A 64,700-nucleotide genomic window follows, 5' to 3' on the forward strand; every position below is an offset into this window, starting at 1 on the left:
GGGATTCAGAAATTAATGAAGCTGGGATGCTGTCCAGGGCAGGGCAGGCACTTGTGGAGCCAGGAAAAATGACATTTGCACGTGGTAGTGAGACTCAGGCTGGTGCCTTGGGCACCCCCAATGATCCTTGTGGGTCCCTTCCAGCTCAGGAGATTCTGTGATTCCATTATTCTGTGATTCTGTAATTCTGTGATTCTGTGATTCCATGGTTCTGTGATTCCATGTCACTTCACATCCACCAGCCCAGGGGCTGTTCTGCTTCTGGGAGGTTCCAGAGTGAGGGGCAGTCAGCAGCCACCAGCCCTGCTGGTCCAGAATGAGCCACTGTAGAGAGGGGACACCTGGGTAGGATGTCCCAGCACGTGGCCTGGCCTGTGGCAGCTCTGGCTCAGGCAGTGTCTCTGTGGCAGGGGTGTCCCAGGGTGTCTGTGCAGCTCTGGCTCAGGCAGTGTCTCTGTGGCAGGGGTGTCCCAGGGTGTCTGTGCAGCTCTGGCTCAGGCAGTGTCTCTGTGGCAGGGGTGTCCAGGGTGTCTGTGCAGCCCCAGCTGTGCTGGGCTCACAGGCAGAGGTGTGGGCGTGGGGTTGGCAGGGACAGGGAGTGGCAGTGGGACAGGAGCTCTGGCTGATGCTATCTGTGACCCACATCACTTTTATGGTCTGTCTGCTGTTTACAGCACAGAGGACAGGTGGGGTCAGGCTGTAGAGGTGACTCACAGCTGCTCCCTGCTTGGGACAGAAAATGGGATAATAACTGGTGTGGAAAACGCTGTGAGGCTTTGTCTCTCCACTCCTCTTGGTGGCTGCTGGGGCTTACGGATACAGCACTGGAATTCTTGCTTGTTAACAGTTGCTCTTAAATATTTCGTCATGAAGCAGGGGAAGCTGAAATTAAAAACACGATGAGTCGAAGCCCAGGCATTGCTCAGCCGAGGGCTTGGTGACCTGCCAGACTCCTGGGGAATGCTTTTAATTTGGATAAGTGGAAGTTGCATAAATGGTACAAACGGCACGCTGCTCTTGCTGCTCATGCAGAGCCGTGGGTGCAGTTGGCAGTGCCACAGGATGTGTTGTTGCTGGCTGAGCACCCAGCCAGGCACAGCTGCTCCCGTGCACATCTCCCAGCCTGGCTGGCCACTGTCACCAGTCAGCCTGGACACTGCTGCCTTCACCCTCTGCCCTGCCAGAGGTTTTTTTTGGAGAGGCTGTTTTCCAAAAACAGCTTGAAAATATGTAACTGTCATACCAGAGCTGAGTGGTCACACACAGCTCTCCCATCCCTGCCAGTCAGGCCGGTCCCCATGAGCTCATGGGGTTTGTGGTTTCCCAAAGCAGCTGCTCAGCTCGGAAGGAACAGCTCTGAGCAGCTGCAGGGACAGGGATTGCTTCTGTGTGGGAGCTGTTGCTGGGGGAGGTATGGCCTCCAAAGTCTCAGGCAGTTTTATTCTCAGCTCTCCTGCCGATAAGCCCTGGAAATGCTTCCAGCCTGGTGAAATGGGGAAAACTCCGGTGCGTGTGGTTTGGGAGGTTTTGTGCTTTTGGCTGGCATGGGGCAGGTGAGTGGACAGTGTCTCTGTTCCCAATGTGGGCACCTCCTTGCGAGCTGGCCTAGAGGCTGAGGGCTGAGCACTGAGAGCCTTTTACAAGTTACCTAAAAATTCCTGGTCTGCCTGAACTGGGGAAAACTGAGCAGAGTCAAACCCTTTTTGCCTTGTCCCAGGTGTCCCAGCCAGGCAGCGTCTGCCCAGGCTGACTGAGGGATCTGGCAGGCAGCGGGTGCTCAGCCAAGACAGCGTGTGTTCATCCCCCTGTGCCCACCCCACTGCTCCTGGGGAAAGGTGGGCAGGGCTGGAGCTGGGGGCAGCGTGAGCCGGGCACAGCAGGGACCCCATGGCCACGGAGGTGGGCACAGCCCAGCCAGCCTTGTGTTCCCACCACTGGGCAGGTGACCAAGGGGGGACAGACAGAGGGAGGGGGCTGAGCGCTGGCAGGTTTGGCTCTGTCAGTGAGTCCACATATCCCAAAGCACTCTTGCTCAGCCGTAGCACAAGGTTACAGCTGGAGGCAGGATATCCATGACACAGGAGACACATCTCCCATGTAAAAACGCTCCCAAATCTCGATACACACACCAGGCACCACACCTGAAGGTGTCCCTGACACAGCTTGTCTTGCAGGATACCAGAATGTTCCCTGCCTGACAACACCCTCCCTCCCACATGCTGCCCATCGAGCACAGGGGCATGTGGTGCCGTTTCTGGGTCTGGAGCTGGGGTCAGGCCCCACATCTGAGGTGCTGCTGGGTGCAGGCAGCTCTCTGGCAGCTGTCTGGTTCAGGCAAGGCTGGCACCCACACTGGCATCCTTGCTGCCGCACAGAGGGAGCCCAGTGTTGCTGGGGCTACCAAACAATTCTGTCCTGGTGGGATCCTCCGTGTGCTGCTGCAGCTTGGGGTGTTGGCAACTTCCAGTAATTGACTGGGCCTGGACTTGACAGGGGGGTCCCGGGGAGGGCTCCAAAGTTTCAAGGGCACACACGAGGGGTAGCACGGGGAGTGTCCCGTGTATCTGGGGCAGGGGGGTCCCGATGCGGGTGCTGCGGGGGCTCTGGGCTGTGGGTCCTGGCCATGGGGCTGTCCCGGGGAGGCGCTCCCTGCAGAGATGGGGAGCCCTCGGCAGAAGGTCCCGGTCCGAGACAGGGGTGTGGGGGCAGAGGGGCAGGTGGGGCTGTCCTGGAGCAGGGACCTCCACACCTGGTGAGGGACAGGGCACAGCAGCGAGGGGGGTCCCGGAGCAGGAGGGTGGTGGGCAGGGCAGGGCTGCGGCACCGGGAGCGGGGAGCCTGGGCTGGAGGATATGGACGGGGGGGGGATGCCCGGCCCGTGCAGCCCGGGCCGAGGGCTCGGGGCGCTCCCGGAGCGCTCCCGGAGCGGAGCCGCGGGGCTCTGCGGGGCCGGTGCGGAGCCGCCCGTCGGGGCTCGGTGCGGCGGGAGAGCCCCGCCCCGCCCGTCCCGCCCCGCAGCGCGGCTCCTCTCTCCGCTGCAGCCCGGGATGGCGCCGCGGCGGGGCTGAGCGCCCGGGCCGGGCCGGGCCGGGCCGGGGCCGCCATGGACGCTCCGAGCGGGGGCTGCCCGCCCGCCGCCGCCCCGTCGCGGGCGAAGCTGCCGCTCGGCATCGTCTTCTCGACGGCGCTGTTCTGCGGGGAGGGGGCGGCGGCCGCCGTGCTCTGCCTCTCCTACGGCCACTCCGACGACCGCTTCTGGCTGGCGCTCACCGTCTTCTTCGTGCTCTGCCCCTCCGTCCTGGTGCAGCTCACCCTCATCTTCGTGCACCGCGACCTCAGCCGCGACCGCCCGCTCGTCCTGCTCATGCACCTGCTGCAGCTCGGGCCCATCATCAGGTGAGCGCGGCGGGGACCCCGGGCACCCCCGGGCGCTCCCAGCACCCCCTGGCAACCCCGGGCACCCCCGGGCACCCCCGGAACCCCCGGCACCCCGGCACCCCCGGCAGCAATGCGCGGGGCCCGGCAGGGGCGCGGGCACCGGCTGAGAGCAGGGAGCGGTGCCGGGCAGGACGGGCACCCCGGTCCGTGTGTCATCAGCCACCTGCCCGGAGCTGCTCCTGCCGCCTCCCCGGCCCTGCTGCCGGCCCGCGGGGGCCCCTCGCTCGCCGGTGCTGCCGCGGGTGCTCCTGCTGCTGGAGCCCTCTCCGGGCGGGACGCGGCTCTGCCAGCCTGTCGTGTCCCAGCTGCTGGGAAAGCTCTGCCCGAGGTCCGGGAGGCAGCCAGCGATTCACTCAGCCTCTTGGTTTTGTCATCATTTGGCTGCGCTTGTGCGGGGAGTGAAGGTGGGAATCCCCGGTGCGTGCTCCGGGATGAATACTGACAGGGTATGGGGCTGAGTCAGGAGAAGTTTACATTAGATAACAGGAAAAGTTTTACACCCAGGGAGAGGGTGGTGCAGCTTGAAACAGGCTCCCCAGGGAAGTGGTCACAGCACCTGGCCTGGCTGAGTTCAACAAACCTTTGGACAACACTCTTGGTCACACAGTGAGATTCTGGGGCTGTCCTGCATAGGGCCAGGAGTGGGACTCAGTGGGGTTATGGGACATGGAGAAGAGCTAGGTGCAGGAGTGGGGCTGGCATGGGAACTGTGGGGCACTGGGCTGTGCTGAGAAGAGGGCAGTGAGGGGGTGGATGGATGTTGCACAAGCTGAATGATCCCTCATTCCTTGGGAATGCTGTGGTGCCTTGGGAATGCTGTGGTGCCTCCTGGGCTGTCATCACCCGGGCAGCCTGCTCCATGAGAAGGCTCTGCAGGAGGCATGGCACAGCCACCACCTCCATGGGCTCCTTCCCAGGGGCAGCCCAGCAGCCACGCTTGGGGCTCGCTGTACCACAGGGCTCCAAAACCACTGTGGCAGCTCTGAACTTCCTCTGGAAACAAGCAGTGCACCAGATGTAGCACCAGCTTAACTTCAGAGCCACCTGGGGGCCTTGCCTGGGTGCTGCCAGCCTGTGCTGGCCCACAGCAATGCTGTGACTCTTAGCACACCAACGAGGCTGTCTGAGCTGGGTGGGTGCTGCCCAGCTGGTGTAGGAGCCAGCCAGGGCTGCCCGGGGAAGGCTGCTCGGGCTGGAGGTAGAGCCCAGCCTGCTGAGAAGGTCTGGCAGGGCACTGGGAGCCAGCTGGGACTACCCTTCAAGCTGAGCCTTTGGGATGAAACTGTTTTCCCGTTAGAGTTTGCAATGAGCTATGAGTGCTGGCTTGATCTTATCGAGAGAATTTATCCTAACTCTCCTTTTGGGTTTGATACACAGCAATTTGTGCTGTCCTGATAAGCACACATGGACAATGGTGTCCTGTTGGTCCCAGAGCCAGCTGGGCCCCAGGCAGGAGCCAAGCTGATCCCCTGGCCATGCACACCCCCCATGGCTCTGTGGAGGGGCTGGGGGGTCCCCTGTCCCTGCAGGCATGGCAGAGTCCCAGCCCTGCCCACGGTGAGGCCTGCAGAGAAGGGGCTGAGGAAACACTGCCTTATCTGCCCCTGCCACACACGGCTGCACCCTGCGCCCTCCTTCCTGCTGTCCCCACCAGGCAGGAAGTGTGGAAGCCTTCTTCTGCTCAAGATGAGAGATCAAAGAAAACTCTGATATTCAGCTCTGATACTGCAGAGTTTCTGCTGCCTCTGCTTAGAGGAAGAGGTTTCTGCCAGTGGGAAAACAGAACCCAAGGGTGATTAACACCTTCCTGTGGCTGCAGCTCCCAGCAGAGTCGCTGCTTTGTTCTCTGGATGCTGCACCTCTTCCAGCAGCTCACTGGAGCAGTTGTTGCCCCCCTGCCACCCATGATCACCCTGAATGCTGGAGCAGAGGAGCAGCCACGGGGCATCCCCGTGGTCCTGGTGAGCCCACAGCACTTTGGGCAGTTGCCCAAGACAGTCGGGCTGCACGCAGCAGGACTGGGGTCTGGGCTGCACCAGCAAGGTGGGGCTGGAGGTGCCGGAGCGGGAGAGCAGGACGGCTGGGGGTGACAGCTGCCGTGTCCCCACAGGTGTGTGGAGGCCCTGGTGGTGTACTGCTGGTCGGGGCGGGAGGAGGAGCCCTACGTGACCATCACCCGCAAGCGGCGGCTGCGGAAAGGCTACGAGGTGGAGATGGAGCAGGAGGTGGGGCACTCGGAGCGCCGCCTGGCCACGCACCGCAACGCCTTCAAGCGCATGGCCGTCATCCAGGCCTTCCTGGGCTCCACCCCGCAGCTCACCCTGCAGCTCTACATCAGCGTTCTGGAGAAGTACGTCCCTGCTGCCCGAGGTAAGGGGCACGTCCCTGGGCTCCCCAGGAGCCCCACCAGGGCACCGGGGCAGCTCCTCAGCTGCTTGTGCTGATGGGACATGCAGGCAATCCAAAAAGTCCCTCTTGGGGACACAGCTTCCACTGGGCTCCCCTAAGTGTGGAGCACAGCCCACAGATCTTGGGCACTCATCATCAGCTCTCTGCTTTCATGCTTGCAGTGATGCAAAGTGGGAAAGAGCAGGCCTGGCTGAGGTGCCAGGCTCTGCTCCCAGCCCTGTGCTCATGAGTATCTGCCCTCCAGAGCCAAGCCATCCACCCAGTGCCATGTCTCATAAGAGGGTCAGGTCCCTGTCCTAGCCTGCTCCAGTCTCCATTCATTTTTTTCCATCTAGCTACAGGCTCTGGCTTCCCTCAAGTCCCCCCACTGTATCTGTTTCTGCACATTTTCCAGCAGCCAGAGCTCCCAGCCCAGCACTCCCACTCCGAGGCTCCCTTGCCTGCTCCCAGGATGTTTATGTGCTTGGGGGTGGATATGCCAGAGCAAACTTTTAACTCCCATTTTGGCACCGAGCTGGGCACGCAGGTGTGCTCTTGCACCACTCCAATTACAGTGCTGGGTGAAGGAGCTGCCCTCACCCAGCAGTGCTGGGAGCCCAGACCTTGTCATCTGTGCTCACAGCAGGTGCATGAAAAGGGAAGCTCAGGAGATGGCCCATAGAAACCCCCTAATTTGCCACAGCCCTCTGCAAAGGCGTTTTGGGAAGTTGCAGATGCACAGGAAGAATGAGTGCCAGTGCTGCTCTAGCAGTAGATGCAGGAGGTAAATACCAAATGATGTGTTCTGGGTGATTCCCTCGCAGCTGGAGTGCCAGCTCAGCCCTGCAGCTGGCAGCCACCATGGATGGGACCAGCTGCACTCTTCTATTTTTCTCCATGGTATTCCTGGCTAGGCTGAATGTGAGCAGCTGCTGGCATTCCCTACAAATGACCTTGAATCCGCAGCCCTTGGATGGGGCTGGCTCTTGGGATGCCTCTGGGGATCCCACCACCCTGTGCAGCTCTTGGCTGGGATGAAGGCAGAGGGGCCCTCGCAGCACTGACTGTGCCCTGCTGTCCCTTGAGCAGCAATTCCTGCCCAGGGCAGGGGGGCTGGGGCATCATCCGAGCACAGAAATGGCTCTGGTTTGGCCAAGGCTTGTGTTTTATTGGTGCAGGGAGAACCTTTGGGTTCTGAACCTCCTGCTGCCAGCAGCCACCTCATCATGGGGGCTGTCACCACCATCCATGAACTGTTCTGGCAGTGCTCACACTGAGCCTTCTGCTGTGAGCCCAGGGGTTTGGCACCCTGTACTTCTCACCCGGGACTGGCACCCCCCTCACCTGGAGCTGTCACCCCCGACTCTGCACCCCAGGCAGTGGAGAGGCTGGACACAGCCTGGTCCCCTCCCCTGCCTGACTGCTCTGTCCCTCTGCAGCTGTGCTCATGGCCATCTGCCTGGTGTCAGTCACCTACGGGGCCCTGGTCTGCAACATCCTGGCCATCCAGGTCAAGTATGACGACTACAAGGTGCAGCTGCGGCCGCTGGCCTTCCTGTGCATCGTGCTGTGGCGCAGCCTGGAGATCTCCACCCGCATCGCCGTCCTCGTGCTCTTCAGCACCGTCTTCAAGCACTGGATCATCCCCATCGCCCTGGCCAACCTCCTGGTGGTTTTCTTCTTGCCCTGGGTGCAGTTCTGGCGCAGCGGCAGCCGCCTGCCCGACAACATCGAGAAGAACTTCAGCCGCCTGGGCACGGTGGTGGTGCTGTGTGCCTTCACCCTCCTCTACTCCAGCATCAACATGTTCTGCTGGTCGGCCGTGCAGCTCAAGCTGGCTGACCGGGACCTCATCGACAAGTCGCAGAACTGGGGCCGCCTGGCCGTGTACTACGTGGCCCGGCTGGCGGAGAACACGGCCCTCGTCATCCTCTGGTACTTCTTCAAGACCGACGTCTATGAGAACGTCTGCACCGCGCTGCTGGTGCTGCAGCTGCTCCTCGGCTACAGCCTGGGCATCTACTTCATGCTCCTCTTCTTCCAGTACCTGCACCCCTGCCGCCAGCTCTTCCGGCACAACGTCGCCGACTTCCTGCACTGCGTGTGCTGCCGCCGGCACCCGGCAGGGACCCCGCTGTGCCTCGAGGCACCCTTGGAGCCCGGCGTGAGGCACAGCATTGTCTGAGCACCTGGCTCCTCCAGCCAGCCACAGACATGGGCGTGGGCAGCACAGGGCTGTGCCAGCAGCTGGAGGATGCTCGTGGCACAGGCTGAGGGCTGCCTGGTGCTGCGGTGGCAGCAGGTGCCAGTGCATCCCCTCGGGGGCAGGGGGACAGGAGTGTGCTTGCCCACTCAGGACCACTCGAAAGAACATGAAGGAGGGTTGAATTGGATTGGACATAAGGAACTTTTTGGCAATAAGAGTGGTGAGGGACTGGCACATGTTGCCCAGAGAGACGGTGGATGTTCCATCCCTGAAAACCTTCAAGGCCAGGTTGGATGGGCTCTGAGCAACCTGGCCTAGTTGAAGATGTCCCTGCCCATCTCTGGAGTGTAACTAGATGGTCTTTAGGGGTCCCTTCCAACCCTAACTATTCTACAGTTCTACGGCTTATGGGGTGCCCCAACAGTAGCCCCTGCCAGCTGGCTGCCACATGGGGCAGAGCCCCTGGGGTACCCCCCTGCTGCTATGGTGCATACGGTGACCTCGGGCCACGGGTGCCACTGGGACTGTTGTAAGCAGTAAAGAAACTTTGCTGTGACTGCGAGTCTGGGTGCTGGCAGTGACTCACACGGAGGGTGGGGACTGTCCCAGGGGCTGGCACAGGTGCACACACCTGCTGTCCACGTAAAACTCCTTTAGAGGTACCGAAATGGGGCTGTGCCAGCGGGAAGTGGGGATGGGGGAGCCCCTCTGTGGAGGTTCAGGAGCATGGCGGGATGGGGCTGGCCTCGTCCTGAGCTTCCGTCAGCATGGCCATGGCTGCAGGCCAGCAGAGAGCAGCATGCCAGCAAGGAGCAAGCCTGTCTGACCTGTTCCTCCAGGCTCAGGGGCCCAGAACAGGCTGCTGTTCCCAGCTGGAGCACTCGACACCCCAGGGCTCAGGGTCCTGCAGTAGAGGGCAGGCAGCAGGGGAAGGATGGCTGGCACAGCAGTGGCAGTGGGTGACGGGACCCAGGCATCCTGGCCCCAAACCAGGAGTGTGACACCCTCCACCCCAGCACCCATTTTTGGGGTCAGCTCAGTTTGGGTGCTGGACTAAGGATGCTCATCAGCCCTGGGGGCCCATGGAGGTGCAGCACCACTGGTGCTTGGTCTTAAAACACCCACCCTGTAATGGATGCCCAGGCTAGATCCTGGCACCAGGGCAGCTCCGTGACCCCCAGGTTCCTTTGGTGGTTTCCCTGGAAGATGGGCAGTGGAGGCTGGTGAGGGAGACCAGGGAAAACAGAGCTGTTGAGCCAGGCACAGGATGGATCCTCCACAACTTCTTCCCAGGAAATTCCTGCCTTACAAAAAAAGCCTGTTTCTGTCCTCAGAGGCTGTGAAACCCCAGGAGGAGCAGGCAGACACCCTGTGTGACCCAGCCATGGGGCACGGGGGATCTCTCAGCGGGGGCCATCACAAGGGGCCAGCACAGGGGCTCGTTCTGGTGTTGGCCGATTGGGTCAGCCCTGCCTTCCTGGAAGGAGGCCTTTGAAAGCACCGGCATTTCCTTAAAGTCCTCTCAGGGGAAAGTCCCCGGGTGCCGTTCCCAGGCCGGGGCTGTCACCGCCTGCTGTCCATAAAACCGGGCAGGCAGCGGCGGGCGCGGGCACAGCGCACCATGGGCAACTGGCTGGTCATCCACTGGTTCTCAGCTGCTGTCCTCGTGAGTCTGTGGGGCTGGGGGCTCTGCAGGGTGGTGGGGTGTGCTGGGGGACTCCGGGGCTGCGGGCCCTGGGGGCTCATGGGGCAGATGGGGGCTGATGAGCTGCCCTGGGGCTGGGCTGTGGGCAGAGACACGCATCCCCTCTGCTTGCCAAGCTCGTACCCGGGCAGCCAGGGGAGGGATGGGCTCTGGAAACCTGAAGTCTTGGGGAAAACACAGCTCACAGGAAAGGGGGTCCTGGAAAACTTAAAAATGCTGCTGCTTTGCCTGGCCACTTTGGCTGGGAGCCTGCCACGTGCCTCTTCTCCCTTTGTGAGAGGAGGAGGATCCTGTGAGAACTCGTGGCAGGGTGAGGAGCTGGCACCATAGGGACCATCTGCCAGTGCCGTGCTGCAGCATCTCTGGTGTAACAAAGCTTGCCTGGCCAGCACCCATCAGCTGCTCAGAACTGTGTGAGGAGCTGTGAATGCATGGGAACATAGGGTTTACTGACAGTTGGGCTATTTAAATTTTTTAAGTTACTTAAAAAAGGAAAAGAAAACAGTCAAAAACCAAATACATGGCAGGATGGGGTTATTTTTGGGACCTCTGCAAATATTCAGTGGCTGTGAGAGGCGGCAGTGTGGGGTGCTGTGGGGTTACACAGGGGACAGCAGCACTGCGGGGCAGGTGAGCCAGCTCCCTGTGAAACTTCCTTCTCCCAGAATCTTTCCCACAGTCCTGACCACCCTCCGGATCTGCCTTCGCTCCCGTTACACGGGTGTTGCTGCTCCTGCCTTTCCTCCTTCCTCATGCACGGGTGATGCACAGGGCAGTGTGTGACAAGACAGCAATTCTGCAAGACTTCCACACCTCTGCCCACCTTTGACTCTGTGTCCCAGCCCTGCGTGTGACAGGGCAGCTCACAAGGAAACGGGACGGATACTGTCTGCTGTCCGTCCTGACACCCTCTGGCTACACTCGGCCCTGAGTGCTGCAGTGTGGGAGGCTCCCAGGACAGGGTCCCTCACGAGGCTGTGACTTTCCCCCGCAGGCAGCCTGGCTGGGCATCAACATCTTCCTCTTCACCTACTACTTTCTGTTCTTTGACCGGGATGAGCGGTATTTCTACACCAGGGCCATCCTTGGGGTAAGGTGCTCCCCCACAGCACCCTGCCTGCCCAGGCAGAGGAGCCCCTGGGGGCCCTGCTGCAGTGGGGTGGGGGCTGCAACATCCCACACCCCTTTCATGTTCTGTTCCCTTCCAGCCCACCATCATTCCGTCCCACTCTGTGGCCTGGCATTGCACCATGCTAGTCCCCATCTTGATCCCTGTCTGGTCTCAGCCCAACAGCAACCCAGCCCAGCCTAGCACCTCCCCCTCCCAGTCCCCATGCCAGCCCATCATCTCTCCCTCCCAGTTCCCAGCCTAGCTTGGCACTGACTGGCCCCATCCTGACCCGGTCCTGGCACAGCACAACAGGACAAGGTGGTGCTCACTCCTCTCTCCTTTCCAGTCTGCCTTGGCATGGGCTCGAGCATCAGCCAAGTGCCTCAACTTCAACAGCATGCTGATCCTGCTGCCTGTCTGCCGCAACCTGCTCTCCTTCCTCCGTGGGACCTGCTCGGTGAGTGTCCCGCGGTGGCACAGCCAGCGTGGCCATCCCCATCCTGTCCCATCCTGACACCATCCTGCTGCCTCTCCCTGCAGTGCTGCAGGCGGACCTTGCGGAAGCAGCTGGACCACAACCTCACCTTCCACAAGCTGGTGGGCTATGCACTGGCCCTGCTCACAGGTACCCCCTGGACTGGCACGGGGCAACAGTGGGGACTGGGAGCTGCCCGGTGGTGACTGCCTGTGCCCTGTCCAGCTGTGCACACCATCGCCCACCTCTTCAACCTGGAGCGCTACAACCAGAGCCAACAAGCCACCGACGGCAGCCTCCCCGCTGTCCTCTCCAAGATGCACCTGCAGGGCAGCAAGTGGCTGAACCCCATCCACTCCAACCAGACGGTGAGTGTGGCCTTGGCATCCAGCAACCCAGCACCCCCTGTCCCCTGCTCCCCTAACCCTCCCTGCTGCCCCTGCAGACCGTTGAGTACGTGGCTTTCACGACCATCCCGGGGCTCACAGGGGTGATCATCACGCTGGCACTCATCCTCATGGTCACGTCCTCCACCGAGTTCATCCGCAGGAACTACTTTGAGCTCTTCTGGTACACACACCACCTCTTCCTCATCTACTTCGCTGGCCTCGTCATCCACGGCATCGCGTAAGGCTCCTCAGCAGTGCCCAGGGCAGGACAGCGAGGGGCAGTGCACACACACCCCTGGTGGGGCAGCTGTGACGGTCCAGTGGGGCTGTGACCTGCCATTCCCAGGGCAGGCTAGCCCAGCTGGCCTCACGCAGTGGCTCAGCCCTGGCTGGGGGCAGAGCTGGCCCCTGGGCTCATCCCTCACCTCCCTGCAGTGGGCTGGTGCGTGGGCAGACAGAGCAGAGCATGGCGGAGGTGCACCCCTATCACTGCGCCGAGTACCTCACACAGCGGGAGCAGAACTGCACCCACCGCTGCTGCAAAGAGCCCGAGTTCGGGAGCATCCCTGCCGAGGTAGGGCAGTGGTGGGAAGGCTCTTCCCTTGCCCTTGGGATGTTCTGGCTCTGGCCCTGCCCAATCCTTTGCTCTCCTCCATCCTCACAGTCCTGGAAGTGGGTTCTTGCCCCCATCATCCTCTATGTCTTTGAGCGGATCCTGCGGGTCTGGCGTGCACAGCAGAAGGTGGTTGTCAAAAAGGTGGGTGGTGCAGGAGCCTGCTCCTTTGCCAGCTCCTACCCTTGGAGTCACCCGTGCCACAGCCCCTCGCCATGGTGGCCACAGGGAAGCGGGCAGGGGCCACAGGCACAGCCCCTTCCTAGGGACAGGGGCAGGCTGGGTGCTGAGCCCTGCCCGTGCCCCCAGGTGGTCATGCACCCTGCCCGCGTGCTGGAGCTGCAGATGCAGAAGAAGGGCTTCTGCATGGAGGTGGGGCAGTACATCTTTGTCAACTGCCCCGCCATCTCTGCACTGGAGTGGCACCCCTTCACCCTCACCTCTGCACCTGAGGAGGATTTCTTCTCCATCCACATCCGGGCAGCTGGTGACTGGACAGAGCGCCTCATCGACATCTTCCAACTGGAAACGCCCAGGTAGGCTGGGGAGTGCCCAACAGGTCATGCCAGGGATCTGGGGAGGCTGTACCTCTCACCCAGGCCCTGCTTTGGCCAGGGTCCAGGTGGATGGTCCCTTTGGCACAGCCAGCGAAGATGTGTTCCAGTACGAGGTGGCCATGCTGGTTGGAGCGGGCATCGGCGTCACCCCCTTCGCCTCCATCCTCAAGTCCATCTGGTACAAGTTCCAGCAGGCTGACCAGACCCTCAAGACCAAGAAGGTACAGACTGTCCCTTGGCACCAGCTGTGGGTTTCTTCCTCTGGCTCTGCTCCACCTTGAGCAATCCCTCTCCCCCTGCATGCCAGATCTACTTCTACTGGCTCTGCCGGGACACAGGAGCCTTTGCCTGGTTCAACGACCTGCTTGCCTCCCTGGAGCAGAAGATGGCTGAGTCGGGCAAGGCAGACTTCCTCACCTACCGTCTCTTCCTCACTGGCTGGGACACCAGCATTGTGAGTCAACCACAGGCTGGCATGGCTGCAAGAGAGGGACACAGGGTTGGCAGCAAGGGCAGGGCAAGCATGACAATGGTTTTTAGGCACCAAGTCCAGGCACAGTGTTTGGTGGGATCAACAGTGGATGCTCCCCTGTGGTGAGGGACTGGAGGGGGGTTCATGGGTGGTGCCTGGGGTTCTCACCATCCCTGCCTGCCCAGGCCAACAATGTGGCACTCCACTTTGACACCGCTACGGACACGGTGACGGGCCTCAGGCACAAAACCATCTTCGGGCGGCCCATGTGGAACATGGAGTTTGCAGCAGTGGCTGCAGCCCACCCCAGGTGAGAGCTGGGCAGGGAATTTGGGATGCTGGAGTCAGAGGCATGCCCTCTACCCTGGCACTCAGCACTGGGCTGGCTTTGGGAGAGGGGTGCTATCCCAGGCAGGGAATCCACAAAGCTTTTCAATCACTTTTCCCTGAGCTGCCCGCCTGGCACTGACATGCCCGTGCTGTTTGCAGGTCAGTGGTTGGTGTGTTCCTCTGTGGGCCAGAGGCCCTGGCAAGGAGCCTGCAGAAGTCTTGTCACCAACACTCCAGCCTGGACCCCAGGAAGGTCAAATTCTACTTCAACAAGGAAAACTTCTAAGTGGCAGCAAGGCTGGTGCCCCAGAGGGCAGGGACCCTGACTGTACTGCCTCAAGCCTTTCCAAAGCAGGCCAGGGAGAAGCATGCACCGAAGCCAAGCAAGACACAGCAAGGTACTCTGTCTCCATGAGAAATTCCAGGTTCAAAGACTGCTGCATGCCTGTCCTGGTGTACAAGGGGTCCTCATGGAGCAAGTGGGCCTGTAGCTCCACCCAGCCCCCTCACTGGGAAACCAGAGCCACGTTCTGTGATGCTGCTTGAGCAGCAGGAAGCAGTGGGAGCTCAGCAGGTTGGGCAGAACCACTGGATGGGGATGGGACATGGGCATCCATGCAGGTGTCAGGGGCCAAACGTGGCCCTCAGGATTTAAAGACTCTTTTGTATAAGAATAAATTAAACTTGCTTTTCTTTGTAATGAAAGCCTCTGTGGTCACTCAGCTGTGCAGGTACAAAGGAGCCCATGCTCTGCTCCTTGCAGAGCTGCAATAAAAGAGCTGATTGATAGCAAACCCTCTGGGGTGCAGGATCAGACACCCCTCTGCATGGGCTCCCTGCTACCCTGGCACCCTAGAGCCAGCCTGCACCCAGCACACAGCTCAGCTCTCACTGCAGCTCCCAGCAGGTTCTGCTCCAGTGTAAGCAGAGAGGGAAACCCCGCTGCCTGAGCAGGCTGGCATGGAAAGTGATACTGCAATCGGATCCAGAGCCCTTCCTGCCCTGCCAGCAGGGATAGAAAGCCAAGCTCTGTCCTGCCCTTCCCCTAGACCCCTGTAAACAGCACACTACAAGAAATTCCATTATTGATTCTTGCCCTGGTGTGGGGAGGAGGGAGGATGGCAAGTGCACATGACTGGAGCCAGGCCACACTGCTCCCAGAACCCAACACTCCCAACTCTGGCCTCCATGAGAGACCAAACAAGGCAGCCAAGGACATGGATTTACTCAAACCCTCCTCCCACTTTATTTCAAACACCATAAAATATACACAGAAAAAAAAAAAGGATGAACTGGAGGAAAAACCCTCTTGAGGGTGACATAACCTCTCCTAAAATGCACCATCAGCCCTGGTAGCAATGGGAAGCAGCTGCCATGGAGCATCACCTCTATCCAGGCACATGGCATCTCCATCTTGTGCCTGCCAGAAAGAAGGAGAGGAGGGTGAGCCTGGCACAGAGGGAAGCAGGGCAGAGTCCCATCCTAAGCAGCTCTGTTTGAGTGGAGGCAGGTTGGGGACATCACCTGTCAGGGTGCCCCTGTGGATTTCTGGATTTGCTCCTTCAGAATGAGGATGCTCTGCCGCTGTTCTGGGGGCAGCATGGCGATCTGGTCTGCTGTCAGCTGCAGGACCTGCATGATCAGTGCTGCCTGTGGGGAAAGAGGGGTCAGAGACGTGCCCTGCCAGAGCAGCCACAGCATACCAGAGCCAGGGAGGGGCTGACCCCGCCACAGAAAGGCACACAGGAAGTGCTGCTCCTACTGTCTCACCCTTTCCCTTATGTTCTCTCACCTTCTCGTGATCCTGGGGGGTGACCTGGCTCTGTCCAGGGCTAAAGCCTCCAGGCTGACCAGCTCCCTGGACTCCTGCCCCAGGTATGCCTCCTCCCTGCATGCCTGCTCCAGCCATGTTAGGAACCTGGGGAAGTAAGAGAGGGGTTAGGGACTGGGGGGTTTCTGGACTGAGCAATACAAATTCAGGAAGGTAAAATAGATGATCAGATGAATGCCCTCACGGACTGTTTGAAGATGCCTGAGCACAAAGAGAGACTGCACTTTATGTGCTCTCCCCTCCCAACTCCTGTGCTCCTTTCTGTGTCTCAGGAAGAGGTGGAGAGAGGCCTGAGCCTTGTCCTGTTTACAGCTGATGGGCAGTGCCTGGGGAAATGGGACAGATGCCCTGACCCCTCAGAGCCAATGACCAAAGCCTGGTGCTTCCCAAAGCTGCTGCTCTGTGGGACACCCCCCGCCCAGCCCCAGCCTACAGGACGCCGTCGGTGCCCGAGCAGCTCAGCAGAGCCGTGTGTACCTGGCGGGGCCCCTGCGGGCCACTGGCTCCCATGTTAAGTGGCCCAGGACCCTGTATCCCACCAGGCATTGGGCCACGCGGGTTGGGACCAGGCCCTCGAGGCTCCAGGCCCCGGGGCTCCAGGACCCTGGCCTCCATGGCCCTGGCTTCCAGCACTCGTGGCTCCAGGACCCGCGGCTCCAGGCCTCGCGCCTCCAGCGCCCGCGCCTCCATCACGCGCGGCTCCAGCCCGCGCGGCTCCAGCCCTCGTGGCTCCAGCCCCCGGGGATCTCTTCCGACTGCGGAGGAAACACAAGGTCAGCTCCTGAAGGAAACAGTGCTGCAAGGAGTGTGGCAGCGAGCCTGCTGCCTCCTTTGTCTGGGGGCCATCAAGCACCTAAGAAGTGCAGGGCTGGGGGCAGAGGGGACATGCCTGGAGAAAGTCCCTTGCACCCTGGGACTGTCCCTCCTCGCCTGGAGTCAGTCATTTCACTGCCCAAACCCCCTTCCTATGCCTTGGGTCGGGGCAGCCGGCTCCACTCTGACTTCTTGCCTGCACAATCCAAGCCACCCATATTTCATGCCCCCTCTCTCACCTCGAGCATCCATCAAGGGCCCCCGCGGCTCTCCCATCAGTGGTCGGGGTTCTCCCATGGGTCCCCCCCTCATCTCATGGGGGGGGCCACGGCTGTCATGACCAGGCATATGGTGCATAGGGGCTCCCTGGTGGGGCGGCCCAAGGTAACCTCTGACGCAGAGAGACGAGGAGAGCAAAGCAGGAGGAGGAGAAAAAGCGAGAGAGTGTGAATCAGACACTGGCTTGGCACGGTCTGGGCAGAGCGCTGGGATTGCCCCCGAAGCCGGCCGCAGGGGAGGAGGGTGAGGCTGGCACAGGGATGGGTGCTGGTGGCCCCATGCCACGGGGCAGCTGCCATCACCCCGGGGAGATCCCTTCCCCGGGGAAACGGGCCGGCCCCCATGGTTGGCAGCACACAGGCCTCCGACCAGGCAGCAGTGACTCTCGGAAGGCTGATGCCATCCCTGTCCTCAGCGAGAGGTTACCCTTGGGCAGGGGACAGTGCCAAGGGCTCCTCTCCTTCCCTCTCCCCTCACCTGGGCTCCACTTCTCCAGTGACTGAGAGCAGGGTCCCTCCGCGAGGGTCATTCGGGGCATCTCCCAAAAGGCCTCGGGGCGGCGGGCCACTAGCAGGTAGAGGTCCACGCTGCATAGGGGCCCTCGGGTCTGGCATGGGCACTGCCAGGGAGACACACAAGAACTCGTGAGGATCTGCATGACCAGTCCGTGCCAAGACTGTCCCCGGCGCTCTCAGGCCGGGCGTGGGGCAGCCATGCTGCTCCCCTGAGCTGTGCTGTCTGCTGGGGACACAACCCCACACATGAGGCTGGAGCACACCAAAGCTCCTTCCCTGGCTGTCAATTTTATTTCTCTCCTTTTCTTCTCGGGTTTTATTTAAGGTTCCTTATGGCACCAGGGGCTAAACCAAGCATGGGTGCCCCCATGACAATCCCTACAAGTGTGGGCATCAACACCCTGCTAATGTGGGGCCAGGAGCAAAGCAAGACCTGGAAGGCTCCTGGAAGCACAGTGTCAAAGAGGGCTGGATCTTAGGCAAAAGCCCTTTCCAAACAGGCTCTCCTTTTCCACTGGAGGCTCCATGCATGGTTCTAGCCTGTTCTGTCCTGTAGCCCTAGAAGAAATCCTGCCTCTTTCATCTCCTCTTACTGCTGTCAGGCTATAAGAAGTGACATGCCAGTCCCTGGCCCTGAGAACAGCAGGGTGAGAGCTGCTCTCTGCACACTCAACAACGAGCTCCATGGGAAGAGGGAGCTGGTGCCGGGGTACCTTGAACGCGTTCGATAGACGCAGGCCTGGCAGGTCCCACGGGCGAGAGCTGCAGGTTCCCTGGGCAAGCAGCAGGAAAAGAGGGAAAGAGCAGACACGTAAATGGTGTATGCACACACGCACCGGCTTTGGGGACAGTGCTGCTGCAGGATCACGCACCCTGAAGTCCCCAGAAAAACCTACAGAGAAAATGTTCCAAGTCTGGCTTTATCAACCTGTTCTGTTCACACCCCCTTTGTCAGCACAGGCAGGACAGCCAGCATGGCACAGTCCTTCCCTCACTCAGGGAGAGAGGCAGGCAGAGAAGACTTCCTGCCAAGAGACGCAGCATTCCGTGGGGCCACGCCGGCCCCACAACGCACACCCAGCTTCTGCTCTGCAAAACCTTTTGGGTGCCAAGAACTATCAGACAGCTTTCAGGAAGACAGTGCCCACCCCAAAGAAAATGAGAGTCAGCTGACCCTAAGGCCAAAGGATCTCAGACTAGGTTTGCCATGTTGCTGGAACAAGGCCTAGGATAGAACTCAAGGCAACAGAGGTGACAGGTGTCTGCATGTGCTGTTCCTGGGAGAACAGAACACCGGGGCCGTACTAACCTACACATGGCAACGTGTGAACCGTAAGGAATCGGGGCCCAGGGCTGGGCCGGACAGACCGTGCCTGCGGAGGGAAAGCCGAGCCGTCACCCTCCGGGAAGTCCCTGCCAAGCCTCAAGCCAAACCGGAGACCCAGCTCCCTCTGCTGGGCACAGCGCGGAGGACGCGGCGGCCGCACCAGCTGCTTCCCCGCACCCCGGCAGCGAAGGAGCAGGACAAGGACCAGAGAAGAGCAAGCTCTGCCTGCCCGCACAAGCACAGGGACAGACATGGGCTCGCAGAGGTGGAAAACACAGACACATCCCGCTCGGTGGGGACAGGCAGCTCTCCTGGCTGCCAGGGCACGACTGCACAACAGCGTGCAGAACGAGCTGGGAGCCAATCTGGGCATGGGCTGAGCCCTGGGAGCCAAGGAGCTGCTACCACAGCCTTGTGCCTCAGTGAACAAACCCAGGAACAGCCCCGGGGCTGGGCACAGCCAGGCTGCAAACAGCTGGGACACAGCACTGCTCACTGGAGCAAGGCTCACACCACACACAGCACTACACACGTCTGTTTTACCTTGTCCACGCTCCAAGGGGACTGGCCCTGCACCTGGCATCCCAACCTGTGGCTGCATCCCACCTGAGAGGGGACAGGCAGAGATCAGACCCCTCCTCAGCCGTCCCTGATGACTAACCTGTTCCTTTGGTCCCAAATACCTTCTTGCTCTGAGCTCCTGGGGGAGCATCTGGAGGTTTATTCCCTTGGTGTTGGTTCCCCCTAGGGATAATCCAACTTTGCAGCCCACCTCTGGCAGCAGCACAACCACAATGTACAGCACAGGATTACATGTGCTCTCACAGGACCGAGCCCTCTGGTAAGGGGGAAGGCAGAGAGGGGTGTCTGCAGGACCCATGTGCCCATGGGTGGGGCAGCTTGGCCCAAACTCACCTCCTGGAGCCATGGGGCCAGGGCCTGGGCCCTGCACAGGGGCTGCCATCTGTCCCGGGGCTGGCACTCCCCCCTGCATGGGTGGCTGCATCAGAGGAGGAGCGCCATTGACGTGCATCCCGCCCTGCCAGAGAGACACTGGATCTCAGGGACACCCTGACACCCGGGCATGTGCCCCAGCTGGAGAGCTGGCACTGCCCACTCTCCTGCACAGCTCATGTGTTGTGCAGGCTCTTACTATGGCCTGTGGCTGGGACGACGGGGTGTTCTGTGGGTTCAGCTGCGCGTTGGGCCCTGGCCCAGGCCCCGGTCCTGGCCCAGGCCCTGGGCCTGGCACTGCCTGCTGGTTGCCTGGGATCAGAGGAGGAACACTGGTCTGGCGATGCAGGATTTTCTAGGGGAGGAAGAAGGAGAAAGTTTTTTTCCACTGCCACTCCACAAAGGCTACCACCAATATCCTCCCACCTCCCATCCCAACCCTGGACGAGCAGCAAGGGACAAACCAGCGCTATCTCTGGGTCGACGATCCTCATGACCACCTGGGCCTGCAGCAGTGCATAAGCCAGCTGGGGGTTCTGGAGCAGCATGTTCCTGGCTTCCTGGGGGCTGTTCTGGACACACAGCTGAGGAGACAGGCACTGATCAGAGCTCTGACAAGGTGTGACATGGGTGGGAGGGTGCAGGCAGTGGTGGGAGGAGCTGTGCCCAAACAGGGAGCACGGCCCTTCTGCTCTCACCTTCATCTGCTTCATCAGCTCAAACATCTGCTCGGGTGGCAGGCTGGCCACTGCCCGGCTGATGGACTCAGGGGCATCCTCTGGGTTTACAGGGTCCCCATAGGGTGACTCTATGATGGGTGCACCTGTGCCCAAGCCTGCAACATGAACAACGCATGGAACAGGCTCATCAGGAGGGGAGCACCAGCCCACCAGGGGAAAAGGGGGCAGCAGAATCAGGAGGAATTTCCTCCTTAGGAGGAATTTCTTCCCAGAAGGGGTGATTAGGCATCAGAACAGGCTGCTCAGGGAGGTTGTGGAGTCACTGTTCCTGGAAGCATTTAAGACTGGAAGTGGCATTTAGTACCCCAATGTATTGGGGCAATACAATTTGATGCAGTGTGTTTGGTCAAAGGCTGGACCATGATCTTTATACACCTTTTCCAAACTAAGTAATACTGTGATTCTGTGATCATCTGGGAGTGAAAACGCAGAGCTGAGGCCATACATCCCTCTGGGGCACTACTCACAAGCCCGCTCAGAGCAGGTCAGCTCCACTAGCCTGGCAGAAGAGACACACCGTGCCCTGCAGCTGCCAGGGCTGGGCCCAGGGCAAGGGAGACCCCAGAATTCAGGCTGACTCACTCTTGAGCTCCTCCTTGTTCTTCTCGCTGGCGGCGTTGTCCACGCGCAGGGCCCTGCCGCTGAACTCGCGCCCGTTGAGGTTGCGCATGGCGCTGAGCGCCGTCTCCTGGTCCTGGTACTCGCAGAAGCCATAGCCCTTGGGCTTGCCCGTCTCCCTGTCGTACACCAGCCTGCCAGGGAGCAGAGCAGAGCAATGCTGCTGCTGGGGGCGGCGTGGGCGTCCCGCTGTGCCCACGGCTCCTGCAGCTTGGGGGGATATGGGGACAGAGCCTGGGGACACAGGGAGAGCTCAGGGGGGACACGGGGACAGAGCCCCAGCAGTGCTGGGGACACAGGGAGAGCTCAGGGGGGATACGGGGACAGAGCCCCAGCAGTGCTGGGAGCACAGGGAGAGCTCAGGGGGGACACGGGGACAGAGCCCCAGCAGTGCTGGGAGCACAGGGAGAGCTCAGGGGGGACACGGGGACAGAGCCCCAGCAGTGCTGGGGAGCACAGGGAGAGCTCAGGGGGGACACGGGGACAGAGGCCCAGCAGTGCTGGGAGAACAGGGAGAGCTCAAAGGGGAAACAGAGACAGAGCCCCAGCAGTGCTGGGAACACAGTGAGAGCTCCCCAGGGCACATAGCAGCCGGGCCAATGCCAAGCCAAAGGACCAGCTGGCTCCTGGCACGGCTGCTCCCAAGGGTGTGGTGGGCATGATGCCCACCAGTGCCAGCTGTGTGCCTCCCATGACCCCACAAGGCACAGGACAGGACTGGCTGCTCCCAGAACTCCCAAAACCTGAACTGAGCCTGGAAAACACCTGTGGGAGGCACAGGGATGGCAGTGAGGAGCAAAGAGCCCAAGCAGCACCTGAGCCCTCATCAGCCACAGCAGGGCAGCTCCTGCAGCCCAGAGCTGCGTGCCCACATCCACCTGCTGGACACCGTGTTCCATCTCCAGGTGACAGGCACAGCCACCGGGTCCCTCTGCCCTGAGCACAGCTGGCACAGCCTGACAACCCCCGCAGATGCTGCTCTGTGTGAGGAACCAGTCTTGGGGGGCTGAGGAGGTTTAGATGGGCTATCAGGCAAAGCTCCTTCGCCACAGCGGTTGCCAAGCACCACAACAGGCAGCCCGAGGTTGTGGCCGAGCCACCGTGCCTGGAAGTGGCCAAAAGGTGTGTGCATGTGGTACTTGGGGACACGGTGGGCTTGGCAGTGCTGGGGGAACAGTTCAGCTGGAGGGTTTTAGAGGCCTTTCCCAACGTTAAGGATTTGCGATTCCACGGCTCCAAGGCCGGCTCCGCGGAGCCCGCGGGGCTCGGTCTGCGCCGAGCAGGGGGACCCGGGGGAGGCCTGCGGCCGCTCTCACCTAAAGCTGACCACGGGCCCAACCTCCGAGAAAATGTCCTTCAGCTGTTCCTCCGTGGCCTCATACGGGATGTTCCCCACTGCGGAGACAGACGGTGCGGCCGGTCAGCGCGGCGGGTACTGGCCCCGGCGGCGAGGGGGGGAAACCCGCCGTGGGGGGAAACCCGCCGGCCGCCCGCCTGCCCCTGCCCGTCCGTGCCCCCTTCCCTTTGCAGGTCGCGGTCCCGCCCCGCGGCCTCACCGAACACGGAGCGCAGGGACCGATCCACGGCGGGGTCCCGCACCGACAGCCCCGCCATCGCGCCGCCCGCGCCGCGTCCGGTCCGCGCGCCAACCGTTCCCCCGCTTCCGCTTCCGCCCGCAACGAGCTTGGCAGCTGCCCTTTCAAAAAGCGCTCCGGCGGGAAACGCGGCACCGGCGGCAGCGTGGTGGGAGTACCGGGATTCCCCGGGATCCCCGGACGGGGCTGCCGCGGCCTCGGGGATCCCTCGGCACCGGGAGCAGCCTCCGGGCGGCCCCGCGGCCTCAGGGATGCCGCTTCGGGCACCGACCCCGAGGCACAGCCCCCGGCGAGCCTAACACCGCCCGGGGCTCGGCAGGATGGAAGGCACGGACGTCCCCATGGCTGTCCCCACGGGTGTCCCCGCGCTGGCCACAGAGCCGAGGTTCGCCCAGCGCCTCAGGTGAGGAGCAGCGGGAACGGGAGCCCTGTGCTGCTCCGGCAGGACGGTGCCGGGCCAGCCGGGCAGCAGGAGGCTCCGCGGGGCTGGGAAGGCTGAGCGCGCCTGGCCCTGCAGGCAGTGTCTGCAAGAGGAGCGGCTCCTGGACGGGCGCTACGGGCTGCAGCGGGTGCCGGGCGGCCGCGTGGCCGTGCCGGTGCTGCCGGAGAAGCTGTCCCAGCTCTGCCTGCCCGCGGAGATGCCCTGTGAGCTGCTCGGGATCCAGGTGAGCACAGCCGCCGAGCCCCGAGCCCCGCGTTCGGCGGGCGCCCGGCCCGCGGCACGGCCCTGCCGCAGGACCCTGTCCCCTCCAGGGCCGCCCGCCGGCGCTCGCCGGCCCAGAGGCTGCGGGAGGAGCTGCGGCGGCTGCTGGGGGCCGGCTGGTCGGGGGAGCTGGAGCGGGACGTGCCGCACGCCTGGCAGAGGCACGGGGACCTGGTGCTGCTGAGCGAGGACAGCTTCAGGGCTGAGCCCTGGGAGAGGCTGGGTAAGGCCAGCGGGGCATCCTGGCCCGGGAGAGGCTGGGTAAGGCCAGCATGGCCTGGCCCGGGAGAGGCTGGGTAAGGTGAGCATGGCCTGCCCCGGGAGAGGCTGGGTAAGGCCAGCGGGGCACCCTGGCCCGGGAGAGGCTGGGTGAGGCCAGTGGGGCACCCTGCCCCGGGAGAGGCTGGGTAAGGCCAGCGGGGCACCCTCGGGAGAGGCTGGGTAAGGCGAGCATGGCCAGCCCCGGGAGAGGCTGGGTTAGGCCAGCGGGCACCTGCCCGGGAGGCTGGGAGGCCACGGGGCACCCGGCCCGGAGAGGCTGGGTAAGGCCAGCGGGGCACCCTGGCCCGGGAGAGGCTGGGTGAGGCCAGCGGGGCACCCTGCCCGGGAGAGGCTGGGTAAGGTGAGCATGGCCTGCCCCGGCCCGGCCCACGCCGCCCGCATCTCCAGGCTGCTGTGTTGCAGGCTCGGCGCTCTGGGAGACGATCGCCTCTGCTTTAGGGGCCCGGCGGGTGGCCAGGCGAGGACGGGTGATGCCGGACGGGATGCGGAGCCCCAGGGTCACCCTGCTGCTGGGCGAGCACGGCTGGGTGGAGCACGTGGATAACGGCATCAGGTGGGCAGGAGCTGCGGGATGTGGCTGGCGGGGAAGGGACTGCCCTCACCGTCTGGGCGGGGTCTTCTAGGTACACCTTCGATGTGACCAAGTGCATGTTCTCCCCGGGAAACATCACCGAGAAGCTGCGTGTGGCCTCACTGCCCTGCTCCGGGGAGGTCCTGGTGGATCTCTATGCAGGTAATGGGGATGGAGGAGGTGCTGATGGCATCCAGGTAGACATGAAATGTCATTTCCAGCTTGGAATGAAAAATAGTCAGGCTTAGAGCTCCTGTATTGTCTGTGAGCCCTTCAGCTACGCTGGTACTGCTGTACTGCCCTTGTCCCTGCAGCCTCTGGACACTTAGGGTGTCCTGTTCTCAGGCTCTGTGCCTAATGCTCCTTTGGGGAATCACTTGGATCCAGGGGAAAGATTTGCCACTGTTTGTGCTTAAGGAAGTTAGTGCTTCCAATTTGTGCCACACTGAAAGGCCATGCCACCCACAAAACTGCTCAAGATTAATCAAACTAAACGGTAACCTGGACACTTCTGCAGAGCCAGGCAGGTCTCAACCTGATGGCCAAAGACTGAAGGTAAAATAAACTCCTCTAAACATTTTTCAAGGCAGATTTTGCTTTTGAAGAAGATGGAGGGATAAATTTCCATTTTTCCAGCGTTTGGGCTTTCTCCAACCCAGAGCAAAGCAGACTTGGAGAGGCAGGGTGGCAATGTGCATCCTGCCCTGCCCTCGGGGAGGAGTGTGGATCTCTGGAGGTCCCTGCCCTCAGCCACTGCCACCTCCTGCCTGCAGGCATCGGCTATTTCACGCTGCCGTTCCTGGTGCACGCTGGAGCCGCCTTTGTCCATGCCTGTGAGTGGAACAGCCACGCCGTGGAGGCCCTGCACAGGAGCCTGGTGCTGAACGGGGTGCGGGATCGCTGCCACATCCACAGCGGGGACAGCCGGCAGGTGAGCACAGCCGGCAGGTGAGCGCCGGGCCGGGCGGGGCCGCGGAACCACTCCTGCCAGTGTCCCCTCACCTCCGCTCTGCTCCCAGCTGCAGCTGCAGGACGTGGCAGACAGGGTCAACCTGGGGCTGATCCCCAGCTCGGAGGAAGGCTGGCCAGTGGCCTGCCGCGTCCTGAAGAAGGACACGGGTGGGGTTCTCCACATCCACCACAATGTGGAGACTCGTCCCGCGCCGGCACCGCCGCAGAGCGCGGTGCTGCTGGCTGAGCGGGGCTCTCCGGAGGCAGCCAGTCCTGCGGGAGAGGCACAGCACCGGGCACAGCACGGTGGGGAAGAGACTCTGGAGGCCAGGCTCAGGCCCGAGTGGCAGAGGTGGGCTGAAGGCACGGCCACACGCATCCAGGGGCTGCTGGCAGAGCTGCACGGGCGGCCGTGGCGCAGCAGCGTCCTGCACATCCAGCCGGTGAAGTCCTACGCGCCACACGTGCATCACCTCGTGCTGGACCTCGAGTGCCGGCCTGTGCTGCCCGTTTAGTGGAGCTCCAGCTTCCTTGGAAGGGTGGCCAGCAGTGTCCAGCTGCCAGCCTGGATGTGCCTTGTGTCCCCTAGTTCCCAGGTGGCAGCACTGCCTCCCCGTGCCTGGGGCACCCGGGGCTGCGCTCCCCACGGCAGATCCCTTCAGGATCCAGACAAGGATGGAGCAAGCTCACTCTGGGGCTCAGAGTGCCAGTGTTCTACCCTGGCTCTGCCAGTCGCTGCCCAGGTCTTGGACACGTGGTAGCACCTTGAGCCCCATTTCACACAGGAAAGAGAGCCACAGTGCTGAGAAGCCTTAGGTTCCTGCTGGGTTCATTTCAGCAGGTCAGGGACAAGCTTTGTGCTTGTATTTACCAGCATGCTTTTTTAATGTCCTGGAAGCAAGTCTGTTCATCTTGTTTCCTTCCTATTTTTATTTTTCAGAAATAAAGATGTTTCTCACCACCTCTTGTTGGTGTCCAGTTAAAAGGTGAACATTGGTGCAAGCGTGGGGGTCTGGCCTGGGGACTTAGGGTCCTAGGGTGGTGTGTGGAGGGGCTCAGGGAGCAAAGCCTCTGTGGCATTGCCTGCCTGCAAGCCCAAAGCCCTCTACATATGTACTGTGTACTCCGGGTGGAGCGAACCCCTGCCCCATGAGGAAACTCCCGCTGGCCCTTTGATGTCTCCGCGGTTTTTTCCATTGTGCCAGTGTCGCATCGCTTCCCATCCCTGGGGTGCGGCCGAAAGTGTGGGCAGAGCCGCGTCCTCCCGTTTGCCTCGGGGCTGCACCCAGGTGGCCTCCCCCGCTGTCCTGCGTGGCGAGAAACCGCTTCCCCTCGGGTGGAGCCCCACGCCTCGGCCAGCCCGGTGCCTGAGTGCGGGGGGCAGGGACGAGACGCCCTCCGGGGACCGTATCTCTGCCGCCAAGGACAAGGGCAGCGGCTGGAGCCTTGCGGCGGGAGGACACAGCGGCCGCGCCCCTGGGCTCCTCCTTGGGGCTGCCGGGGGTCCCCCGCAGTTCGGGTGTCGGTGCTCTCTGTGCTCTCCAGGAGAGGCCGCCCACCCAGCCAGGACCATGGGGCACCGGGGAAAGCGGCTCTCGGGGCTGGAGCCGCAGCTCTGCCGGGGGTGATCGGGCGGGGAAGGGGCTGGAGGGAGCGGGCACCGCCTCCCGCACGGGCCGCCCCGCAGGTGCCGCAGGTGCGGCCGGCGCGGCTCCTTTAAGGCACCGGCGCCGCCTTCCCCTCCCGGCTCCCCCCTCCCGCTGCCGGGAGGCGCCGGCCGGAGCCGCTGCAGGTACCGGGAGGATCGTGGGGTCGGGCGGCGCTCCCCTGGCGGGGTGCCGGGGGACCCTTCGGCTGTCGGGGAGTCGGGGGAGCCAGGGGTCCCTCTGTGGTCCGGGGGTCGAGCCGCGGTGTCCCGGGGCGGAGGCAGTTCCCTGTCCCGGTGGCCGCGCTGGGAACGCGGTGTTCCCAGCCCCGGACGCCTTTTCCCCGAGAGAGGAGCCTGGGCTCCATCCCGCCGCCCCCTCCTCCCCGAGGGACGCCGGAGCGCGGCTGCGGGGACGGGAAGATCCCTCCCGCCGGTTCCGCCGAGCCGGGCGGGAGCGGGGAGCTGCTGCAGCCCCCGAGCAAGCGCTCCGGCTCCGTCGGGGCTGGAGCGGCCGCGGCCGCCCGGGTCCCGGTGCCGCCGCCTGCAGCCGGACCCTGTCCCTGCCGCGGGTCCTGGTGCGCGTCCGCTCCCGGCGGCTCCTCGGGCAGCTCCGAGCCCCGGTGCGTTCGTGGGAGGGGCAGCCCGGGGCGGCTCCTTCCTGCCGGGGCTGCCGCGGGTGCTGGGCGTCAGCCCGGTCCCACGGATCCAGCTGAGGTCACCGGGGCGGCGGGGCTGGCAGGCGGCCCGAGCCCAGCCCGGGGCAGGGCGGTGAGACGGCGGGCGGGCCGGTGTCCCGTGTGCCGCCGTTCCGTCCAGCCCCAGGAGCGGGCACGGGGCACCGTGCGGGGCCGGACCCGCGCTCAGCAGCTGGCGTGTCCCTAGCTGGCAGCCGGTGAGGGCCGGCCATCCCGGGTGGAGCGATGTCGGAGGCTGTGGACCTGTCTTTCCTGTCGGACGTGGAGAGAGATCTGATCCTGCAGGTCCTGCAGCGCGACGAGGAGCTCCGCAAGGCAGAGGAGAGGAGGATCAGGTGCGAGCGCGGCAGGAGCTGCTTTCCCGCTTTGCTCCGGAAGCGGGCGGATGAGTGAGAGTGTGGGTGACGGGTCGCCGGGGTCCCGGGTGCCTCTGACCGCTCCTGGTGTCGGGTCTGAGCAGGCGCCTGAAGAATGAGCTGCTGGAGATCCGGCGCAAGGGAGCCAAGCGGGGCAGCCAGCGCTACAGCGAGCGGACCTGCGCCCGCTGCCAGCAGAGCCTGGGCCGTGTCAGCCCCAAAGCCAACACTTGCCGGGGCTGCAACCACTTGGTGTGTCGGGACTGCCGTTCCTACAGCCCCAGCGGCTCCTGGCGCTGCAAAGTCTGCACCAAGGAGGCGTGAGTAGCATGGACAAGTGGCAGGGACATTCTGTATGTCCCTCCTGTTCCCTTCCTCCTCTCAGTTGCCTCAACTTGATGCCCCATAGCCAGCCTTTCCTAGCCTGGCTGCTCCTCCCCAGTGCAGGGCAGCTTGCTCTGCTGTCACTCCTGCAGAGGGTTCCCATATTGGGGTGATGGAGAAATGGGTCATACCCGACTCTTGTCTCCTTCATGTCCCGCTTCTTCACCCCCTGAACTGACTGCAGCATCCCCCTGTGCCCCTTGCACAGCCTCTGTTTCAAGCATTGCAGATTTCCTCCCTTTTGGCCTCCCCTGTCCTACAAAACTCAGCTTGCTCCCGACTTTGCTGAGGATGTAGCTGAGCCTGTCAGCTGCCGGGTGAATGGTCCCTGCCCAGTCACCTGCTGATTTTGCCCATTGTGCCTGTGTTGTTGGGTTGTGGCAACACCCAGGGTGGGTTGGGGCACAGCAGACAGCCCCCACCGCCCCTGACTGCCCCCACCACCCCACCCTGCAGTGAGCTGAAGAAGACAACGGGTGACTGGTTCTATGACCAGAGGGTGAACCGCTTTGCCAACCACCTGGGCAGCGACATGGTGCGGCTGTCCCTGCGGCACAGGCCGACAGGTAGGGCTGCCACAGCAAAGCCTTCTCCTGCAGCCCAGCCATCTGGGATGCTCCAGCTTCCCCAGTGCACCTCTGCCCAGTGTGGAGCTGGCTGGGAGCAACTTCTGCTCCAGGCAATGAGTGAGCTCGGAGCAGTGTTCCTCCTGATGCCTCTCTGCTTCCAGCCAACAAAAGAGAGACTGTGGGACAAACCCTGCTCCAGAAAGCCCAGCTCAGTGAGCCTAAAAGCTCCTCTGCAGTCCGGCAGCCGAGCCCCCCTGCACCCCGGGAGGGGTCCAGGTAAGAGTCCCTGCTGTCCCCCGTGCTCCAGGCAGCAGCTCTCATCTGCTGCAGGTTTGAGAGGAATCTGCTGCCTCATGTGGATCATCGGTGGCACAGAAGCTCTCTCAGACCGACCTCCTCACCAAACAGGACATACCTGTGGTTTTGCTTGTCTGCAGTTTGTTTCCAGATGCCTCAGACTCTCGGGATGGCAAAAGTGACACGGAGTCCATGGAAAACATGAGCCTGGACAGCTACAGACCTAGTCCTGCTGATGTGGGGGGCAGGTGAGAGGATCCTGGGGTGGGTTGTCCTTGGCAAGACTGGCTGGCTGAGGATGCGACCTTCATCTGAAGCGTGTTTTTCTCAATCTAGTGAGGGGAAGCTGGCTCCTCAGGCTGGGCTGAAGCCTTTCCCTGGGCAGGAAGGTCTTCTGCCCCCAGGCTGCTACGGGAAGTTCAAGTGGCACTTCCTGGCCAGCACTTGCTCTGCCAGCAGTGCTCGTGGCCTGGGACAGACCTTTCTGTGTCCGCCACAGGAGGAACTCCCTGGAGAGAGCCATCCCTGGAAAACAGGTTGTTGGGCCAGCAGGACCTGCTTCCTCCAGCCTGACCCTCCCTCTCCGCTCCAAGAACGCGTTCTCTGACAGACGGGTGCGTGACGCTGCTCCGGCAGGCTCAGCCCTGTCCTGGGGCGTGGGGCTGGGCACACACAGGGCTCCCAGCCCTGCCCTGCTCTGAAGGGACTCTTCCTGCCCAGGATGCCACCGTGGGGACCCGCAGCAGCACCGTGGTGGACGAGCATGAAACAATATTCAAGAAGAACCCCCGTCGGGTGGTGAGGCCTGCGGGTGAGAGATGTGTGGGTGCTGACATGGCCAGGGTGGGCAGCTCCTCCTCCCTGGGCTGGGAAGGGCTTTCAGTTCAGCTGGGAGAGGCTGGGGCAGCCCCTTGTGTGAGGGAGCAGCAGGGCTCTGCTAGCCCTGCTCTGTGCCACTGTTCACCCTCTCTCGTGCAGACTACACCAAGTCCGTGATCGACCTGCGCCCCGAGGACCTTGTGGGGGAAGGTGGCTCTTTGGGGGACAGGAGCAAGTCAGTGCCTGGCCTCAACACGGAGCTGGTGAGACCCTGAGTGCCACGAGATGGCTGCCAGCTGGAGGAGTTGGGTGTCTGGCTGGCTGTGCCCCACTGCTCCCCTCACTGGCGGCTTGTCCCTGTCCTTGCAGGAGGAGGAGGAGGAGGACATCGATAACCTGGTGGAGATCCACCGGCAGCGGGTGGCCCGGGGCAGCATGCGCAGTGGCACCTCCTCGGTGAGCCCTGGGCCGTGCCCTGCTCTGCTCAGGGAGAAGGGATGGAGAGAGGCAGTGCCAAGGCTTGGGTGGGTGGGAGGGAGGCAGGGCAGGCAGCTCCTGGAGGGAAGGGGTAAGGGCCTTGTGTGTGGGGGCTTCTTCCCCTAGAAGGGAATCAAAATGCAGAGACTCAGCTCTCTCCCAGGCCGCTGTGTGTGGGCATCCTCAGCCACAGGGAGGTGAGGGGGGCTGTGCAGAAGAGGCACAGGGAGTAACCTTGCTGAGGATGAGGAGGGACTGTCAGGTGATGCTGTGCCAGCTCGGCCCTGCCTTGTCTTGCAGAGCACACTGGGGAGCATGGTCAGCATTTACAGCGAGGCCGGCGACTTCGGCAGCGTGGCTGTCACCGGGGGCATCTCCTTCTCCCTGAGCTACGAGCAGAAGACACAGACCTTGTTCATCCACGTGAAGGAGTGTCGCCAGCTGGCCTATGGGGACGAGGGCAGGAAGCGCTCCAACCCGTGAGAGCCAGGGGGGCGATGGCTGTGCCACCACTGGTGGTGCCCAGCTGGGTTGTGGGTGCCCACCAGAGATGGGAGCAGTAAGTGGGAGGGTCCTGGTGAGGCAGAAGGTCTGGGGCTGCCCTGGGGAGCTCGGAGGATTAATTGTGGGGGGGCCTTGTTGAAGTGCTGGCTGTTCTCCCCTCAGCTATGTGAAGACCTACCTCCTGCCCGACAAATCCCGGCAAGGGAAGCGCAAGACAACCATCAAACGCAACACCATCAACCCCCTGTACAACGAGCTGCTGAAGGTGAGAGGGGCTGGGCTGGGCTGCAGGTGCTCAGGGGATGCTGCTGGAACAAGCAAGGGGAGGGGTGAGCTCCTAACCCTGGAGCGGGTCTCTGCGCAGGACCCGTGTCCAGAGACTGCACCCTGAAAGCTGCAAAGTCCCCGCACTCCCAGCTGTGCCCTGGCTGTGCTGCCAGGCCCCAGTGCCACGGTGGGGTGGAGGCACAGCTGCAGATGTGACTGTCACAGGACATGTCCCTGTTTCCTGTGGCATTCCCCAGAGCAGAGGCATCCTGCTTACCCTGGATATTTCCTTCCAAGGGCTTCCTGGCCCCTGGAGGCATGTTACAGAGGCAGGAGGGAGGGCAGCATGCCATAGGGGCAGAGATAAATTCTGGGCCCCAGGGCAGAACAATGTGGCACTGCCCTTCACCATCTGTGCTGGCTGACTCTGTCCCTGAATCTGGCAGTGCACCTCTGAGGCCGGGCACTCTTGCACAGGAGGAAGTGAGAGCTGTGGTTTGGTTTTCAGGCTCCCACAGCCAGGTTTGCTGAGGTCTTGTGCTCTGACCAGCTGAGGCTCGGTGGTCTGGCAGAGCTCTGCTGGTGGTGGCACGGCCGGATGCTGTGAGTCCTGGCTCCAAGGGCCACCTGCTGGGAGAGCACGGGCTCCTGCACCTCTGCCCTGGGACTCTGAGTTTTGGCAGGCATGGATGGAAAGAGGAACAGGCTCCTGTGCACATCCATTGCTGCTCAGTCTCCTCCCGTGCTCCTGAGCTGTAGCTGATGGAGTTTGCCAGGCCTGCCCTGTCCTGTGCTGCCTGCTCACCAGTGGTTTTCTCTCTGTCCCCAGTATGAGATTAGCAAGTCCCTCCTGCTGGCGAGGACGCTGCAGTTCTCAGTGTGGCACCACGACCGCTTCGGCCGCAACACCTTCCTGGGGGAGGCAGAGGTCCCTCTGGGGGCCTGGAACTTCGAGAGTCACCTGGAGGAGTTCCTGCCCCTGCATGGCAAGGTGTGCCCCTGCTGCCCACAGCCTCCCTTGCCTGGTCCTGCTGGGGGTATAGCCCTCGGTGGGCAGCGGGGTGTGGAGACCTCAGCTGAGCATTGCCAAAAGGCTTGTGCCCAATCAAATATCTGGAGGCATGAAAACCCCAGGTGCAGACAGTGCTGTTGTAGGAAAAAAGGGCAGATCTTCTGCTTTGAGCCTAGCTTCCCTCCTCCTTGTCAGGTGATTGGGCCAAGATAAGATCCCAGAGGAGCTGGGCTACACTGGTCATGCTGGGGAGAGTTGGCAGGCACATGTGCCAGCTCAGCCACATCTAGGAGAGCCCAAGTCTTTTGTCCCAGCCTGGGGAGGTGCTGCACACCAGGCTGTCACTGTGTGTGCCATGGCTTCTCTGCAGTGGTTGGTAATTCTCACCTCTTGGCAGATTGGGGCTGATGCTGCTGGTCTGCTCCAGTACAAAGGGGAGCTGGTTGTCTCCATGAAGTACATCCCATCTGCCAAGCATCCTGGGGCTGGGAATGGCAGGAAAGGTGAGTGCTGAAGCTCTGGGATCAGTGTGGAGCCCTGCATGGCCATGCAGGCTGGCTCTGGATGGGGTTCTTGGGTGGTGTCACTGCAGCCTTCTCCTCTGCAAAGCTGCTGTGGGTCAGGGCAGGCCTGGCTGTCCTCAGGCTGCCCCAGCCATTTCAGTACTTCCCTGGGGCTGGACCACTGGGCCCTGCATGAAGCAATTTTGTCTGCCTTTGCCCTCAGCAGGCAGGGCCGATACAGGAGAAGGCAAGAGGAGATGCCAGTCCAGGCTCTGTGCCTACCTCTGGGATGAAGGGTGTTCAGCAGGAACTTTCCTAAAGTTTGCAGTGCTAGAAATTAAATTTGATTAATTTCTACTGTGTTGGATTTTTCCTAGGCAAAACAGGGGAAGGTGGTGAGCTCCAGGTCTGGATCAAAGAAGCCAAGAACCTCACAGCAGCCAAGTCTGGAGGGACCTCAGACAGCTTTGTCAAGGGGTGAGTGAGGGTCCTGGGGTGAGGAAGGCACTGTCCTCCCTGGCTGCATTCCCAAAGCTGCTGGGGGCCCTGGAGGAAGCCCCTTGCAGGGTGTCACGGTCCTTCTTGCTGAGCCGTGCCAGGAAAGGCAGGGATGGGGGCTCCAGGCCAGGTCCTGGGGTGCTGAGGCGCCCCAGCCCCCAGAGCAGGAGCAGTTGCCTGTGTGCTGCTAACCCAAGGGGCTGCTCCCCCCAGCTACCTCCTGCCACACAAAAACAAAGCCTCCAAGAGGAAGACGCCTGTGGTGAAGAAGACCCTGAACCCTCACTACAACCACACCTTTGTCTACAATGGCATCAAGGCCGAGGAGCTGCAGCACCTCTGCCTGGAGCTGACGGTCTGGGACCGGGAGCCGCTGTCCAGCAACGACTTCCTGGGGGGAGTGCGCCTGGGGGTGGGCACTGGTGAGAGCCTGCACCCCTCACACCTGGGCAGCAGCAGCAGCAGCAGCCTCGCTGGGGCAGCTGTGCTGTGGGCACCTCCCTGCTCCACCAGTCACTTCTGCCATCCCTTTCCCCAGGCATGAGCAACGGGCAGGCTGTGGACTGGATGGACTCCACGGGCGAGGAGCTGAACCTGTGGCAGAAGATGTGCCAGTACCCGGGCTCCTGGGCAGAGGGGACCCTCCAGCTCCGCTCCACCATGGCCAAGCTGGGGCCCTAGGCTGTGGCAGCAGGGCTGGCACCGCTGTTGGGAGCCACGCTCGCTGCACAGCCTGGCAAGGCAGCCAAACATGCATTGGGGTTCTTTTTCTTTATTAAACATGACCTTCTCTAAACAGGCTTGGGCAGAAAGTCTTCTTGGCCTAGCTTTGTTTAAAGGGTTTTCCTCTTGTCATAAGCCTTGGACCAGATTTCAGGCTGAACTGAATTGTGTGTGAACCCTCCCTTCTTCTCCCTCGGGCAAAATGCTTTTAAATGTCATTGTGTTTTTATTTCTTCCCATTCTTTTTCCTACCACCCCGTTCCAGAGTCTGCTCTCTCCTTGTCCTCTCCACCCTGTTCCCCATGCACAGCCCAGCCCCAGCTGCAGCACTGGAGGGATGGAGCTGTGTGGGGTCAGAAACATTTGTTTCCCAGGCCTCTCAGTGACACACACATGTGCCAGCACTGACTTTTTATACAAATCTATTTATTTCAACTTAATCTTCTACTGCCAAAGCAGCTCCCAGAAAGGGTCCCTGTTGGTGGTGGGAGAGGGAGTGAGTGCCAGGGGAGATGGCAAGCCCTTTAGAGTGGGCTGCATGCTGGCTGTGGGCTCTGCTGAGCATGGGGCCATTTGCTTTTAATCAGGGCTTTCAGAGTGGGAGGCATTGGGTCGAGGTTGTGCACAGGGTGAGCTGTGGGGAGGCTGAAGCTGCTGTGCTAGAGGCTGTTGCACTGCTGGCCGGCCTGCCCTCCCTGCCCTGCTACTCTCCTCCGGCTCCCTGTCCCACCCCTGCCCTGGGATTTGAGCAGGGGCCCTCCAGTGTCTCCCACCAGGGTCCTGGTTGGGCTGAACCATGCCCCAGCTGGAAACAGCTCCTGGCTCTGGGCAGGGGGACACTGCTGGCACACAGCCCCTGCTCACCTCTGTGTGCCAGAACAGCCAGGGAGGGGCTCCCCTTCCCCGGAGCTCCCTGGCACCCTGCTCCTCCGCTACGGCGGGCGACTAGGAAAGCAGAAAGGGCGGTGTCCATCCCCGGAGGGCAGCGCGGGGGTCACTCGCAGGGGTCCCCGCTCTGTGCCCGCCGTGCCGCCTCACGCTCGCTCAGCAGGTAGGTGTCGATGAAGACGAAGAGCTCGTCGGGGCTGACCGGGGCGATGTAGCGCTCGCGGTCCGTGCCCGCCTTGTCCAGCAGCACCGCGTTGAAGTGCGAGCGTGTGAGGTGCAGGAAGCGCCTGCGGGTGCAAGGGGGTCGCTGCTCAGGGGGCTGAGCCTGCCCGCCTCTTGCAACCACGCTCAGGTCCTCCTGCAGCGGGGGCTCCCACCTCTTCCTCGAGGCTGTGAGCTCTGGGAAGCTCTGGTGACGCTGCATTCAGACTCGCAGGGGATCCCCCCACTGCACGAGCCCCTCTGGCACAGCAGAAAGGGGCTGTTCATGAACCCAGCTGCAACCTCATGCTTTGCCATTGCTAGAGGCATTCCCCTTCCCCGTCCCCTTGAATAGCCACCTGGCTCTGCAGGACAGCCCTACCTGAGCTCCTCGATGATGCCAAGGGACAGCCGGTGCTCCCGGATGCGTCCCACCTCGTGCGGGGGCTGCCCCACCAGCTCCACGGTGGTGACGTGCCGCAGGTCCAGCCCGCAGGCAGCTTGCTGTGGAGGGGGGCAGTGAGGGGGTGCTGGGTGTGCAGGTGGGGCGGGGGGTGGCAGGAAGCTCTGCTCACCTGCAGCATGGAGATCTGCATCTTGTAGTAGCGGTTAGAGGGGTCGGGGGCCGAGATGACCAAGAGGCGGCGTTTCTCGTGGAACTGGTCCAGCAGGCTGGCGGCCGAGCTCACATCCGTGTTGATCTGCATGGCTGGGGCACGATATGAGTGTGTGGGGAGGTGCCATCGTGCCCCCCGTCACCCCTCGGACCCGCCGGGCAGCATCCCCCAAAGCTCTGGGCATCGCCACGGGCGAGTCCTGCCCTGCCCACAGCGCTTACGGGCACAAAGGGGCTGGGAGCCTGTCCACTGCTGGCTGGACTGGCACACCCGCAGGGAGGTGCCCTGGCGCTCGTAGCCCCCGTCGCACAGGTACTCGCAGGTGGCGCCGTAGTTGTTGCCGTCGGAGGTGCAGGAGATGTACCCGTTCTGCGGAGGCTTCAGGACAGGGCAGCGCCTCACTGCAGAGGGAGAAGCGGCCTGAGGGCTGGGCGGTGGGTGCCCAGCAGCGAGGGCTGAGCAGGCCGGAGCTGGGGCGGCAGCGAGGGCCCGCGGCAGCGCTCTCACCGTGGACGCGGATGCTGAACTTGCAGCTGGCGCGGTTGTAAGCCTGGTCGTGGGCGGTGTAGCGGATCACATGCTCTCCTTCGGGGAACTCCGAGCCGGGCTCCGGGCCCCGCAGCATCACCCTGACCCGACAGACGGGTTTTTCCATCAGCACCCCGGGCAGCGGCACCCGGCACGGCCCCCAGCCCCCGCTGGCAGTGCCCGCAGCGCCGAGGCCCTCACCTCTTGATGACACCGTCAGCGGAGTCCCTCACGCGGGGAGGGTCCCAGTACACGGTGGCAGTCAGCTTGCCTGGCTCTGCTATGCGCTCCCGGGAGTCAGGACAGCGGATCTTGGGAGGCTCCAGATCTGCCCAGAGGGAGGAGAGGGATTCATGGAACCTGTGGATGCCTTGGCTGAGCTATGAGAGCGGTGTTGAACCACCCCAGGCACCTCGGAGCCACCCAGAACTGCTGTAAAGCCAGCGCTGAGCGCCCCAGTCCCGGGCTGGTGCCTGTGCTTCAGGGCTAATGGCACTGCGGGGACAGGGACAGGGGTCCCAAGGGAGAGAGGTGCAGGAAACGCCTGCAGACACCTGCAGACACACACGCCAGGCACGGGCGACGATCCCCTGCGTGCCCCAGCAGCGCGGGGGGAGAATTTACCTACACAGATTGGCTCGCTCCCGCTCCAGTGCCCATCCTCCATGCAGATGCGGCTCCGGTCGCCCTCAAGCTGGTAGCCGGGCTGGCAGGTGTAGTCACAGCGGGAATCCATCTGCACGCCTGCTGAGCACACGTAGGAGCCCCGCAGCACCGCTGGCAGCACGTGGCACCGGATTTCTGGGATGGAGAGAGCAGGGAGGGGAGGGAAGGGGCTGCCGGCCGTGTGGGTGGGCAGAGCACCCCGGGCTGGCCGCTGTGGGATGCTGGCAGGGCGAGGGCCGGGGACACTCACGTCGGCAGTACGCCATTCCCGACCAGTGGCGGCTGGGCAGGCACTGCACGGCACTGGGACCCACCAGGCGGTATCCGCGGGCGCAGCTCAGCTCGCAGCGTGTCCCCAGGCTGCTGCGGTAGGAGCTGCCCCGGGGCGAGTAGCAAGTGGCCTCTCCGCGGTGGATGTTGAGCGTGGCGCACCACTGCGGCACTGCGGGAGAGCAGGGAGGTGACGGAGGAATCTGCCGTGCCTCGGTTTCCCCACGAGGACACAAAGGATGGGTTGGGGGCTGTTACCTCGACGGTAATCCAGGGCGGGCTCAGAGGGGGGTTCTTCTGCGTACACCTCGTTGGTGTGACTCTCCAGGTAGTAGCCAGACCCTGGGAAGAAGGAAGAGACGAGCAGGCTGCAGGGCAGCTCATGGCTGCAAAACGTCCTGCAGCTGCCAACGAGTATTCCCAGCTCTGGGCAGAGCCTGGCCTTGGGGCTGCTGTCAAGGGTTAAAGTGGGCAGACGGGAGCCCAGTCCTCGATGGCATTGAGCTCGCTGGCACCAGCCGCAGACTAAACAGCGGCAGCCGCGGTTGTGGCAGGAAACGGGCGCTGGCGCGGAGTGGGCTGGCACCGACCCCCAGCTTCGTGCTGTCGGGAAGTCCTTCCACCCGCTCCCATGGCACTGCCACTGCCAAGGGGCATCCCCAGGGAAGGAAGAAACCTGCCCTTGCCTGCCCTTGCCTGCCCGTACCCTCACCCAGGAAGGGATGGCGAGCACGCTGCCCGGACGGGGGCTGCTGGGGGTGCAGCCCCTTGCCCGAGTTCCAGGGAAGGATGGAGCTGCTGGAGGGGTTCGGCCGGAGATGCTGGGTCCTCGCCAGCCGTGCTGCGCAGCGGGGCCCCGCGGATGGAGTGAGGACAGCCCCGCGCCATCCTTGCGGGCCGCCCTGTGCCCTTCATGGGCACGGTACTCGCCGGTGGGGAGGGGGCCGTGCAGGGGGAGAGGCTGGCGTCCTCCCCCGCGGCCCCTCGGCGCCTCGGCCGGCCGCGGCATTCCCCAGCACTGAGCTCACGTTTCCGCCGCGTTTCCGCCGGCCCCCGCCGGCGCTGCCCCCTCCTCGCCGCCCGCCCAGCGCACCGCGCTCCCCTGGGCACGGGGGGATGCTCGGCCTGGGCACCCCGGAAAGGCGGCAGCCCCGCCGCGCCTGCACCCGGTGTCCCCTTGTCCCTGCTCCGCGTTTGGGGAAGGGGATTTCCGCCGGGGCCAGCCCGAGCAGAAGCCCCGCAGTCACGGGGAGGAAACTCCATTACAAATCTTTCCAAAGTGAACTTCTGTGGAGCGGCTCTCCACCGCTCCCCACGAGCCCGCCCGTTTCTCAGCGCGTTTATCCAGCTGCCCTCTCACTCTGCCATGGTTCCTAGGGGGGCAGAGGAGAGGGACGGCACCGTGGGGATGTATCCGTGACCTGGGGAACGAAGCTGTTTCCGGGGGGCTGCCAAGACTCCCGCAGGGGCCCTGGGGACGGATTGCACCGTGTCCCCGCAGGCAGATGTGCCATTGAATGGTGATGTTTCCTTCCACTGCCAGTGCTGCCTTTTCCTCCTCACCTGGGGGCAGCTCAGCCCCGCTGCACAGGAGCATCCCCAGGAATGATGGCAGCGCGGCCAGGGGAGGGGATGGGAGCAGGGAAGGGGGAAATCTCCCCAAACAAGGCCCGTGACCTGGTCGCCCAGCTATGGGGCGGTCGGGAGCGTGGGCTCCGTCCAGCAAACATCTGCGGCCCCGCGGGAGCAGGGAGTCAGCGGGAAGCGGCCCTCCCGCAGGCGGGGGTGTGAGGAAGACAGGCCGGTTTTCTGCTCCTCCCTGGATGCCTGCCAGCACCCCCTCGGTTCCTCCCTGTACCCACAGCTCACCCGCACAGGCACCCCATTCCTCAGACACCGATGCTCTCCCGGCATCGCCGTTCCCGGGCACCCTCCATCCCTTCCCACCAGGAGCCCTCAACAGGAGCAGAACCGCGCAGGCTGCCACCCCCAGGAGCCCGCGGTGCCCGCACACCCCGCACTCACCTTCGTGCCACGTGGATGACACCAGCCTGGCAAGGACCAGCAGCAGGACGGGGGCTGTCATGCCGGGCAGCCGGGGGGGTGCGCTGGGCAGCCCACCCGCCGTGCTGGGGCCGGGAGCAGCCGCGGGCCCTGGCGAGGATGGAGAGGAGCTGGAGGCAGGGTGACGGCCCCCTCTGCAGCCCTGTCACCACACAGATGTCTGTCGCTCCTGCCTGGCCTCTCCGCTTGTGCTGAGCAAACTTACTTTCCCCCGTGGCTGCCCATCCCAAACATTCAAAAGCCGTGAGTCAGGCCCAAAACGATGAGATTGTAAAAAATAATAAATCTCAGGATCGCCCGTTTTCCTACGCGTCTCCTGCTTCTCCGGGGCTTTAAAAGGTTGTAAGAGGCTTTCTTCTGTGAGCAGAAGAGCCAGGAGCCTGTTTGGACACAGGAGAGAGCCAAGCTGAGCCTGTGCCAGCCCTGACGGGCTCCGGGAACGCGGGGCCTGCAGGGGCGAGCAGCAAACCGCAGGAGCCAGGTCCCCTTTCCCACCTCCTGCCGGAGGGAGGGAGAGAGGGAGGGAGGGGGAGACCCCGCTGCAGACGGAAGGCTCCGAGCCCGCTGCCGAGAAAAGCGCTTCCAGCTGGGATCTGTTCCCTGCCGCAGCCCGGCCCACCGAGGCACAGGGACCGCAGCGCTTTGTCAGGGGCCGCTGGGGTCGGGCAGGCCGGGCAGGAGCCGGGGCCGCCCGGGCCGGGGCTCCGCGGGGCAGGGAGAAGCGAGGGATGGGCTGGCACGGACAGGTAGGAGCGCTCGCGTGGGGTGTGCCGGGGGACGCGCTGCTGGTTTAATGGGCTAATTAATTATGTGGCGGCCAGGCTGGGAGTGCGCTAATTAATGACTGTCCCGGGCAGGAGAGGGCAGCCGGGAGGGGCTGCTTCTGCCGGGGTGGGGAGCCCGCAGCCCCCGCAGCCCGGGGACACCCCCGGGACAGCCCCGGCAGGGCTCAGCCCGCGGAGCGCAGGAAGCCCAGGGTGCTGTAGTGCCATGTGCCGTGCAGCGGGGTGGCAGTCCCGTTGGATACCTGGACACGCGGTGGGGCACGGCAGGGCTGGAGCAGGAGAGCAGGGACTGGCGCTGGCTGGCACCGCGCAGGAGGTGGCACGGGACAGGCAGGGGGTGGCCCCGGGGAGGCAGGGAATGATGGCATGGGTCGGGCAAGGGGTGGCACAGGGTGGCACGGGATAGGCTGGAGGTGGCAGTGGGTGGTGCCAAGCAGGTAGGAGTGGCAGGAGGCAAGCAGGAGATGACACCGGCAGACGGTGGCATGGGACAGGCAGGGGGTGGCACTGGAGAGAGGGTGACACGGGCTAAGCAGGGAGTGGCACTGGACACAGGTGGTAGAGATAGGTACGGGGTGGCACAGGCTAGGCATGAACGGGTTATGACAGGGGACAAGCAGGAGGCGACACCAGACAAGGGGGTGTCACAGGACAGAGGGTGATAAGGGACACGGGGTGACAGGACAGGGGGTCACAGGGGACAGAGGTGTCACAGGACAGGGGTGTCGTACAACGGGGGTGTCATACGACAGGGCGTAGCCCCGGACAGGAGGTCACAGCGGACAGGGGGTGACAGTGGACAGGGTGCGATAGGACAGGAGGTGACAGTGGACAGGGTGTGATAGTGGATAGGGGATGTTATAGGACAGGGGGTGACAGTGGACAGGGTGTGATAGTGGATAGGGGATGTTATAGGACAAGGGGTGACAGTGGACAGGGGCTGTCACAGGACAGAGGCGGCCCCGGACAGGGGACAGGGGTGGCCGGGGCGCCCTCTGCGGGAGGAGAGGGGAAGAGCACGACGCCGGCCGGCGCGCTCGGCCATTTCCGTGAGCGCTCGGTCCCCTCCGGTGGAGGGCGTGTCGCGAGGCCCCGCCCCGGGGCGTGTCGCGAGGCCCCGCCCCGCCCGTCCCGCAGCCGCCCCGTGTCGGCCATGGCGTCCCCGTCGCGGCGGCTGCAGACCAAGCCGGTGATCACCTGCCTCAAGAGCGTCCTGCTCACCTACACCTTCGTCTTCTGGGTGAGTGCCCGCCCTTTCCCCCGCCACCCGTCGCGGCTGCGCCGCCCTGTCGCGATAGTCGCGAGCCACCGCGGCTTTCCCCTCTCCCCACCAGGTGTCGGGCATTGTGCTGCTGGCCGTGGGCATCTGGGGTAGGGTGAGCCTGGCCGTCTACTTCTCCCTGTTGGACGAGAAAGCCACCAATGTCCCGTTCGTGCTGGTGGGCGCTGGCACCGTCGTTGTCCTCCTGGGCACCTTCGGCTGCTTCGCCACCTGCCGCGGCAGCACCTGGATGCTCAAGCTGGTGGGTGGCCTGGGACAGGGCGGGATGGAGCCCCCTCCTCTCCTGATCCATCCCGACCCGTCCTGATCCATCCCGAAACACCCCATCCTACTCCTGTCTGGTCCCATCCCTACCCTGCCCCGTCCCGTCCTGTCCTACCCCATCCTTTCCTCCTCCACTCTCCCCTCCTGTCCCATCCCATCCTGTCCTACCCCATCCCATCCCCTCCCATCCCATCCTTTCTGCCCGCAGTATGCCATGCTCCTGTCCCTCATCTTCCTCATCGTCCTGGTGGCCGCCATCGTGGGGTTCGTCTTCAGGCACGAGGTGAGTCTGGGTGGCCACTGCCGTGTCCCAGTGCTGCAGAGTGAGTTTGATGCTGCTTTTACCCCAGTGCAGTCGCAGATGTCACCGAGGGACAGAGGGGCTGCCTGGCGGCAGTGCTTAGTTTAGTAAAGACAGGGTTAAACCAGCACAAAGAGCAGCTTGGTCCCTGTAAGGACCCAGAAGGACCAGCCTGGGTGCAGGGTCAGTCCAGCACAGCACATTGTCCCTCCATCAGAGCAGGCAGAGTAGCCCTGGACTGTAATTTCTGGCTTTGGTCTATCTTCTGCAATAATTTCAGTAATTAGAGCTCCTGGGAGGGTTTCTGTGCCTGCTTGGGAGGGAGCTGGCACGGTGCATGTCCTTGTTATTACAGGCAGCATCCCTGCTGCCACAGTGCATCCAGCCTGCCCTCTAATACAGCCTCTAATTGCCTGGTGCTGGGAAATGTCTGCTGGCCACGGCCGGAGTCACTGCTGCCATCCCTGAGCGGTGACTAACGCGGGACAGGGGCCTGAGGGCAGGAGGGACAGCACGGCCCTGACACCTCTGTCCTACAGATAAAGACAAGCTTTGAGAGTAACCTGGACCTGGCCTTGAAGGACTACAACGTGACTGCAGATCCTCACAGCGAGGCCGTGGACACCATCCAGAGAACGGTGAGAGCCCCAGGTGGGCATGGCCGAGAGCCCCAGGTGGGCATGGCCGAGAGCCCCAGGTGGGAAAGGGTGAGAGCCCTGGGCTGGCAGCAGGTGGGAATGCTGCCCTGGCCCAGGGTGTCCCCTGTGACCTCTGTGGCACCAGCATCCCTGTTTTGGAATTTGGCAGATGCTGGGTGAGATGGGGAGAGCCATGGCAGTGGTGGTGGGAGCAGGGGTCAGTTCCCTGTGTGACCAGGCTCCCCAAATGTGCTTCCACTCCAGCTGCACTGCTGTGGAGTGCAGAACTATTCTGACTGGGAGAGGACTGAGTACTTCAGCCAGAGGGGCATCCCCCGCAGCTGCTGCAAGAACCAGAACGACTGCTCGGAGGAAGATCTGAAAGACCCAAACAAGGCCCAGCTGAAAGTGTTTGTGAACGTAAGTTAAGCTCAGAAAAATCTGCCTGCTGGTCCTGGAGATGGGAAGGGCAGAGATGGGTGTGTGGAGTAGGGCTCGTCTGTCCCTGGCAGGCTGGAAAGGAGAACTGCTCTATCAATGCTGATGTTCAGTGGCCCAGGGACTCCCCTGGAGTGGGTAAGGGTATGGAATCCTCCCTTCTGTCTGAGGTTCCCTCACTCCTTCCTTCGAGATCAGGGCCCAGCCAGACCCAAGCACTGGCCTTTGGGGATGTGTGTTTTGAAGAGCAGGTGAGTAAGGAAGCAGCTTCCCAATAAAGTTTGTTTCGGCAGTGGTGACATCTCCCTTGGGTGCAAAGTCCTGGCCCGGTGGTGAGGGCGTGTGACCTCATCCACAGGGATGGTTGGGTGATGCAAGGGCTCCTCTGATGAGTCACCTGGCTCAGGCTGGGAGCAGCCCAAGGGCAGAGCTCCCCTTGATAATGCATCTGGGCTGGGAGACTGGAAATGGCTTTGCTGAGGCCTGGCAGGAGGGGTCAGCCAGGGCCCCCCTGCTGCCAGCACAGGAGCATCTTCCCCTGGAGCTGTGGGTGCTCTGGGGAGGAGCTGGTCTGTGCTCCTGGGGGTGGAAAGCCCTGGATCCACGTGCTTGCTTTGCTTCCTCTGCAGGGTTGTTTTTTCCTGGTAACGTCAACAATGGAGTCCAAGATGAGCGTTGTGGCCGGGATCTCCTTTGGCATCGCCTGTTTCCAGGTGAGCCTCCCTTGTCTGGCTCGGGAGGAGGGCAGAGTGAAGCCAGCACGTCTCCAGAGGGGTTTAATTTCAGTGCAAAGTCTGGTGTGTACAAAAGGTTGGTTTCAGTCAGGGAGGAGCAGCTACTCTGTGAATTCCTCTTGGATTCAGCCTGACTGCTGTGCAGGCTCCAGTCTCTTACACCCAGGGCTGAAGCCCCAGCTCTGTTTCCTTGAGCCCAGGTTTATTTGGGAAGATCCCCTCCCTGAAACAACAGACTCCAAGAAAAAAACAACAGAGATGGACAAACTCTCTGCTCCTGCTGTTGGCAGGGATCAGATCTGAGCCCTTCCTTTTCCTACCCACCTACACTGTTATCAGGGGGTGTTTGGCATCGCTCCTGCGTGGTGAGGTCACCGTGAATGCCAGTGTGGCACCACTTGTGCTGGTGGCTGACCACCCTACCCTGCCCTATGTCCTCTCCTGCAATGTCTCCTTCACTTTGCCATGCAGGGCACTCCCTGCAGCAGCAGCAGCAGCAGCAGCAGCAGCAGCAGCAGCAGCAGAGTGCTGGCCAGCCCCAGCTCCAGAGCTTTTTCCCGGCAGGAAGCAGGATGCCCCCGCCCCCAGGGCGGCTGACGCCACGCTGGGCTTTCCCGAGGTGCTGAGGGCTTTCCGATGGCTGCAGGATGTGCAGCTGGCCCCCCTCCAGCTGCACTGGGCAGGCTTGCTGGGCTCTGGGGCTGAGCAGCCAGCCCTGACTTCGGAGTGGCTCAGATCCTGCCTCCCCTTGGCCCGGCAGCCAGCGGCCGTGGTGTGAGTGTCTGGGTGCTGCTGGCCAGGACTGCAGGCTGGGGAGCCGGATCCTGCTGAGATACTCAGCTGTGTGAGCTTGTCCCCGTGTGTTTTCTGTACCAGATGGACTGAACTGGGGAGAGGTGGGAGCCTGCAGCTCGTGGTACTGAGTGCTTCGGGAGAGCCCGAGAGCCAGAGCTGCTCTGCTGTGCCTGCTGCTCATCCCACTCCTCTCCAGCTGGGCTGGGCTGGCTCTGGGCTCACTGAGATGTGCCTGATACATGAGTGGTGAACTGCACACACACTCCAAGCTGCAGCATTATCTCAGCTGATGGCAGGATTGGGAATTGTAACCAGTTCCTGGCTTTTATTGCCCCTTTGACAAGCTTGGCTGGGTCACGCCTCTGACAGGGGCCCATTGTGCTGATGTGCCTCTAACTTGGCTTGTGGAGGTCAGAGTCATGCAGGACCTGGCCCTGGAGTCTGCACAGGTGCTGGGAGGCTGTGCTGTGACAACAGAGCACGTGTGGTAGCAGTACCTTCCTGATGTGAGAGCAGCAGCCTTGCTTCCCCAGTGTCCTTGCAGCAGGGAGAGGTGCTGCCATCTCTGGGGACTGTGTAGTTGGCTGTGACGTTCCTGGTGCCTGTGTAATCTCTGCAATTACCATAAAACAGTCGATGCTTCACAAAGCAACTTGTAACAGGATGGGACCTGGAGGATCTCTTGTGAGGAGCTTGTGTAGTTGGTGCTGCCAGCATCCTGTGCTTCAGCCACTTTGGGTGGTTCTGAAGCAGGGTGCAGCCCTTGTTGTGGTTTGTAAAGCCCACTGTCCATCCTTGGATTTCATAAAACCCTGGATCAATTTGTCAGGTTTTCTCCTGAAAGCACCTCTCCCTGGTTTTGGCTGCCTCTGACGTGTGGGGTTTGTTTTTTCTCTTTTTCAGTTGATTGGCATCATCCTCTCCTGCTGCCTGTCCCGGTACATCACCAACAATCAGTATGAGATGGTGTAGCTGGCCCCCAGCACTCTGCCTGTGGCTGGGTATGTCTGTAAGCCTGGGGGCTGCCTCTGCCCACCTGGCTGCTGCTGGTCACCCATGGGGTGGGGGTACCACATGGAGGGGGTTTAGGGTTAGAGGGCACCTGCAAGACCAGGTCTGCCGTGTCATTTCACCCCGTGTCATTTCAGCCTGTGTATAAATCCCTATAAATCCATCCTGTCTGCTGACACTCTGCTGTGTGCATTGCAGGGAATGGCTGGGGAGGATGCTTCCACATCAGGTTTTCCTCTGGATGCCACATCCTGAAATCTTGCTTTGAACTGACTGATCTTCTCAACTAGCTCATAGGAAGGAGTGCAGCAGCTGTCCTGGTGCACTCAGGGCCTTGTCCTGACACTACTCTGCTGTGCCACTGCCTGGGATAATAATTGCTGGGCTGTGGTGGCTGCAGCCCCCAGCTCCTGCCCCAAGTGCCACACTGTGCTGGTTCAGCACAGCTCCCAGGTGTCCCAGTGCTCATCTTCAGTGCCTCCACTGGGAAAGAGATGCTTCCCCTTGCCTCGGGCAGCCCCTTGACATCCCCTCACTCTCCAGACACAGCTCTTGAGACAGGGCTGTTCAAACACAGTCCTGCCTGCCTGAAGCCTTGGCTCAGCAAGGTTGTTGCCAAGCTGTCTCCTCCCTCCCCTGGGTTTTATATACTTTTTTATAGTTGTACTTCCTTAAGGACGGGCTGTAGTGGTTCTCTGTAAGCTGTAGTGAGGTTTGGTGATGTAGCTCCTGGTGCCTTTACCTTGGTAGGTGTCCTTGCACCGATTCAGCTGTGACTTGATTGTCAGTATTATATGCTGCTTCAACTCATTTTATGTATTGAGTAGAATTCTTTTTGTCCTCAGACACAATAAATATTAAGATATTTTACTCTATGAAACCTCCTTGACTTTTCTTTCCGTGTCCTGGAAATTCCTCTGCTTGAAGAGCAGCAAGTCCCCTGGGGGCTGATCTGCTCACTCTGGGCCAGCCAGGAACCTCTGGCCATTGCAGTTTGCATTCCTCCAACGTGCACTGGTGCACTTCTGCTTGCAAATAATTCTGTAATTGAATTTTCTTCATAACAGTGGTTGTGTAACAGTGCTGGAGCAGAGGGCCTGGAGCACCCCAGCCCAGGAGCAGGGTGGGTAACTTCAGCCCAGTGTGAGCCATCCTTGGCCTGCTGGCAGCTGGCTTGGAGCAGAGGGCAGGGCAGTGCCAGGCCCCAGCTGCTCCCCAGGGCAAGAAATGTGGATTTAAGCTTTTAAATTCATTTGTGAGTGCTCGTTTTTGGGCTGTTTTGTCAGCAAGCCTCTGCCTTTGTGAGCCTGGTGCTGCAGTGAAGCACTCCTCTGCCAAGCTTGGGGGATTTTTGGGTCTCAGGCACTGAACTCAGACGAGCTGTGTCTGGCTGCATGTGGGGCTGCCTGTCCTGTTCCTAGGGAGGAGGCAGGTGTAACCAGGGCACTGAAGCCACCACCAGCAGTGGTGGCCCTTTGTCAGTGTCACCCCTCTGGCCAAAGCTGCCTGGGTGCTGGGTGAGCTGCCCCAGCCCAACAATGGCCTGGCAGGGGCCAGCCTGGCAGGGGCCAGGGGGGAAACACCCCAAACCCTTGTTAGCATTGAGCCCAGGGGAGTAAATCAGGCTGTTGTCAGCTCCTGGCTGGCTGAGAGCCTCCTGGCTCGGGGTGGGGAGGCAGAATGTGTCAGAGCTGGGAGCTGGGCTGGAGACTGGCTGAGGGCAGTGATGAATGCATGGATGGATGGATGGAGGCAGGGCAGGGACACACGAGAAGCAGGAATGGATCTGGATAAACCCATTGTCATCTTAAATCCTGCACAGAGGGAAGGACCCTGCCCTGCTCTGTGCCCCTGCAGGCACATTCCTTCCTGGGGCACCCAGTGGAGGTGATGCCAGGTGGATGGGGATGGTTCTGGCACAGGCTGGCACAGGGAGCCTGGAGGTTTTTCCAAGCAGCTGCAGGAAAACCAGCATGGGTTGTGGAGGCTTGTGCAAGCCTGCTCATCCCCACAGGCAGCAGAAGCACTGCAGCCATCAGAGGGTGTGGATCTCACCTGGTTAAATAGCACTGATGTAGACAACTCATTGAATTTTGAGAGATGTTCTGGACATCCTGGCAAAGGCATTGGGTGCACCCTGGTCACTGCCTGGGCACTGAGCAGGGACAGAAGTGTTGCTGCCTGGCCCCAGGGCTCTGGTTGCTTGCAGCAGCTCTGGCTGGGTGTATTTCACACATCCCCCCGCTGTGTTTGCACCTCCCCTCCCAGTGGGATAAATGTCTCAGGGCCTCGTCAGAAAGGCTTGGTGTCCCCAAGGCTGGCTGGTGTCCCTTGGAGTGCCATGTGGGCAGCTCCCAGTGTTTTCACCACTTTGTCAGTGCAGCTGTGAGCAGGGAGGAAGGGAGCTGCCCTTGGAACGTGCTCACATCCCCATGGGAGCTGCGGGGAGGTGAGGGGGTCTGGCAGCCCTGGGGATGCCACACCTGGCACCTGTCTGTGTTCCCTGCTCTGTCTGTACGTTCCAGCCATGGCAGTGTGCTCCCCTGGTGACACCTGCAGGATGTCAGAGCTCCTCAGCAGCAGCTGGCTCCCTGGGATGAAATCTGGGACCTGGTTTTGGCACGAGCCCAAGGTCAGGGGCAGAAATGTGGCCAGGGGTGCACGGGGTTTTGCTGTAAGCCTTCAGCTCTGTGCCAGGCACTGTCCTGCTCAGGGCAGGTGCTCAGGACTTACTTCCCTCCTGCAGCTCAGGCTTCCCCCGTTTGTTGGTGACAGGGCTGGGGACAGCTGGTGGCACCTGGGGTCCTCCCCAGGAGTGGACTCCCTGTGACTTTGGCCACTCAGTTCCTCAGGGATCTCCTTGTGCCAGCTCCCTGTGCCCGTGCTGCAACAGCTCCGGAGGGGGCTGGTGGCACCCTGAGCTGTCAGCAGCTGAACCAAACCCTCAGGGATGGGGACTCCTCCATCCCTCTGGGCAGCCCCTTCCAATGCTTCACCACCCTTTCCATGAAGAAATTCCTCCTGATGTCCAACCTGGCCTTGGACACTTCCAGGGATTCAGGGGCAGCCACAGCTTCTCTGGGCAAACTGTGCCAGGGCCTCAGCACCTTCACAGGGAACAATTTCCTCCTAATATTTAATTTTATGTGATGCCAAAGGTGAAATTTTGCAGGAACACTCTTGATCCATGAGCAGGACCATTCCTTTGGGATCCATGATCCAGAGGAGACAGAAGGCCAGAGGGATGGGCATGCCAAGAAGTCTTCTTGCAGGAATGATGCCTAAATATACGCATTTGTGGGTTTTTTTTTTCTTGTAAACCCCCTTTCAGAGAATTCTCTAGAGGAGAATTCTCTAGAGCTCAAATGCCCTCATCAAAAAATCCAAACCTCACTTGTTTTCCCAGTTTTTCCAAAATAATTTCAACTAGAAAATGAAAACTACCCACTAGGAAAGTACTGTGTAAAACAAAAAGGCCAAAGGGAAGTGAAATCAAAAGAGAGATGAAATTTATGCACTCAGGCTTTATATTTTGGGGAAGCCCTTGATGGTGAGGGGCAGGGATGAGGATCTTGCTGGGAGGGGTGACTCAAATTCAGCTGCTGATATCGAATCCTGGAACTCAGCACAACATTTACATGGATCATTACCCACCTCAGAAATAACTGTGGGATACAAAATTAGGGGATTTTGCAGAAGTAAACATGAACCAGGAGGTGAATAAGAAGAAAAAGAGGCTATGGCTTCCCAAATACCCTTCTTTTGTCCCCATTCATGCCTCAGCTTCCCCACAAAGTGCCCTTTCTTCTCCCTCTCCTCCCTCCCAGTAACATCACCTGGTTTGGAGCATCAATTCTTATGACAGAAGAAAAGCTGCATTGTTCAATATCTTCCTCCTCTGAGTTATGCCAGTGGCACCTATTCTGACAGAGTCTTCATAGTTCCTCATATCTGACTAATTAGAGATGATGAAAGCCACGATTCATTAAAAAAACACAGATAATCATCTGAGCAAATCCAACCTCCAACTTCAAATGGGGCTGAATTTTCTTAAATACCTGTCAAACCTCAAACAAATGATTTAATCTCAAGGCTCCATCTTGTGGCAAAGTAAAGCAAAGTCACTGATTGAGAAATTAATATTTGCTCTTCCTTAATACTTGTTTTCCATTAATATTTGTTCTTCCTTGATTTTCCCTGCTTCTTCTTTAATAATCTCGTGGATGTTTGCTCGTGTCCAGGGAAAGTTTAATTTAATACCCTTGAAAACCTAGGGCAGTACTCAGAGCTGTGGTAATTCTGAAATACCCTGAGATTCCTGAATTTCTGATGTCCATGTCCAATATAATCATGCTTGGGTGTATTTGTATTAAAAAATTCTTGTAAAACTGTAGGATCTGGCATTAATTTTTGGCTGGAATCTCTCATGGAGCTTCTTTAACTCCTTCATTTTGAATTGTACCAATTCAAAGCAGAGAAAAGGTTTTATGATTACCAGGAAGGATTTTTCATCAGTTAGAAATTCTGATTAAAAAGATAGTTTACAGGGAGCAAGGGGGTTACCTGGTGTTTGATCAGGTAATTAAAAATCATAGAATCAGTAAGGTTGGGAAAGATCTCCAAGATCATCAAGTCCAGCCTTCACTAAACCCCACCACTAAACCCCACCTCCAAGGGCCACATCTGCTTGATTTTTGAACACTTCCAGGGTGGAGACTCCACCGCCTCCCTGGGCAGCCCTTCCAGTGCCTGACCACTCTTCCAGGGATTAAATTCTTCCTGATCTCCAACCTGAACCTCCCCTGGTGCAGCTTGAGGCCGTTCCCTCTGCTGTCCCTGTTCCCGGGGAGCAGAGCTGGCTGTCCCCTCCTGTCAGGAGCTGTGCAGAGCCACAAGGTCCCCCCTGAGCCTCCTTTTCTCCAGGCTGAGCCCTTTCCCAGCTCCCTCAGCCTTTCCTGGAGCTCCAGCTCCTTCCCCATCTCCATTCCCTCCTCTGAATGTGCTCCAGCCCCTGAATCCCTCAGTCCCCAAAGCTGTGTCCCTGGCCCTGGAGGGGACAGGCAGCATGGCCTGGCCAGCTAAAGCCCGGGGGGGCTGGCCAGGAAGGGGAGCAGCTGCTCCTTATCTCCCTTCCTGCAGCTCCCCCAGCACCGCTGCTTTTTCTGTATTTTTTTTTTCTTTTGCTAATAATAAAGCTGGTTTTTAGCAAGCTGGAGCTGTCAGGCTTCCAGGAGGGTGTCCTGGGCAGCAGAGATAGCACCCATGGGTGCTCCCTGCCTGCTCTTCCACCTCCTCCTGCCACAGATCTCCAGGAGCTCTGGGCACAGGGAGCAGCTCCTGGGCTGGGCTGTTCCAGCTGGTGATTTTATCCTGCTTTTAAACTACTTTTAGTTTTCTCCTGGTACATTTTTGACAAGGGCAAAGAATGACAGGACAGGGGCGATGGCTTCACCCTGACAAGGTTCAGGGTCAGGTGGGATATTGGGAAGGAATCCTTCCCTGGGAGGGTGGCGAGGGCCTGGCACAAGGTGCCCAGAGAAGATGTGGCTGCCCCTGGAAGTGACCAAGGCCAGGTTGGATGGGACTTGGAGCAACCTGGGACAGTGGAAAGTGTGGAATGAGATGATCTTTGAGGTTCCTTCCAACCCAAACCCTTCCATGACTCTATGAAAATGATTATTTCTCCTTATTGTCAGGGAACAAGGCATCACCTCCCAAGTAATTTCCTGGGTCCCCAGGTTGGATATCTCACTGATAACAGCTCCCAGGCTGCTTATCAGCAGGGCACCACCATTCCTGCCTTCTGGGCCCACCTGAACTGGTGTCTGTGAGAACTTCTGCCTTTGCTGAACACATGGAGAACAATTGCCATTAGAGGGGGGATAACTGGAGTGATCCAGGAGCATTTAACAATTGGAATATCATTCTGCTCTGTGGCTTTTTATTTTTTCCTGTTCCAGCTACAATGTCATTCACTAATGAGTGCAGCATGGGCTGGGATTAGGTTTAAAGCAGTATTTTCCTGTTGCTGTTCCCTACATGTTGGTCGCACCCTTAATGATCTTCCTAGGAAATATTTACTTTGAGGAGTTTGCTTCTAAGCCCTCCAAGTGATCAAAACCAGGCAAGGCATGGCTTGCTCTCCCATGACTTCAGTTTTTCCTGGAAAGAAACAGGAACAAAGAAAAATTCCTACTTCCAAAATTAATGCAAATCAGCTTGGAAATTGTCTTGTCCTGATAAATGAACACTCTGTTCTTTCTCAGGCAGGCTGATATTGGCTTTTAAGGGAAGAGAAACTCCAGGGAAAATCAGCACTCATTGCAGGATAGGCCTTCTGTGAGTGGCCCCTGTGAGAAATCCCAGCCAGGGCTGCCAGGATCTCTCTGGAGCTGAAGTTTGGGAGGCAGTTTGGGCAAACCAGCAGCCCAGGGGCTGCTGACCAGGAGCTTGCCACCTCCACTCCCTCCTTGGACACCTCCACCACGTCCCTGGGCAGCCCCTTGCCGTGCCTGGCCACACTTTCCATGGAGAAATTCCTGCTGAGGTTCCAGAGGATGCTGCATTCATCTTTCCAAGAGATCCCTCTGCCCTTTGCAGTACATTTGCAATTGAATTTTGTCTGATTGTCAATAAGCCCACAGGACATAATTACACCCCAAAATTCCCCAGACTTGAAAGCCTGACCGTCCCTCCCTTGTTCTCCACGAGCTGTAACTCAATGCAAACCCCTCTGTCTCTCTCCATTTTCCAGTTCTTTCATTCATTCCTGCTGAGTAATTAAAAATGGCTTCTAAATAAACAGCGGGGATGATTTCCGAAATGTTCTGTATTTCCTTGCAGGGCTGGGACTTCTGTCATTGGCCCACTTAAGTGGTTTTGAAAGGTTGTATACAGGTTCCTTTTACAATGTATTTGAAGTTTGTAATCCTGCTTAAACACACAAAAATAGGAAGGATTAACAAACTGCCACGCTGAGGCCAAAAGAAGACAGAGCTGAAAGCAATCAAGGAGCAGCCTATCAGATCCATGAAATAAATTGGGGGAAAAGTGGAAAACTGTCAACAAAAATAATATGTTATGGATCCTCAAGCCTTTGTGTTTATGCTAGAGGAAGCCTAAAATAATCTGTGGTTGCTGATGCTTGATTTAGTTTTCCACAAGCCTAATTAACACCAGATTAAGTTTGCTGCCACTATAGGTTATTGCTCAGACTGACAAATCCTGGCTGTTTATTTGTTTCCTAAAAAAATGACTGGAGGCAATAACAGCATGACACAGTCAATAAGGGTGAAAACAATGCTGTAATATTCATTTTTAGAAACTTCATCTTCAGGAGAAACCCCCTTGACTTTCTGCATTAAATTCTGGCCCCAGAGTCTTTACAAAGGGAAAAATCCCATTGATTGATTGTCTCTTTGATTTAAGATGCAGCCTTGTGAATTTAAGCTAAAACTATGGATTTACTGCAGTTGATGGGTTTTCCCAGATGTTTCAAGCAAGCCATGGGCTCAAGGGCTTGGCAAGGTGTGGGCCAGGGACTGATGGAATGGAGCTGAACAGGGCAGAGACTTACAGAGAGGAAATCCCTCATGTTGGCATTGACCCCTAGTGTGGATTATTCGTAGGGAAAACATCCCAGAGTGGCATCAGCCATTCTGTGACTCTGTCAGTGCAAATGTCACCACATCAGGACTGAACCTGATACCCAGGAGCAGGGAAAGGACACAGGGAATGGCTTCCCACTGCCAGAGGGCAGGGTGAGATGGGATTCTGGGGAGGATTTCCTCCCTGGCAGGGTGGGCAGGCCCTGGCACAGGGTGCCCAGAGCAGCTGGGGCTGCCCCAGCCCTGGAAGTGTCCGAGGCCAGGCTGGAGAACTTGGAGCAATGTGGTCTGGTGGCCCTCTGGTGCTTTTGGGGGCTGCACTGGGCTCCTGCAGACCATCAATCCCCAAAGAAATCATCCAGTGGAGAGACCAGATTCTCCTGGAGTGACCGAAATGTGGGCACAGACACGGATGAACAAATCAAGCACGGATTTTCCTGCAAGGCAGAGCCAACACAGTCACTGAGTTTTCATCCTTGAATCTTCATCTCCATCTGAAGCAAAGCCCCAAATCCTTGTCTTGGTGCTGACCTGAACCCTGAGTATTTCTGGGAAGGCTGAACAGAGGATGTGCCTGCTCGATGGCACAGCTGGGAGAGAAACAGAAATCCTAAAGCCAGCTCAAATGTCTGATGATAAGGGATGAGTATCAGCATTTAGAGGCTTCCTGCTCTTTTCTGCTCTGTCCTAAATCCCTGACAGCAGCAGCTCATGGAATGTGACCCTGGCTGAGAGGAGCCCAGCCATGGGACAGCTCCCAGCTTTCCTGCTGGCCAGGAGATGTGGAGGTGTCACCTTTGATCATCCAAGGATTGTCAGGGACTCAAGGTCCTGCCTGATGCCTGCTCAGAGGATCTCAAAGTTAGTGCTGTGTCTGAATTCACCTTTTAGAGGATATTTTTTTCAGCAGACCCCCCCTATATTTCTCTGCCAAACTGATTTGTGCCCAGGGCAGCCTAAGTCTCACTCGGGTGCCACCATCCTGCCCCAGCCACCTCAGCAGAAAAGGACAGGACTTACAGGAATTCCACCAAATGGAAGAGAAATGATGAAAACATCTCTTTTCTACTAACATTGATCTAAAAACCTCCCTGAAAAAAGCTCTTGCTGTGTTTAAGGTGCACTTGGGGAGCAGTTTTCCAGGGCTGCGGTTCACCATGCCCCCAGATATTGTTAATTTCGCTCTTTAGTGAGTCCGGCAGGCCGGGGCTGTGGAGCCATTTGGATTCAATCACTCGCTTCCATCGCTCCTCAGCCCGGATTCCTCAACCAACTGCGCCAGGATTTATCGTTTGTGAGCTGTAAGTGAATTACTCGGGGTAACCCAGCCCCGGGAGATGCCGGCAGGAACGATCCAGGGCTGGGATCGCGGCTGGGGCTGTGTCCACAGGTGCCTCCCTTTCCTGGAGCTTTAAATCACCCTCAACGCAACTCGCCCTAAAAGAGAAGGGCGATTATTTAGGAATGCCTTTCCGAGGGAAATGCCCGATGTCCTAAGCAGATGCTGCGGAGCTTTTCCCTCAAAGATCTCTCCTTGGAAGCTGCGTTTTCCTGCTCTTTGCCCTCCCCCTTGGCTCCCAAGCCGCTCTCCGTGGCCTGATGGCAGCAATTCCCCTTTCCAGCTGCTGCCTCCCGGCCCAGCGGCTCCTCCGGCTTCCCTGCCAGGGGCTGAGAGGCTGGGGCAGCCCTGACACGGCTCGGGGGACACGGCAGGATCCAAATCCCAGGAAAATGTCTGCTTTGGAAAGCCCGGCTCCTCCGGCTGCCTCTGCTAGAACGGGGAATATTTTGGTTTATAGAGCTGAGCCACAGAGCCGAGTCAGAGGGGATGCTCTGGTTGCGGCCGTGCCTTGTAAATCCCATCCCATCTGCCACGGAGGACAGGGCTGCTCGGGGCAGGGGCAGTCCCTATTTCCTCTTTTTCTTTCATCTTTCCCCACTTACTTTCCTTTTTCCTCATTTCCCTTTCCCCATTTTGCTCTCCCCACTTCCATTATTTTTCCTTCACTTTCATCTCAATTCTTTTCTTTCCCCACTTTTCCCTTTCACAATTTCCTTACATTTTCCCTGCTTCCCTTTCCTCATTTCCTTTCTTCTCCCGTTGCTTCCCTTTCCCTGATTCCTTCCTTTCTCCCCATTTCCCTTTCCCCTGTTTCTTTTTCTCCACTTTCCTCTGACCACTTCCTTTCTTTTTCCCCCTTTCCCTGTCCCCATTCCCTTTCTTTTCCCCTCTGTTTCCCTTTCCTCACTTCCCTTCCTTTTCCCCCACTTCCCTCGGAGCAGCGAGGTTGATCAGCTGATCCCAGGGTGGTCCCTTCCATGGGGCCGAGGTCGGGATGTGCCCCCGGGCTTGTCCCATCCCCTCGGAGCTCCCCCCTTGTGCCAGGGCTTTGCCACGGGGTGGCTTTAAGGTAAAGGGGATTTGGGGGATATTCAGCTAAATCCTAAATCCAGGTTAAAGTTCCTTCTTCTGCTAATCCCTGTCAGTCTCATCCCCGGATCACGGCACTTTAGGGCAGGATTCAGGTGCTCATGAGCATCAGGAGGTCATCGATGCCTCAGGTAAAAACTGCTCCAGGGTGGAGGATTTTATGGGAAAACATCCCACAGAGCCCATCCCTACAGCTCACCCAACCCAGTGTCACTTGTTCCCGGCCACCCTTCCCACAGAATGATCCTTGTGCTCAGCCTTCCTCTGTTAATTGCCATGGAAATTCGATAATTTCATCCTAAAGCAGAGCTGAGGAAAACTCAGGAAGAGCTCAGATTACTGAAAACTGGAAAAAATTAATCTTGATTAAAGCACTTGCCTCAGGAAAATTGGGACCTCCTGAACTCGGCCGAGGGCTGATTGCTCTCCAAGCTGGGATGTGCCCAGTTGGTCCCAAACACCTTGGAAAAAGGAGGAAAATTCCCTCCAGAGGTGGAATTTAGTGGGCTCCTGGCTTCATCCCACTCAGGGAAAGTGCCAAAAGAGGGATATTTCCCTCCCAAAGTGTGATGGGACAGTCCTGTCAGCACCCACCGGCCCCACCAGGAGGGAAATTTGGGATGGGGCAGTGCCAACAGAAGGAGCAAAAGAGGAAATGGACCCTGCTTGTTTGGCATTGTTGAGATGAGGAGGGAAAAGCCTTTTTCCAAACCCAGCATAGGGGGGATTTGGTGTGTTCTGGCAGGTTGATCGTGATGAGGAAAAGGAGGACTGGAATAGGAAGGGCTAAACATGGAATTAAGATTGAAGATCAAACTGCTTCTTTTATTTTCTTCTTATTTTCTCTGACTTCCATCTCTTTTAATTTAATCAAATTTTCATTTTTCTTTTAATTCTATTTTCATTTTAATTTAATTTGTTGACTAATTTTTCTTTGAATTCCTTTTATTTTTTTATTCAATCCATTTTGATTTTTTATTTGTTAAGTAACCTCTCTGTATGGATTTTGCTACTCAACACCATGACCTGAACAGGTTTAAAAGAACAGATAAAGCCCAACTGCTGCCTATCCCAGGCAGTTCTATTATCCAGCTCATCCAGCACCTCTCCAGCTTGGATCCCTCTGGCTGCTTCCCACAGGACCATTTGTGGTGGAGTCAGGAGGGATTTAAGGCCATGCAGAGGTGTCACTTGGAGACATGGATTAGTGGTGACCTTGGCAGTGCTGGGGGACAGCTGGTGATACCACCACTGCCCTGGGACTCTGTGCCAGGGCAGGACAATCCTTGGAGTGGAGAAATTTCCCTCATATCCAGCTAAACCTCCCCCCTCTCCTCCTGTCTTTACCTGGGAGAAGAAACCAACACCCAGCTGGAGATCCCAGAATCCCAGAACCACTGAGGCAGGAAAAGACCTCCAAGACTGAGTCCAACCCCCAAGCAGCCCAGAGCCCCGAGTGCCACATCCAGAAGATAAAATCCATCCCCTCTCCATGTCCATGACGTGGCTGATGCTCCACACTTGTCCCTGGAGCTGTCCCATCCCTCTGGCACCTTCCCACCCTCATCCCACCACTCCCACTCACCCCAAAGGACTCTGGGGGGGCCACGGCTGCTCCCCTGGACCTCATTATCCCATTGACAGCAGTCCATATCTCCCTGGCCAGGAATGTATTTACTCGTGGGCACATAAGAAATTCATTTCCCAAATTGAATTATCTGCCTCGGGAGATCGGGGGTTTGATTGTGTCGCTGCACTTCGGAAAGCGACTGAAAATTGATAAAAGCCAGATGGGAAGCGGAAACAGTCATTTCATGACTCCTTAAATGTTTCACTTGGTTAACCCTTGGATTGCACCAGGCTTGGAGTCAGGCTGGAGTGTGGAAGCAATTTGTTGGGGAGTTCTCGGGATGCAGAGTGAGCTGGAAGTGCTCACCAGGGAAAGGAGTCCCTGCAAGGGGGGAAAAAAGTCTTAGGACAGAGGTGTTTCCCCGTGGGAGTTGTTCAGCCAGCAGGATTCTAAGAGAATGGGACAATATCCCAGCTGAAGGGTGTTTGGGTGCAGGGAATGTTCCTGAAGGTGTAGGATGAGCAGTAAATCCCTCAGGCAGCTCTGGATGTGGGGAAGGCAAAGCTCAGAGTGCAAATGCCCAGCAGAGGCCAGGAATGGGAGTTCTTTTTTTGGGTGTGTTTCAATCAGCAGAAAATCAGGGAAGAGGGGAAGCACATGAGGGAGGAATGGTTTTCCAGGCTGCTGATCCTAAGGAACGTAAGTCTGGCACTGTTGATTATGCTGAGAAGGCTCCCCAGCACCTGTGAATGGAGCAAACCCAGAGATTCACTTTATTCCTCTGTTCTGTCCTTTAAATTGCCCTTCTATAGGATTTCTCTAGGAATATTTCCCACTGGAGTGCATTCCCTGTGCTCCCATGGACCATCCATGGCACAAATTCCCAGCTCAGCCCAGCAGGACCCGGCCTTAAACCCAAACCTTTCCAAAATATCTGCCAGCACAATTAAAACCCTCAAATTCCCTAATAATTAGGGAAGAACACCGGATGAGCAGCCCATCTTTGGGGTCTGCAGCTGGAGCAGGGAGTGGATTCCGGGGCACATCTGCATCGAATCCCGGCTCCGGCTCTGGGAGCAATAACCTCGCAGGTGCTGGGGCTGGGACGTCTCCCTGCATCCCAAATCCTCGCCAGATCCCTTCCCTCCGTGAGAAGCCTCCCAAATTAAATTGCCTTTAATTGGTTTAGGGTTCTGCTTCTGCCACAGTCGCATCTTGGAAGCTGCAAAAGGCTCCAGCCCGGAATTCTTTACGATCTCGGTTCCCATTTCGTTCATATTTTCCGAGTTGGTTTCCTGTTTTCCTGTTGCCAAAAACACATTTCGGCAAAGAGGAAAATTATTTCACATTCCAAGTGTTGGAAACTTAGTTTCAGCCCAGAAATTTGGGAAAAGCTGATACTTTTTATCAGCAGACCCTGTGGTGATCCTTGTTTTCCCAGGAGGTGGATTTTTATCCCAAATTATTGGCACAGGGAGGGAGCCCATTGCCCGTGTTCCTCCCTGGATTTTGGGTCCAGAACTCCAATATCTGATATTTTTTAGCTCCCACAAAAGCAGGGTTTCTATTCTTATCAGCTCCAAAATAATTTGTCATAGAGCAAAACAATCAGGGCAGCTGGAAAAGGGCAGGGAAAGGACTCTGGATTGGAAAATCTCGCTCTGTCTGGAGCTGCTCCTTCCAAGGCTCAGTTCAGGAGAAAAAATTCTGTGGTGTTGGGAAAGGCCATGAAAGGAAAAACCTTTTTACGGGGCAGGAAGCCAAGGGAACTCCTCCAGCTCCACATCTCCCATCCTGACCATTTCCCATGTTTTTGAGCCATTATCCTGCCTGTGCCTGGACCATTCCTGCTCCACAGTCCCAGAGATGCAAATGTGGGAATGAAGAGCCTGAAGTTCCCAAAAGCTGCTACTTCAAACTCAGAGGGATAATCTGAGTGGGAATATTGGAATATTGGAATCGTCCAATTTTGGGATTATTTTCCTTGGGGAGATGCTACTGGAGCATCCCTGGCCAGCAGCTCATGGGTATCAGATCCCTGGAAAATAAAAAATAAAAAATGGATTTCCAAACTCCTCCAGGTCAGACTGGGCCAGGTCAGGGATTGGATAAAACCAATGTTTTATTTTAGTTTTGATTTGTTTGGGTTTTTTTTAATAAAGGAAAAAAGGGAAATGATTTCAATTCCCTCAGGAGCAACTACAAACTGTCATCGGAAGGAAAAGCTGGGAAAGAGAAAGGGGGAACTTTACAGGAATATTTCATATGGGAATATTTTACAGGAATATTTTACACAGAAATACTCAGCTGGGGCTGTTTGGGAGAGGGCAGAGGGAGATCCCCATTCTCCTGCCCTTCGGAGTAGGGATTTGGATCCATGAGAAAAACAAAAAGGAGGAAATCAGAGATTTCTAAAGCTGATTTCTAAAGATCCTTCAGATCTCCTGGCTCCATGCAGCTCCAGGAGGTTGGGAAGTGGTTTTGCAGTGGATGAAGCAATTCCTGCCAGGACAGGGGGAGAATTAGCTGCAGAGTAAGGGAAAAAATAAAATAAAAATAAAATAAAATAAAATAAAATAAAATAAAATAAAATAAAATAAAATAAAATAAAATAAAATAAAATAAAATGTGAACTAGATAAGTAAGTAAAATAAAATACAATAAAATAAAACAAAACAAAATATCCAAAAGAAAATAGAAGGGAAAATACAAGAAAAGAAAATAATTAAAATAAAATAGTAAAATAAAAATAAATTAAGTAGATTAGACTAGACTAAAGTAACATAAAAAAAATAAATTTAATTTATTATTGAATCAAGGAGCAAGAGATTGGTTTTGCTGGTCAGACAGATCCTAAAAATGTAATATTAAGATTTAGGGCTGATTTGGTCCAGGTCTCCTTCTCCTCAATGCCTATTGCAATGAGCAGCTTCAATTCCAATCAGCAAAACAATCAATAAAATGTTCGGGAAAATAGTCAGTAAAATAATCAGAAAAATAATAATCAAAATTTAGAGGAAATGTAGAGGACAAGACAGAGAAAGCCCGGGGTGATACCAAGGTGTTTCCAGGGTAATTTTTGCCTGACTGATTATATTTAATGGAGTTAATTCAGATTCACACTGGGAAGCCCAGAATCAGGAAGAAAAAGGCATAAAATAAGGATGGGTAGAGGGAGAAAATTATAATAATTTTAATTAAAAAGACGAGAATTATCCAAAAAAAAATCCTACAATGTGGATGCAGTTTAGGAAAAGTCTGGGAAGTAACAAGGACTGTTTTTATCCCAGGATACTCCAGGTAATTACTGCTAATGGAACTGGATGCAAAAGTCATTTTATGCAAATATTGTGGCTTAACATAAAACCAATGAAAATTAATGTTTAAAAATAATTATTTTATTGATATTTGATTGAGGGAAGGAGTGGGAAGGAGAGAACTGAGCTCTGCCAGCCCCAGCTGAGCTCCCTTGGCTGCTGTGGCTTCACTCATCCCCCAGGATCATCATTCCCTGTGACTGCAAAACTGCTAATCCACTCATTTGGGAATTAAATCAGAATATTTCCTTTCCCTCTGATCTTCTATTACATGGCTTCAGGTATGTAATAAAGAGTGGGATGATATTATTGATTATTTTCTAAAACGTGAATTAAATAATAACCAGAGTTAAATAAACCCTGGGAGTCAGCAGCTCTTCGAGGTGAAATTTCTCCTTCATACTCCAGGCAAATGAATTAATTTTCTACATTTTCCTGTAAAACACAGCACAGAAACTGGGAAGGAGCCCGAGGTCTGTCCCTGCTTTTTGTCACCGTGAGAGGAGTCGGCAGCTCCAGTCCCATCCCAATCCCAGTGCCAGCCATGCCATTGGCACTGCTGGGAATAATTTAGTTTAAGATTAGAATTTATGGGTCTATTTTGTATAAAATATTTTCTTTATAGGAAAAGAGAGAGAAAATCTCTCCCCTTCACCCTGCTGGAGTTTCAGAGGAAATTCCATGTTTCAACTCGAGAGCATCCACAAGAGAGAACAGGGAGGGAGAAATCCTTGTTTCCGATCGTAAAAAGAATCCCGAGGTGCTGTTGCCTCCCCTCGGCTGAGCGGGATGGGGTGGGATGGGGTGGGATGGGATGGGATGGGATGGGATGGGATGGGCTGCACATGCTGCCTTTGGGATTCACTGGAAAATTATATTTACTCGAAAACCAGAGGATTTTATATTTCCGTCGAGCATCCAAGGAAACCGAGAAGGGACCGAGCGCCAGATCAGGGAAATGTGTGGGATGCTGCAGGGAGTTAAATCGGCTTCTGGCAGGACCGGGAGCTGAGGAAAAGCGGGGACTCGCCTCCAGATGGCAGGAGGGAGGCTTGGATCAGCCTCGGGCTGTGCGGAAAACTCAGCGCTCCCAAGACGTGCGCGGGGCTGGTACCACCCGTAGCCTGGGGTCAGCACCCCCAAATCCCAGGGTTAAAATCCCCCAGATCCCAGGGTTAATGTCCCACAAGTCCCGATGTCAATATCACCCAAATCCCAGTGTTAAAATACCCCAAATCCAAGGGTTAATGTCCCCCAAATCCCAATGTTAATATCACCCAAATCCCAGTGTTAAAATCCCTCAAATCCCTGTGTTAATATCCCTCAAATCCCAGAGTCAGCACCTCCAAATTCCAGTGTTAAAATTCCCTAAATCCCAGTGTTAAAATTCCCCAAATTCCACTGTAAATGTCCTCCAAACCTGTGTTACCACCCCCAAATCCCAGTGTCAGCATCCCCAAATCCCTGTGCTACCCTCAGACCCCTGAGTCACCATGCCCCAACCCCCAGTGTTAGTACCTCAAAATCCCAGTGTTAGCACCCCGAAGTTCCTGTATTACCATCCCCAAATCCCAGCACACACAGCTTGGAAAAGCCCCCTGAGATCCCCAGAGCCCAACCACTGCCAGCGCTGCCAGGGCCACCACTGACCCATGTCCCCAAGTGCCACATCCACATGGATTTTAAATCCCTCCCGAGATGGGGACTCCACAACCCTTTTCCTGAAGAAATGTTTCTTAATATCCATTCTAAAGCTCTGTCCCTTTCCAGGGAAACAGGACTTGGATGCTAATGTTGAATATCAAGCTGTGAAAGGAAAAGGTTTTGGAAGTGAATGAATTAATAGGGGATGAGGGAACCCCATTATTAACCCTTAAAAGCCTCTTTCACCCAGCCCCTGATGCCAAATGAAGGAGGTAAAGCTGCTTTTCATGGGGTGGGTCATGCAGGAAGCTGAATTTGGATTTAAATTGGCAGAGGTGGGGTTTAGATGAGATATTGAGATATTGGGATATTGGAAAGATATTTAGATGGGGTATTGGGATATTGGGAAGAAATTCCTGCCTGTGAGGGTGGGGAGGCCCTGGCACAGGGTCCCCAGAGAAGCTGTGGCTGCCCCATCCCTGGCATTGTGTAGGGCTGGGTTGGAGGGGGCTTGGAGCACCCTGGGATAGTGGAAACTGTCCAGAATTTGGAACTGGATGGGATTTAAAGTCATTCCCAGCCCAAAGCATCCTGGAATTCTATCTGGGAGCAGATTCTGGTGCCCAGGCAAAACTGAGTCACATTTGCAGAACTGTTTGCTAAGGAAGCAAATCGCACATGACAAGGATTCTGTTCCAGTTTATAACTGAGGTGGAAAAAGACAAAATAAACCTCCTGCACAGAAAGGGTTCACTTCAAATCTGGGAAACTCCAAACTGAGCAGCCCGATGAGCATTGGCTTCCCGGTGTCCAAAATCCCAACGCTGAACCCTCCAGGAGTGGATTTGACCATGAAGGATGGAGGAATCGCTGATCCCCACTCATCCCACATCCTCTCCCGTTTGAAGGCCTGGCCTGGGAGTGTTGTCTCACTCGTTATTAATAACATCCATGGTGTGCACTGGAGCTGAGCCTCATTCCATGTGTCCGGTGTTTGGGCATCGTGTGCCACGGCCCATCTGGGCCTCGTTTGAAGCCCCTCGCAGTCACAGGGGTCCATGTGCAACTGATAAAGGCCAATTTGGGGTGGCTGTGGGGGGGGGGCACCTCTCTCCAGGCCAATCCAAGAAGGACGCCCTATATGTTTTGGAAGTGCTAAACCCCAGGGAAATTACTTCATCCAAAGCCGCTCCAGACCCCAGTAATGAAGGCTGTGATGTAGCCAGTGTTACCCATGTTGACTTTACAGTACTGGAATTAATCCATGTGCATTGCAGCTCGGTGAAATCACTTCCAGCCCGCAGCAGCTCCGGGGCTGACTTCATCCTTGCAGCCCCAGATGCAGCTCCTCGGAGTCGGGGAAATCAGGGAGAGGATGGGGAGGCTGCTCCCCATGCACACCAAGGGCTCCGTGGGGATGGCAGATTGTCCTGGGATCATCTGGATCTCCCACCTCCACGAGCCTTCTCAGTGCTCTGCTCATCTGCTCCCGTGGCTCTGCTTCCTGCAGGGATGGAGACAGGGATTTGCTGCTCCCTCCATGAGATTATTCCACTTTAGCCCCTATAAAAATCCCAGTAATCTCACTGTGACCGTGGCTTGTCCAGGGTGAAAATTCCAGCCGATGCAATGGGCCGTGCCCAGAGCTTCCTTGGAAAAGGGTGTGCAAGCACAGGGCTTTCCTCTCTGCCACAAAGCCCACTGCACTTGTCCTGACAATCTTTGTGTCCTTTAAAGATGGACATTCTGGGCATTTCTGCGCTGTTTCAACCACAGAAATTCAACTGATGGGGTGTCCTGGCTGCAAGTGCCCTCCTGGGAACTCAGCCCAGCTCCAGGGTGTGGGCTCAGAGGAGCTAAGGAAAACACAGATCTGCATGTGCAATCCACTGCCCAGCCCTGCTCCCCTTCCTTTTCCTCCATCCCTATTTTCAGTGCCATTTTCTCAGTAAAAATGCAGCTGCCTTTTCCTGGGCAGTGCTCACTCCTTTATCTAAGTGAGAATAAGGAGCTCCTGCAAGGTGAGCACCATCCCAAACCCTGAGTTTGGTGCTGTTCCATTGACCCCACAAAGCTGAAATCCCACAGGGATGGATCCTGCCTGTCCAAGCTCTCCCTTGCTCCCTGCCTGCTGCTCTCCCCAGCAGGAGAGCCCCCAAATCAGGCTCAAGTCTCTGCAGCACAGGGAAATTAATGGGAATTCATGGAGCTTGTTGAGGAACTTCCTGGGCTGGTTAAAATCTCTGTGGCAGCAGGATTTTCAAACATCTCTGAGGGTAATTCCTTAGGTAAGGGAGAGGGCTCTGGACACTGCTGTGGATATTCCAGGATGCCCCTTGGAATCCTACAGGGTGTAGGGAAAGTGCAAAACCTGAATATGCAAAATGATTTATCAATCCTTGTATTTTTGCTGGGCTGTTTGCTGTCTTACCTAACTCCTGTCATGTAATTTAATTACGTTTGTTTAATTTCTTTCTTAAAAAAAAATGCATCTGGGACTGGTAAACTTAATTAAAAAGAAACATTGTTAAGCAGCCTGATACATCTATAATTTGATTTAAAGTACTGGATGATACCAACATTATAAATGTAAAGTGATATGCCTTTTTGGGGGGGAAAAAAAAAGGGACCTAAATGAACTTAAAATCCTTCTTCATTTGAGCCAGGGTTAATTGTGAAGTCTTTCTTCCTCCTGTTTTGTGGCTGTAGGGCTTTTCTGAGTGGGGGAAGAAATATTCCCTCCTCAAACAAAGGATTGCAGGATCATTTGTGCTCTGCAACCAAGCCAGGTTTCAGTACCTTTGTTCATGGAGTGCAAAATCCTGAGTGCCCCAAAATCAGTGCCAGAGCTCCCATGGATTTCAAAGGTACCAGAACACTGGGAGTCATTTAGATTTGTTGGTAGAAAAATTTCCTGGATTTCAGGGAATCTTCCACCTAGCACAAGTCAGAGGGGTAGAAGTTGCTATCAGAACCTGTTTATTGTGATAAATAAATATTTCTGTGTGATCCACTGGGATATAACACAATATTC

General features: G+C 58.3%; 7 protein-coding genes across 21 annotated transcripts; 5 read left to right on the forward strand and 2 right to left on the reverse strand.

The window, feature by feature from the left end:
• The first annotated feature begins 3,019 nt into the window (after positions 1-3,019).
• XKRX (XK related X-linked) lies at positions 3,020-8,594 on the forward strand. Of its 3 annotated transcripts, none has more exons than XM_050974481.1 (3): positions 3,020-3,396; positions 5,549-5,808; positions 7,266-8,594. In XM_050974481.1, the coding sequence occupies exons 1-3, from the start codon at positions 3,104-3,106 to the stop codon at positions 8,009-8,011; spliced, it is 1,299 nt and encodes a 432-aa protein (XP_050830438.1). In that variant the 5' UTR covers positions 3,020-3,103; the 3' UTR covers positions 8,012-8,594. The 3 variants fall into 3 exon arrangements, with proteins under 3 accessions (XP_050830438.1, XP_018770058.2, XP_050830439.1); XM_018914513.2 differs by lacking the exon at positions 3,020-3,396 and adding an exon at positions 3,872-4,044; XM_050974482.1 differs by lacking the exon at positions 3,020-3,396 and adding an exon at positions 4,579-5,399.
• NOX1 (NADPH oxidase 1) lies at positions 8,564-14,389 on the forward strand. 8 transcript variants are annotated; one of them, XM_018914449.3, is made up of 13 exons: positions 8,747-9,698; positions 10,732-10,827; positions 11,195-11,305; positions 11,389-11,473; positions 11,549-11,691; positions 11,769-11,950; positions 12,148-12,286; positions 12,377-12,469; positions 12,635-12,861; positions 12,941-13,103; positions 13,190-13,336; positions 13,540-13,664; positions 13,844-14,115. In XM_018914449.3, the coding sequence occupies exons 1-13, from the start codon at positions 9,654-9,656 to the stop codon at positions 13,968-13,970; spliced, it is 1,683 nt and encodes a 560-aa protein (XP_018769994.2). In that variant the 5' UTR covers positions 8,747-9,653; the 3' UTR covers positions 13,971-14,115. The 8 variants fall into 8 exon arrangements, with proteins under 8 accessions (XP_050830435.1, XP_018769994.2, XP_018769992.1 ...); XM_018914447.3 differs by lacking the exon at positions 13,540-13,664 and having other exon boundaries at positions 13,844-14,389; XM_050974478.1 differs by lacking the exons at positions 8,747-9,698; positions 13,540-13,664 and adding an exon at positions 8,564-8,691 and having other exon boundaries at positions 11,389-11,691; positions 11,812-11,950; positions 13,844-14,389.
• A 513-nt stretch (positions 14,390-14,902) lies between these two features.
• Positions 14,903-22,451, reverse strand: CSTF2 (cleavage stimulation factor subunit 2). 5 transcript variants are annotated; one of them, XM_030228819.2, is made up of 15 exons: positions 22,318-22,451; positions 22,078-22,156; positions 20,726-20,895; positions 20,102-20,238; positions 19,868-19,987; positions 19,603-19,758; positions 19,365-19,488; positions 18,993-19,055; positions 17,836-17,895; positions 17,085-17,226; positions 16,568-16,719; positions 15,993-16,270; positions 15,477-15,602; positions 15,209-15,334; positions 14,903-15,104 (listed from the first exon to the last, which is right to left on the reverse strand). In XM_030228819.2, the coding sequence occupies exons 1-14, from the start codon at positions 22,373-22,375 to the stop codon at positions 15,212-15,214; spliced, it is 1,788 nt and encodes a 595-aa protein (XP_030084679.1). In that variant the 5' UTR covers positions 22,376-22,451; the 3' UTR covers positions 14,903-15,104; positions 15,209-15,211. The 5 variants fall into 5 exon arrangements, with proteins under 5 accessions (XP_030084679.1, XP_030084674.1, XP_030084676.1 ...); XM_030228814.2 differs by lacking the exon at positions 17,836-17,895; XM_030228816.2 differs by lacking the exons at positions 17,836-17,895; positions 18,993-19,055.
• Positions 22,452-22,555: 104 nt separating this feature from the next.
• TRMT12 (tRNA methyltransferase 12 homolog) lies at positions 22,556-25,824 on the forward strand. The gene is made up of 7 exons (XM_030228821.2): positions 22,556-22,759; positions 22,874-23,021; positions 23,093-23,282; positions 23,744-23,894; positions 23,965-24,074; positions 24,686-24,843; positions 24,932-25,824. Exons 1-7 carry the CDS (start codon positions 22,677-22,679, stop codon positions 25,376-25,378), a joined length of 1,287 nt encoding a protein of 428 aa, XP_030084681.2. The 5' UTR covers positions 22,556-22,676; the 3' UTR covers positions 25,379-25,824.
• Positions 25,825-26,549: 725 nt separating this feature from the next.
• On the forward strand, positions 26,550-33,692 carry SYTL4 (synaptotagmin like 4). The gene is made up of 17 exons (XM_009090439.3): positions 26,550-26,655; positions 27,394-27,541; positions 27,667-27,882; positions 28,403-28,512; positions 28,677-28,791; positions 28,953-29,060; positions 29,312-29,426; positions 29,533-29,623; positions 29,791-29,894; positions 30,001-30,087; positions 30,409-30,587; positions 30,775-30,877; positions 31,709-31,870; positions 32,289-32,394; positions 32,772-32,871; positions 33,106-33,314; positions 33,431-33,692. The coding sequence occupies exons 2-17, from the start codon at positions 27,432-27,434 to the stop codon at positions 33,571-33,573; spliced, it is 2,058 nt and encodes a 685-aa protein (XP_009088687.1). The 5' UTR covers positions 26,550-26,655; positions 27,394-27,431; the 3' UTR covers positions 33,574-33,692.
• A 328-nt stretch (positions 33,693-34,020) lies between these two features.
• On the reverse strand, positions 34,021-40,660 carry SRPX2 (sushi repeat containing protein X-linked 2). Of its 2 annotated transcripts, none has more exons than XM_050974371.1 (11): positions 39,877-40,660; positions 38,811-39,229; positions 37,044-37,127; positions 36,766-36,957; positions 36,474-36,650; positions 36,051-36,177; positions 35,829-35,950; positions 35,543-35,722; positions 35,280-35,413; positions 35,087-35,208; positions 34,021-34,790 (listed from the first exon to the last, which is right to left on the reverse strand). In XM_050974371.1, the coding sequence occupies exons 2-11, from the start codon at positions 38,869-38,871 to the stop codon at positions 34,610-34,612; spliced, it is 1,380 nt and encodes a 459-aa protein (XP_050830328.1). In that variant the 5' UTR covers positions 38,872-39,229; positions 39,877-40,660; the 3' UTR covers positions 34,021-34,609. The 2 variants fall into 2 exon arrangements, with proteins under 2 accessions (XP_050830328.1, XP_050830327.1); XM_050974370.1 differs by lacking the exon at positions 39,877-40,660 and adding an exon at positions 39,345-39,852.
• Positions 40,661-40,730: 70 nt separating this feature from the next.
• TSPAN6 (tetraspanin 6) lies at positions 40,731-45,977 on the forward strand. Its single transcript, XM_009090436.4, has 8 exons — positions 40,731-40,874; positions 40,969-41,157; positions 41,389-41,463; positions 42,021-42,119; positions 42,384-42,539; positions 43,187-43,270; positions 44,990-45,087; positions 45,296-45,977. Exons 1-7 carry the CDS (start codon positions 40,788-40,790, stop codon positions 45,056-45,058), a joined length of 759 nt encoding a protein of 252 aa, XP_009088684.1. The 5' UTR covers positions 40,731-40,787; the 3' UTR covers positions 45,059-45,087; positions 45,296-45,977.
• Positions 45,978-64,700: the final 18,723 nt, after the last annotated feature.

Source organism: Serinus canaria, chromosome 4A (assembly GCF_022539315.1).
Source record: "Serinus canaria isolate serCan28SL12 chromosome 4A, serCan2020, whole genome shotgun sequence".
In the NCBI taxonomy this organism is placed as follows: domain Eukaryota; kingdom Metazoa; phylum Chordata; class Aves; order Passeriformes; family Fringillidae; genus Serinus; species Serinus canaria.

Excerpts from the sequence above, each read along its gene's own strand:
- XKRX (XM_050974481.1), top strand. The coding sequence starts at position 3,104 with ATGGACGCTCCGAGCGGGGGCTGCCCGCCCGCCGCCGCCCCGTCGCGG. Across the intron at positions 3,397-5,548 it reads CAGCTCGGGCCCATCATCAG|GTGTGTGGAGGCCCTGGTGG; the intron begins GTGAGCGCGGCG and ends GTGTCCCCACAG. Across the intron at positions 5,809-7,265 it reads GTACGTCCCTGCTGCCCGAG|CTGTGCTCATGGCCATCTGC; the intron begins GTAAGGGGCACG and ends GTCCCTCTGCAG.
- NOX1 (XM_018914447.3), top strand. The coding sequence starts at position 9,654 with ATGGGCAACTGGCTGGTCATCCACTGGTTCTCAGCTGCTGTCCTC. Across the intron at positions 9,699-10,731 it reads GGTTCTCAGCTGCTGTCCTC|GCAGCCTGGCTGGGCATCAA; the intron begins GTGAGTCTGTGG and ends TTTCCCCCGCAG. Across the intron at positions 13,104-13,189 it reads AGACCCTCAAGACCAAGAAG|ATCTACTTCTACTGGCTCTG; the intron begins GTACAGACTGTC and ends CCTGCATGCCAG.
- CSTF2 (XM_030228819.2), bottom strand. The coding sequence starts at position 22,375 with ATGGCGGGGCTGTCGGTGCGGGACCCCGCCGTGGATCGGTCCCTGCGC. Across the intron at positions 22,157-22,317 it reads GTCCCTGCGCTCCGTGTTCG|TGGGGAACATCCCGTATGAG; the intron begins GTGAGGCCGCGG and ends CTGTCTCCGCAG. Across the intron at positions 20,239-20,725 it reads GAACAAGGAGGAGCTCAAGA|GCTTGGGCACAGGTGCACCC; the intron begins GTGAGTCAGCCT and ends TTCATGTTGCAG.
- TRMT12 (XM_030228821.2), top strand. The coding sequence starts at position 22,677 with ATGGAAGGCACGGACGTCCCCATGGCTGTCCCCACGGGTGTCCCCGCG. Across the intron at positions 23,895-23,964 it reads CACGTGGATAACGGCATCAG|GTACACCTTCGATGTGACCA; the intron begins GTGGGCAGGAGC and ends GGGGTCTTCTAG. Across the intron at positions 24,075-24,685 it reads CCTGGTGGATCTCTATGCAG|GCATCGGCTATTTCACGCTG; the intron begins GTAATGGGGATG and ends TCCTGCCTGCAG.
- SYTL4 (XM_009090439.3), top strand. The coding sequence starts at position 27,432 with ATGTCGGAGGCTGTGGACCTGTCTTTCCTGTCGGACGTGGAGAGAGAT. Across the intron at positions 30,088-30,408 it reads TGCGCAGTGGCACCTCCTCG|AGCACACTGGGGAGCATGGT; the intron begins GTGAGCCCTGGG and ends CTTGTCTTGCAG. Across the intron at positions 32,872-33,105 it reads TCAGACAGCTTTGTCAAGGG|CTACCTCCTGCCACACAAAA; the intron begins GTGAGTGAGGGT and ends TGCTCCCCCCAG.
- SRPX2 (XM_050974371.1), bottom strand. The coding sequence starts at position 38,871 with ATGACAGCCCCCGTCCTGCTGCTGGTCCTTGCCAGGCTGGTGTCATCC. Across the intron at positions 36,651-36,765 it reads GGGAATGGCGTACTGCCGAC|AAATCCGGTGCCACGTGCTG; the intron begins GTGAGTGTCCCC and ends TCTCCATCCCAG. Across the intron at positions 35,209-35,279 it reads TGCAGATCTCCATGCTGCAG|CAAGCTGCCTGCGGGCTGGA; the intron begins GTGAGCAGAGCT and ends CCCCCTCCACAG.
- TSPAN6 (XM_009090436.4), top strand. The coding sequence starts at position 40,788 with ATGGCGTCCCCGTCGCGGCGGCTGCAGACCAAGCCGGTGATCACCTGC. Across the intron at positions 40,875-40,968 it reads CCTACACCTTCGTCTTCTGG|GTGTCGGGCATTGTGCTGCT; the intron begins GTGAGTGCCCGC and ends TCTCCCCACCAG. Across the intron at positions 42,120-42,383 it reads TGGACACCATCCAGAGAACG|CTGCACTGCTGTGGAGTGCA; the intron begins GTGAGAGCCCCA and ends CTTCCACTCCAG.